Source organism: Emys orbicularis, chromosome 3 (genome assembly GCF_028017835.1).
Source record: "Emys orbicularis isolate rEmyOrb1 chromosome 3, rEmyOrb1.hap1, whole genome shotgun sequence".
NCBI classification, from domain to species: Eukaryota; Metazoa; Chordata; order Testudines; family Emydidae; genus Emys; species Emys orbicularis.
The window spans coordinates 105,807,998-105,868,945 of NC_088685.1; the positions used below are offsets into that span (position 1 = coordinate 105,807,998).

General features: G+C 41.1%; 1 protein-coding gene across 8 annotated transcripts; it reads left to right on the plus strand.

The window, feature by feature from the left end:
- The first annotated feature begins 24,988 nt into the window (after positions 1–24,988).
- Positions 24,989–56,772, plus strand: MYB (MYB proto-oncogene, transcription factor). Of its 8 annotated transcripts, none has more exons than XM_065400786.1 (16): positions 25,004–25,026; positions 29,455–29,572; positions 31,062–31,133; positions 31,849–31,941; positions 32,394–32,614; positions 34,478–34,712; positions 35,705–35,785; positions 36,187–36,291; positions 37,582–37,839; positions 38,881–39,243; positions 40,780–40,922; positions 41,352–41,466; positions 41,556–41,681; positions 43,048–43,158; positions 43,830–43,937; positions 56,656–56,772. In XM_065400786.1, exons 1-16 carry the CDS (start codon positions 25,004–25,006, stop codon positions 56,770–56,772), a joined length of 2,289 nt encoding a protein of 762 aa, XP_065256858.1. The 8 variants fall into 8 exon arrangements, with proteins under 8 accessions (XP_065256866.1, XP_065256858.1, XP_065256860.1 ...); XM_065400788.1 differs by having other exon boundaries at positions 37,582–37,791; XM_065400787.1 differs by having other exon boundaries at positions 36,187–36,282.
- The last annotated feature ends 4,176 nt before the right edge of the window (positions 56,773–60,948 follow it).

Genomic DNA, 60,948 nt, shown 5'->3' on the forward strand with positions numbered 1-60,948 from the left:
GTGTTAGACATAGGCTGGAGGAAAGACTCTGAGACCGTTGGTCTTTGAATTTCTTATTTTTGGATTTTTCTGTTAACCATGAAAGGGGACAGACTGAGCCGTGATTTAGTAGGAGAGCTAGGCCACATAAGACAACAGACTGTCTTGATGCTAGAAGGACTGGAAGGGGCACTAGAATGAAAAGACCCCTGCAGCACCATACCTGGACATAGGGAGGCACTCAAGAGGTGAGGGGCACTCCTACATTGCCCACACATGGCATATACAACAGGGTTTTTACCAGCACACACACACACAAAAAGACAAGGGAAATCCACTGAACCATTTGTCAAGATATAACGCTGTAACTTTGGGGCTAGTAAAAGTGAACACATTTGAGATAGACTGGTAATTGGTATTTCTGAAAAGGGCTGAAGGGAAGATCTCCAGTCATAAACAAATTGAACACTAGAGAATGCCACTGAGATGACACATCACTAAGAAGTCCAGTCAAGAGGCTGTCCAAGTAATTGAGGCAATCATTATTAAAATATTCCCAAACAACAAAAGGGCACAGACAAAGCAAGCATACACAGTTAAATACACAGAGAACTCACAAAAGCAGCACACATGTGAAGCTGAGTATACAGCCAGAAATGCAAAAATGCCATAAGAAAAAGGCCATTTTGCAGTCGTGTGCTGAACAAAAGGTATTAAGAAGTAACATGCAGAGACATTCTTCTTAGGCTCAATTACTTGTGCTGATAACACTGATGAACCCTGGAAAGTGGATTTGCTAATTCATGGTAAACTGGTGAGATTTAAAATAGACACAGGAGCTAATGCAGCTATTGTCAGTCAATATACAATGGTCTTTATTACCAATCCAAGCTAAAATCACATTTTATCCAGGATAGCCCAGTGGACAAACTGGACTTGAAAGGGCAGTTTATAAATGAGGCAATATACAATGACTATTTGTGGAGGTTAGAGTGTAAGAAGGTCATAGGTTAACAACCTGTGGAGTTGTAATGTTGTAAGAATAGAACTGATACAGAACATTGAAGGGAATATTTGGGAAATGTGTGTCTCTTTAATTGTGAGTCAATGAGGATAAAACTGGCAATTCCCTATAGTATTAACAAAGACCACAGAGACCCATTTCTTCTCAAGATCAAGGAGGAACTTTAGAAAGGTTAAAATGCAACATAACAAAACCTACACAATGGACCAGATTGGGAATGTAAAAATACATGTTGACCAGAAACAAATTACAAAACAGAGGAATGGGAGTGATACTCTCATTTAACAGTAGAAAATATAATCCCAAAGATAGCAGGTGTGCATGTTTCCCCATTAATTGATACTTCATGCAAACTTTGGTAGAACCTACTGCATCCAGATAGTGCCAAATTCACATTTGTTAATTACTTTGGCAAGTACTTTATTTTTTCTTTTCTTTTCCTTTCTTTTTTCTTGGTTGTTTAGCTTTTTTGATATTAGCAGTGCTCTCAAAATATTTCAGCAGTAAGGGCCTAATTCATAAAATCATCCTTATTCAGGGCAGTGCATAAGCATGTGCTTAATTTAAATGAAGTCAATTGACTTAAGCACCTGTTTAACTTTAAGCATGTGCTTAAGTGTTCTTCTGAATAGGATTGACTTAAGCGTGTGCATAAGTGCTTTCCTGAATCAGGGCCTAAATTACCAAAGTAATGCAGGGGCAACACATGCATGATATGATGTTTTATGCTGATACAGAGGGAAATAAGAGAAACACTTGTCTGTCCCATGACTGTTCTTGCGTGAAATGAAACATATGAAGACAATTATACTATCTGATAATCAGGGCCGCCCGGGGGGGGGGGCAAGTGGGGCAATTTGCCCCAGGCCCCGAGCCCCGCAGGGGCCCCCATGAGAGTTTTTCGGGGGCCCTGGAGCGGGTTCCTTCACTCGCTCCGGGGGCCCCGGAAAATTCTCACGGGGCCCGGGCCCCCGGAGCTTCTTCCGCTCCGGGTCTTCAGCTGCAATTCAGCGGCGGGGGGTCCTTCCACCCCGGGACCTGCCGCTGAAGTGCCGGGTCTTCGGCGGCAATTCGGCAGCTGGGGCCCCCCGCCACCGAAGACCCCAGGCCCGCTGAATCCTCTGGGCGGCCCTGCTGATAATCCTTTGAGTTTCACTGTTTCCCTAAAGTAAGGCTGTCTCTACAGTTAATTAACAGAGTAATGTTTACCTATGCCAGAATGAAAAAGAAAACAAAATGTTTATTCTTTTGTTTCTCCAAACCAACATATTGTATAATGTTCTAGCAGCCTCAAATTGTTCCTTAAAAGTCATAAAAAGAAGAGTATTCTTCGTACTAATGTCTTCCCTATAGATTGTAATATTACTCTTTCCTATTTTATATGTAATAACATGAAACTTTTATGAATCATTCTATTAAAAAAAAGTGAATAAATTGTTACGGTTGTACAGTTAAATACTCAGGTGTGAGGAAATGAGCATGTCTTATGGAAAGATTTCATAATTGCAGATATCCTAACCAACCACAACAAATTCAAAATATATTCATATGCTAGAAGAAGGAGAAGCAATTATAGGAGTCACAGAAATCTATAGGCCAATGTCTTTGGAAAAAAGTAAAAACTGGCAAACTAGATAGGCAGACCAAAAGCTCCCGCTGTAACTCATACTGGGATAAAGGGTCAATATATTAAAAATAAGCCTCAAAATATGTGTCTTCTAAACAAAGAAACCACTTACTAGATCTTGAAGGCATGCTGCTTTATAAGGACAGGATAGTAACCCATAAGCCTGGAGAAGAAATTGTAAATAAAATACAGGATGGTCCCCGGGGCATTAGAAAATCCAGATAAGACAGAGACTATCTTAGGACTGGAAGGGACCTCCATGGGGTCATCTAGTCCAGTGCCCTGCACTCATGGCAGGACTAAGAATTATCTAGAACATTCCTGACAGCTGTTTGTCTAACCTGCTCTTAAAAATCTCCAGTGATGGAGTTCCACAACCTCCCTAGGCAATTTATTCCAGTGCTTAACTATCCTAACAGCAGGGCCGGCTCCAGGCACCAGCCCAGCAAGCAGGTGCTTGGGGCGGCCAACAGAGAGGGGCGGCACGTCTGGCTCTTCGGTGGCAATTCAGCGGCAGGTCCCTCACTCCCTTTCGGAGTGAAGGACCTGCTGCCAAATTGCCGCCGTAGAATGAAGTGGCAGCGGTAGAGCCGAAGTGCCGCAGATCGCGATCGCGGCTTTTTTTTTTTTTTTTTTTTTTTGCTGCTTGGGGCGGCAAAAACTCTGGGGCCGGCCCTGCCTAACAGGAAGTTTTTCCTAATGCCCAACGTAAACCGCTCTTGCTGCAGTTTAAGCCCATTGCTTCTTGTCGTATTCTCAGATGTTAACAAAAACAATTTCTCTCCCTCCTCCTTGTAACAACCTTTGAAAACTGTTATCATGTTCCCTCTCAGTCTTCTCTGCTCCAGACTAAACACACCCAATTTTTTCAATCTTCTCTCATAGGTCGTGTTTTCTAGACCTTTAATCATTTTTGTTGCTCTTCTCTGGACTTTCTCTAATTTGTTCACATCTTTCCTGAAATGTGGCGCCCAGAACTGGACACAATACTCCAGTTGAGGCCTAATCAGCATGGAGTAGAGTGGAAAAATTACTTCTCATGTCTTGCTTACAACACTCCTGCTAATACATTCCAGAATGCTGTTTGCTTTTTTGGCAACAGTGTTACACTGTTGACTCATATTTAGCTTGTGATCCATTATGACCCCTAGGTCCCTTTCTGCAGTACTCCTTCCTTGGCAGTCATTTTCCATTTTGTATGTGTGCAAAGTGGAGTACTTTGCATTTGTCCTTATTGAATTTCATCCTATTTACTTCAGACCATTTTTTCTAGTTTGACTCTATATTAGCCTGTAACAAGTAAAGAATCCTGAGAACCTCTGGGTTCTGCTAAGCCAATAAGCCAACACAAAAGGGAAGAGCCTTTTGTAAAACACCTGGGTCTGACAGGCCATGGGAGAGGAGTGGGTGTCAATCTCTGAGCTAAATAGAGAGAAATATCTAGCTGCAATAGAGTATTACTCAGGATACTTAGATACTGCATGCTTGCTAGATAGAATGAGACTGAGTGTTATTGGAAAGGTTAAGAGTATGTTTGCTTACTGGGGAATTCCAGAGGAACTATTACAAAAACTGGGCCACTATTTATAGGGCAAGATTTCAAAGCTTTCATGGCAAGATATAATTTCCAGCACATTACCACCAGCCCTTAATATCCCCAAGCAAATGAAGGGGCTGAAAGAGATGCGCAGACAACTATAAAAATCATATGGCAAGATGATCGCTGTTTGGGACCGTTAACTTACAGATCAATTCCCCTACTCAAGTAAGTCAGAGATGTTTGGTAAACAAACACAGCTATGGTTCCCACATTATAGAAGAGTTTGCACTCTATATGGCCAATGTTCAAACAAATTCAATGCATAGATAAGAAAGATGAGGGAGATAAAAGCAATGTTATGACTAGTGTAATTGCCTGAGAACCTTCCCAGAGTTTAGATGGGGAGCAAAGATGAGCAGTATTTGCAGTAGTCAAAGAAAAAAGCATCTCACCAAGATCACATGTAATAGAAACACAAAGCAAGAGTGTGTTCTCTTAAGAAAATGATGACATTATTGCCAGGAATGCCTCACATTAATCTTAAACTGAAACAGTGACTTAGCTAGCTGTCAGCGCCAAGCATATTCTGAGATTCCATGGCCATGGAATTTGCCAGGGGATCCAACTCTCATGGAAGAACTGTACTACAAAATCCAAGTTTCAATTAAAAAAAATGTTTCTATACCATATGGTTCAGGAAAAGAAAAAACAAGAACAAATAATCAAAAAACTCTCTTGAAAACATGAACCAAATGTACACTGAGGCAGTATGTATCCTTCCTGAGTCTGTAGCAGTCTGAAGTAATAGCTCTGAGACCCACCCCATTCATTTTACTTGGTTAAGTCTGAAACCTAAAGATGATCATTTAAATGGCGACATAGTCAACTATTTCACAGCTGATCATTTTAGCAAAAACCGCCAGCTAATGTGCTTATCTGACAATCCCAGACTGCCTCCCAAACCTCTCTAGGTGCCAAAAGCTCCAAATGCCTCATATTCAACTGCCAAAACATCCAGCTTCATTCCTGACAACTTCTAGAATACAATGGCTCCAGAGTAGCAAGATGACCTTGTAGTTAAGACACTAAACTGGGACTCAGGAGATCTTAGGTCAGTTCCTGGTTCTTCATCTTTTGTGACCTTGGGCTTCCTGTATGAATTTAGGTAAGTTGAAAGGGACTCTGTGGCTCATATATACCCATTGGTAAAATGGGAATGATAATAATAATACTTTTCACCCAACTTTTGTCTGGCTTGTTTATTTACACTGTAAGCTCTTTGAGGCAGGCACTGTCTCTTATTACATGTTTGTACAGTGCCTAGCACAGTGGGGCCCTGATCTTGGTTGTGGCCTCTAGATGCTACTGTAAAAAGTAATTCTTATAAGTGGTCAATACAAGTCCCTGGAATATCAACAATTTAAAATGTGGAATCAATATAAAATATTGAATTTAATATCAGAATAGATAACACGAGGGCTATTATACTGATTACATTGTTCAATTTCATATTTAATTGATTAAAAGCCTACCATTTCAAATTTAAATAAAGCTGTCACAAAATTTCCAGTCTGCCACACCAAAGTGCCACTGAGGACCTTCCATGCAATTTAAGTCCTCTTGCAACGAAGTACGTGAGGCCTAGACCCACCTATCAGTATAAATCTGGGAAGAAGGGAAAGAACACAAAAAGAGAATAACATTGATGGCAACAATTCCAGACAGTAGACATTGGGGGACCTTACCAATCAGAAAATGTTTTATTTAAAGAAAAAATAGTCATCGCAGGAGTTCAGTCCAAAAAACAATTTTCAAAAGCACAACGGTCTTCTTTATGAAAACCATGTTGCTTCTATTTGCCTTCCATTTTCATCCACTGACCTAGAAGTGTGAGGCTCCATATCACATTTCCATTCTCTGAGTCATCTCCATGGTCCTGTGCTGTGTGCTTTTAATTGTAATTTTGATTTTCTGTGTAACCACTGCAGGACTGTTTCTGTTATTGTTCAATGTAAATGGGATAATAAACCCAAAGAGATGACATTTGTTTTGCAATTTTGTTCATGCACACTTAAAAAGTTCATTCCAGCTCTACAGATATTACCATCCTAGTTGTATTCTACTTGAATATCTCTAAAACCAGAATGAACATTTTAAGTGCAACCACCATAGTATTCCATAGAACTCTGTAAAAAGAAGCAATACACTAGGACATTATATACTCTTGAAATTGACCAAAGAATGAACTGCACATAATAATGTAAGCTCACTATTGGCTTATTAATTAACCCTATGATAAATATTTTATTGGAGACTGGGCTAAATTCTGCTTACTTTACTTATGCAAGTATTCCAACTGAAGTACATGAAGACCACTACTTAGACTTAGTTATGTGAACATGATTTGACGGCTGATCATAAAAAGACTTTGTAATTATGAAGTATAATTATGCCTTTGAACTACTGGAGAGGAATATAGATATGCAATTAGATTACTATGCAAATCTTTTCTTTGTGAACAGATACTATATATTTTCCATTTATTCCTCTTTGATAAAGTCAGTTTTTCCACTGATAATGTAGTAGAGTAGCTAGTCAACGTAGGAAGAAAAGGAGGAAGTATCTGACTTCAACCTACAAAAAGTTACTTTGAATGAGCGGTTATGGTCCAAAAAGTGTTATTTTGTTGCATTTCATTCTTTTCCATCAATGATTGCCAAATCAAATTCAAAACACCTGCCTGTACTACAAGCTCACCCTGCTACAGAATTTAAAAATGTAGCTGTGCTCTGCCAGTTTCTGCATCACCACCAGAAATAACGATTCAGGAATCAGAACCTTTCTGGTCACTCAGTTGATCATGCAATAGGCAGAATTAAAAGCAGTTCCAGCTCCCTTTTCACAGCTATATTGGCTGTGCAGTTCTGACGGTATTAGAACATGTTTTTGTCAATATACTATCCAGATATGACTCAGAAGACATATGGAGAGTAGATATCTACAGTACCATGATGCCATTTTTAAAGAGTCACTTTTCTGTTCATAACCACACTTAAGAAAAAAACACACACAAAAACTGCTAAACTGCTGCAAACTGTCATTAACGCATCTTCTCTTGGCTGTTAGCAACCACCTCCTGTCCTGTAACCTAGTTTTTTTTTTTTTTTTTTTTAGTTTTTTTTTACTGATCAGTTTACTTTATTACTATGAAAAACTTTTGTCTGGAAAAACTTTTACATTAGTAAGACTTACCACTGAGCACGGTTTATTTTATAAAAAGTAAATCTGAAATCAAAAGCTATAAAACAATAAAATTAGGAGCAAAATACAGCAGTTTGGCATGTAACCCAAACACATCATTTATCATGTAAAAAACTAGGTAAGGTGTCAGTGTTTTATGGAGAGGTTAGGCTGTATTAAAATATATTTTAAAAATAAGTGTCCAATAAATAGTGTAATATATGCTTTCTACCTTTGGATGCATTTACTGTTGGGGAGCTGTGTATGTAACATTGCAATTTGCTGTGCATTATATTGCAAACTATCTGGTGGTTTACAATCCATACTAGAAAGCAACAGTAGATGGCCTACTTCTCACAGAAAGTGAGATCTAGGGAAAGCCACCTTGTGCCATAGGGAGGGAAAGCACACACATAGCCTTTATTATTAATTGGCATCCATGAGAAAGAGCAAGCAGAAACAAGACTAGGAAAAGAAAGAGGCAACTTCTTCCCAGAAATATAAGGAAAGCACAAAAACAAAAGTAATAAAACATTAAAGGGATACAAAAAACCAATGTGATCCAGAATGTGAAATCATTAATGATGAAATAATGAAAGCAGCAGAAACGTGAACACAAAAGTTGAAGATCTTTTCTTCAAGTGTGGAAAGGGATGCATGGAAAGGTTCTGGGGTACCTAAATAAGAAACACCTGGAAGTCTTCCTAAGTATCATTTTCTATATAACTAACTGTAAAGGGGCTGTTGGCTCCTTAGTGAAACTTGGTGTTTGGTTTCATGTTTGGCCCTCTTGCAATACCAGGAGAAAGGGGAAGGGCTGAAAAGGAGTCAGGCTCCTGAAAAGGAAAGGTCCCCAGGGCCCAGGTGGAGAGGCCAGTGCTCCAAGTCAGCTGGATTGACAGGACAGGCAGGCCAATGTGGGAGTTGAAAGCCCAGGGCCCATCCCCCAGGTGAGCTGGGACTGCCAGGGCACAGCCAGGGAGAGTGCAACAGCCTCGTCAGCCAGAGCAGCAGCTGGAGACAGAGAGGCATTGGAGTGATAGTGGTGGGGTGAATCTCCTTCTCTCACAGCCGGGCTGTATGCGCTGGTCTAGGGAGAGAGGAAGAGATGGGCCTCTTTCCCAAAGTCTTTCAAGATGGCTTTAAGTGCCAGACCCAGAAGGGGATGTGGCCTGACAGGAAGGCCAGAACTGAAGGTGGAGAACAAGATCTGTCACATAGAGCCCAAACCCATCCTGGCAAATGCCACCGCCACAGCAGCACATCCAGCTCCAGGAAGAAGACACTGGACTTGTAAATTTGTTGTAACTGTAAAGTTTTTTGCACTTTAGAGACTGCTGCATTAAATCTTATCCAAGCCATGTCCTCACAGTGCTTATGCTGTAAATGCTTTTTAATCCCCAAAGAAATAATTTTAAGTGCTCTTTAATCCCCAAAGAAATAAATTGTATATATGTTTAAGTGAATTGCTGTGATTACAGGTTAAAAGGGTAACAAGTGAGTTGGGCGTATCCTGGAATAGGGACACTCGTCTCTGCCCAGAGTTGCCCATGGAGAAACAGAGGTAAACACCCAGGAATGCCTGAACTCCAGGAGAAAATTAGCAAGGTGGAGTGATAGGACCCACAACAAGTTCCAGATGGGGATCGGATCTGATCTGGAAGAAGCAGTTGGTGATTGGGCTCAGAGATGATTCCTTCCAGTGTGAAATGAAGAGGAAAGCTGAGAAGGAGCCAGATGAGAAATTCCACAATTTAATGTAAGCTGCCATTATGTGGTCTGAGGAAGAGGAGATCCTTGTGAAGGATGATGCTGGGCCCAACCCCCATACGACGAGTGGAGGGGTAGTGAATCAGCTGCCATGGACAGAGCTTCTTCACAGACACAATTAATGTAAGAAAATTTACATGAGGCTATCCAGGAACTAATTATACAGCAGGGAGAAGGTGTATACTGAAGGTGGTGATAAAGGAGAAAACATCAAAAAGTATACTGAAGTACCAGAAGTCATCTGGATTCAAACAATCCCTTCTGAAGGACAGTTAGGGATGGTACATTTGCTACATGTATGAGAAGCTTGGGCATATTAGTAGAGAATGTCCCTCAAGAAGGAAATCAAAGTCTCAGGTGCCCAAGGACAGTGAGACATTGAGAACAAGCAGCCCATCTACATTAGAAGGCCAAGCAAGGACGTAAGGATGCCTAGGCCGGTCATTGGTGGAAAATCAACCTGCAAACAGTATTGAAAGGAACTCGGACAGCACTAGTGTATCTAGCAACATCTGTGAGCGAGCTTTGGAGACTGCTTAACTGCTGAAGTATCTATAGCAGGGGTGAAGACCAGCTGTTTGTTAGATACGGGCTCAGAAGTCACCACCATTACTGAGTCACATTTTCAAAAATATTTCAAGGATAAGGAGCTGACTATGCACAACACATGGTTTGTGCAGCTAATGGATTGGCAATCCCCATCGTGGGATGCCTCAAAGCAGATATAGAGTACATGGGTCAAACACTGCCAGGAAAATGAAAATTCATACTGAAAGGAAGTCCTATAGAAGATGGAGTCCCAGCGATTCTATGGATGAACATCAATAGTGAGCTGAAGGAGCTACCATTGCCAAGAAACCAAGAGGATGAACCGGCATGGGCAGTCTAAGCAGAATGCTGTGCTGAATAGAGTACTGGCTCAAGTGGAGAGACAGAGCCAATCCCTGAGTCCCGCTGGGCAAACTGGATATGTTAAAGAAGAAAAGAAAGCGGTCATTCCTCCGTGGAGTGAGAAGATCAGTGATGCATACTGCTGGGTACCAGGAAATATCGACGGACATCAAGTGCTTGTTTAGCCTACGTCTGGGGCAAGCCTACCCAATGGGTTCCTGTGAGCCAATATACTGGCTAATGCCATCTGTAGTGGGGTGGATTGGCCGCCCACAGACCCAGAGGGGGAGGAGCCCCTCATTGAACCCTGATGGGTGGAGCCAGGCCATGCTCAACCCTCCCACTGGAAGTGGGACCGGAAGTACAAAAGGCGTGCCGGAGAACTCCGCTGGGAGGCAGCCGCCTGTGAGCTCCCGAGCTGGGAGGCCACTGCAGACCCCGAGGGAACTGAGGACTGGCCAGGACTACCAGGGCCATTTACAGACCCGAGCACGGAGGGAGGAGCCACTCCCCCCCCCCAAAGGAGTGCACCATCAAAGGAAGAGTACCAGTGAGACTCCTAAACTCAAGAGTGAAGGCTGTGGAGTTACATCTTCAAACCAGAGTTACAGAGGTACACCGGCCTGAGGAAGTGGTCCCTCAGGTGGAGGTTACCTTTGAAGAGAATGGAGATGAGCTGTGGGTGACAAGGTGGGAGAAGGGAGAACAAGTCACCTCTTCTCAAGAAAGACATGGCGGGAAAACTTCCACTTCAAGTGGCACTCCAAGGGCTGACCCCTGCACAGGTGGCCAACTTAAAGGCACTGCTAGAAAAGACTTCTTGATGCTTCTCTAAGGATGAGTGAGACTTTGATTATACCACCACAGTGATGCATTGTATAGCCACTAGAGATGCCACCCCAATGAAGAAGAGTCATCGGAGAATTTTGCCACAAGTGTTTCAAGAGGTTAAAAAGCTTGTCCAGGATCTGGTATCGCAAGGTGTTCTTAAGGAAAGCCACAGTCCCAATGCCTGCAGTAATCGTGATCTAAAAGGATGGCGGAGTGCTGTGATTTCAGGAAACTGAATGAAGTGACATGCACAGACACCTACCCACTGCCCCAGGTGGAAGAACTATTCGATGCATTGGGAAATGTGAGTGTGTTCTCAATCCTCAATATTACTTTGGGCCATTTCCAAGTAGCAGTGGAGAAACAAGACAGGGAAAAAACTGCAGTGATGATTTCTTTAGGACTGTCTGAATGGACACACATGCCATTTTGGTTGTGCCATGTGACCACTATGTTCCAGAGGCTAATGGAGAAAGTGCTGGGAGACTACATTCTGGACATCTTGTTGATATATCTTGATTATATTATTGTGTTCTCCAGAGACTTTGAAAGTCATATGAAAAAGCTGGATTTGGTCTTCACATGTTTGAAGGAGCATGGCTTGAAACTGAAACCTAGTAAGTGTTGCTTCCTACAAACTGCAGTCAAATTCTTGGACCATGGGATCTCAAGAGAGGGCATTCATCTAGACAAAGAGAAGATCAAGGCATTGAAAAACTGACCTGTCCCTAAGAATGCCAAACAAGTGAGACAGGCATTGGGCTTCATGAGTAATAAATTACAGATGATTTTTCCCCAAATCCTCACACAATGCTGCACCTTTACATTGGCTAGTGGGCCAATAAGACCAAAAGAAGGGGAAAGGCCAAGCTCTACAGTTTGTGGGATGACACATCAAGAAGCCATCAATGAGCTCAGACGACAGTTAATGACACCACCTTTACTCGCAAAACCTGATTTCAGTTTGCCTTTCATAGTGACCACAGATGGGAGCCTTCACAGCCTGGGCATGGTACTCAGTCAAAAGCAAAGGGGAGCTGAAAGTGTGGTTGTGTATGCAAGCAACGGGTTAAGGTGTTCAGAGAAAAACTACAAGAACTACAGTGCCTTTCAGCTGGACCTGCTTGCCCTTAAGTGCATGATCACAGAAAAATGTAAGGATTATTTAATCTATTCAAAGTTCATGGTGGTTTCAGACCACAATCCTCTCTGATACCTGGCAACCACCAATGTAGGTGCAATTAAGCATACATGGGTGGCCCAGCTCTCACAATTTGCTTTTGAAGTGCATTACAAGCTGGGAAGACAAAACATCAATGCTGACACACTGTCTCAACTGCTCCTAATGGAGGAACAGGAGGAGAGAAATTTCCTAGTAATCCCTGAAAATGTCATGCAGGCCTGCCTGTGGCTGGAGCAGCCTGAACCTGAGTGTAATAGAGATGTAAGGAATGCTCCCCAGAATGCAGTGTGGGGCAGGGGAGATCCTGTGTCTTCCAGGAATGGCGCAATGGTTTCAGGGTAATCCTGGGAAGAAATCTGGGGTCCTGCAGCAGCGGGGTGACATTGGACCAGTCCTAGCAGCAGTCATGAAGCAAACAAGGCATATTTGGACATTTGGAAGCAAGCACCCACAATCCAAGAAATTAATCCAGCAGTGGGAATATTTTAAATTTCACCACGGAGAGGTATTCTAGCTGATATAAGACCCAAGAGATGGAGAAGAGGTGTGGCAACTGGTTGTGCCAGTATTACTATTCAAGAAAGTTTATGAGGCTACACATGATGACAAAGAGCACTTTGGAGATATGATGAGACGATGATGAGAAATTACTACTGGCCTATGGTGGTTAGTGATGTCCAGTTCTGGGTTAAGCAATGCATGAAATGTTCCCTAGCTAAGGACATATTTCCTCATACTAGCACTCTTTTAACTTGTACCAGCGTTACAGACCCAAAGAAAGTCTTAGGAATGGATTGCACCCAGCTAAAAAGGTCTTCAGATGCATATGAAAATGTATTCATCCTCATTGACATGTCTACCCATTACCATTGCTGTTCTAACCAGAAATCAGAGAGGACAATTTCCCAGGCCTTCATAAAGCACTGGCTCATATGTTATACTTGTCCACCACCACTGCATTTGGACCAGGGAAGGAATTTTGAGTCAGAGGTTATCACCGAATTGTGTAAGCAGTATGACATAGCTAAGAGCCGGACAATGCCCTACCAACTACCAGGAGACATTCAGTGTAAGAGATTTAACAGGACCATGCATGACGTGTTAAGGATACTTCCACCCAAAAAGACGCGAACCTGGAAGAAGCATCTCCCTGAGTTAAGTATTGGCTTACAGCTGTCATGTTCACTCTTCCACAGGTTACCCTCCTTTTTACCATATGTTTGGCAGAGATCCCAGGTTGCCACTGGACATCCTGACCAAAGAAGGTTCCAAGAAGGAAGATATGACCAACATTGATGACTGGATCAAAGGTCACCATGAAAGACTGAAGGGGCTCTGTGAAGTTGCTCTCAGCAAAGCCCAAGATATAGTACAAAGCAGAAAAAGGACTTATATCATAAATCGGTGTATGTTTTTTTGTTTTGTTTGTTTTTGTTGGCCCTCTTACAATCTCAGGAGAGAGAGGAGTCAGGGTCAGACTGATAGGTCCCCAGGGCCAGTGGGGAGAGGCAAGCACTCTAAGTCAGCCAGATTGACAGGACAGGCAGGCCAATGAGGGAGCTGAGAATCCAAGGCCCATCCTCCACCCATACGAGCTGCAGCTGCCAGGGTACAGTGAGGCAAAGCAAGGGTGAATGCAGCAGACCAGAGCAGAGCCAGGAAGAGTGCAACAGCCCAAACAGCCAGAGTAACCAGAACAGTAGCCCAGAGCAGGGGCGCTGGAACAGGGAGGGCCAGGGCGCCATGGCCCTCCCACTTTTTGAAAGTGGATGGGCATGCCCCATCCACTTTTCCCCACCGGCCCTGCCCACGCCCCTCCTATTCACCCCGAGGCCCCGCCCCGCCCAGACAGTCAGCAAGCCCAGGCAGCTGTGGGGTGCCGCACCGTGGACCCTCCACCTGCCCGGGCTGGGGAGGCAAAGAGCAGCCCCTGGCCCGTGTCCCCATCCCGCAGGCCCCCTGCTCAGGGGGCTGCTCTCGCCCCCCCCTCCAGGCAGGTGGAGGGTCTTGGCACTGCACGCAGCTCTTACCCCAACCCTACTGGCTGGGGGCCACAGCCCAGCCATGGTAAGAGCTGCACGGGCAGCTGTGGAAAACCACGGACTCTCCTGCCCTGGGCGGGGGGCCAGTGCAGTGGGAACACGGGCAGGGGGCTGCTCTCAGCTTCCCCACCCCCAGCCAGGTGGAGGGTCCACATCTCCCAACCCCTTCTGGCTTTGGTGGGGCCTCCAGCGGAAGAGGAGGGGCAGTGTGGGGCCTTGGGTAGAAGGGGGAGGTGTGGGGCCTCAGGTAGAAGGGGTGGGGGTGGGGTCTCAGATGGAAGAGGAGGGGCGGGACCTCTAGCTGAAGGGTGGGGTGGGGCCGTGGAGGGGCTGGTGGCCCTGCCCCCCACTTTTGGGAAGGCTCCACTGCCCCAGCCCAGAGTCAGAGTAGTAGTCTAGAACAAGCGAGCCAGAGCTGGAGAAGCATTGGAGCGATAGTGGTGGGGTGAATCTCCTGCTCTCACAGCTGGTCTAGGAAGAGATGGGCCTCTTTCCCAAAGTCTGTAAAGAGGGCATTAAGTGCCAGACCCAGAGAGGGATGTGGCCTGACAGGAAGGCCAGAACCAAAGGTGGAAGAACAGGTTCTGTCATATAGAGCCCAAACCCACCCTGGCCAAATGTCCCCCTGCAGCATCACAGCAGCACATCCAGCTCCAGGGAGAAGACACCAAACTCATACATTTTATTGTAACTGTAAAGTTTTTTTGCACTTTAGAGACTGCTGCATTGAACCTTACCCAAGCCATATCCTCACAGTGCTTATGCTGTGAAGTGCTCTTTAATCCCCAAAGAAATAGGTTTTAGTGTAACTAAATTCCTAACAAATGAGTTAGGAATATCCTGGAGTAGGGGCACCAATGGAGGGACTGAGGTAAAACACCCAGGAACTCTTGGGCTCAGTCTTCTCTGTGTGATGCGAGTCCTGTTCACATGGGGCTTGGAGGGAAAGTGAAGGTGGACAGGTTCGGGGTGAAGTGAATCGGAGCGTGGACTCAGACCCCTTCATCACTCAGTTCAGCTGGGGTACTGTGAACATAGAGAAATTCCCCTACTATGATGGGACAAATCCCCTGCTTACCTAACAATATCTCACTTAACACAGATGAAAGGGAAAGCACAGAAAATTTCCATTCTGCAATCTATTCTTAAAATTTGTTTTCATTTTGACAATATATGTGTGCAACTACATGACAAACTGGCCAAAAAGCTACAAAAACCCTCCTTTGCTGCAAGAAAGTCTTCATATAATAGGCCTGATTCTCCTTTTACATATACCGTTGCCTTCACTGGAGTTACTCCTGATTTACATAGGTTGCTAAGTCTTTTGAATGACTGACTTGACTTCCTCAATCAGACACTGCTCTGAGCCAGCAAATTTTTGTCTTTTGTTTATCAACATTTACAAAAGAACTGTAGAAATATTTATGTAGGTCCCCAAAGCACTTGCAACACAAAAAAACCCACATAGATGAATGCAGATGCAATGTAACATGTAATCTGAAAAGTTATTACCAATAAATGTAATTTATTTTTACATACATGGTTTTAATGAGCATTTAGAAACTGAAAGAAAATGTGTTTGGTACTAATACTTGGAATTAAAATGGTATCTGTTCTTAAGTTGTCTAAATAATTGTAGTCGCCTGTTTAATTTCTTTGTCTTACTCTATAATCCTGAGTAGGAATAGCATATTCTTTCAAAATTAAGGGCCTGATATATGTGTAGTTCCATTGACTTCAATGGAAGTATTCATGGGCATAAGGGATTCAGGAGCAAGACATAATATTGTAGATACTCACAGCTCGATTGAACATGTCATTTGATAAACCCTTGAATATCCATACACCGTGAGAACTGCAGGTTGTAAAATGGAAGTGATGAATTTTCTCTTGGCCTAACAGGATGACTTTTCTTGCCATTCTTTTGGCACCATCTGCTGACATAATAAAAGGAGCAACACGTAGGGTCTGGTATCATAGAACTATAACAAGTAAGAAGAAGTTTGGCTCTCTATCCTACAATAAGCTCCCCAATAGTGGGATAAAAGTATAGGGAAGTAGAACAGTAAGGAGTGGGTTCATGTCCCTTTGAAAAATTCTACTCATGCACTTGTTTTGAGATTTTCTTCTTTTTAAAACAAACAAATAAAATATCACTCCACTATTTTATAATAATAATAATAATAATCATGGAAAATATAGGTGCCTCTTGTACCTGGACTAAGTGTCTATGACAGTTTTACAAGGCTGGGTTAACTACAGGTCATTTGTAAAAAGAAACCTTTAGTAAAGGCGAGGATCAGTGATTAGGGACCATGGCTAGAGCCATTTGTCACTGTTTTACAGCTAGTAAAATTTCACACATTTTAAAGACAATAGGCCTGATTCTCCACCCCATCGAGTAAATGACTACATAAACTGCAAGGCAGTGAAATATTAGACCCCATAGGTCTTTCACTTGCACTGGTGTAAATCATGAGTGGCTCCATTTAAGTTACCAAAGTCAATGCAGATTCAGATTTTAAAGCCAGAAGGGACCATTGTGATCACGTGATCTGACCTGTATAACACAGGCCTTAGAATCTAATATTGAGTTCTTCCCTAGTGATTTTCATCAATAGATCTCAAACTACTTTACAAAGGAAAGTGACATTCATTATCACCTATTATGAAACCAGGGTACAGAGATGGAAAGTGATGTGCCCAAAGTCACACAGCAGGTCAGTGGCAGAGTGGAAACAGAACCCAGGTCTCTTGAGTCCCATTCCAGTAAGCTGTCTACCAGACCACATGCCTCCCTAATTACAGATTCACCAGAGGAAAATTAGTATGAGTGGAGAATCAGGCCCTAGCAGCCAAATTCTGTTTTCATTTACACCAACATAAATTCAGAGTACCACCAATGACATCAGCAGCATTACTTTGGGTTTATTCTAGTATAAATGAGAGAAAAATTTGGACTTCTGTCCATTCTGAAGTCAGTCTGAAAGTGCACCTCAGTCAGGGAACACATTTAAAAGCAACACACAACAAAAGCCTCTCTCTTTGACAGCAGGCACACATTATAATAAGGACAGACTCCAGAATAAACCATGAATATCGATAGAGCAAATCATTTTTTGTGTGTAGTATCATTTTAAGAGGCATATTGCTATTTCTTGACATATTAATATATTTAAATGAAGCATTGGGGGGAGGGATAGCTCAGTGGTTTGAGCATTGGCCTGCTAAACCCACAGTTGTGAGTTCAGTCCTTGAGGGGGCCACTTAGGGATCTGGGGCAAAATCAGTACTTGGTCCTGCTAGTGAAGGCAGGGGGCTGGACTTGCTGACCTTTCAAGGTCCCTTCCAGTTCTAGGAGATGGGATATCTCCATTAATTTATTTATTCCATAAAAAAAAGTTTGCCCATGTTTAGGTCTATTTGTCCTGTTTACTATTATTAATCTAATTTGTCCAATACTTTTATCACATTGTGTTTCAAATCAATTAATAAGAAAATTAATAAATACAACTATTACCCTGGAAATACAAAGTGTCAGAAGCTGAGATGAAAGAAAGGAAGCTTAGAGTCTGCAGCGTGACCAGATTATGTGGGAGAGGTATTTTGAACTGTGCAGACCCTAAAGCATACAATACTAATATCCTACTATATTATTATCTTTGTATTAATCTTAAGGCTGTGATGTAAATAACCTGCTATAGGTTAGATGGATGCACGAGATGTTTCTTATTTTCTGTACTGTGCCTTGGAAAAAAAAGTATATCATTTTATTTATTTATTTATTTATTTATGAGAGCATTGTGTTTCATTGTATGCACTGTGTTTGTTCACTGTACTATCAAGCTCACACTGCTAAATATAGATTCATAGATTCTGGCAGTCCAATACACTTTCATCCTTTGCAGAGTGTAAGACTCAAATACAGCCCTGGTTTAAGCACATGCAAATTTGCTGATGGCCAAGGAATTGGTCCCACTTCCCCCAGGGTTGAATTTGACCCTACTGCATTCTGCAGAAACAAAACATAGTGCTGTTGTTTCAGAACTAATTAAATAACAGCCTTTGTAGAACACATGTTCAGCTTCTATAGTATTCTGTTTTTGCAGTTGGGAGGCCCCGGGCATAGCTCTCCCTTTATACAAACAAAGAGGGGTTGCCACAAAAAAGAACCACTGCTAAAATGTGCAGGATTTTCCATCATTCAGGAAGGATCATCATTTCATCCAGTTTATACCTCTTTCCTCCCATCCTGATATTATACAGCTGCACTCTATAGTGCTCTCCTATTGGCAGCATGAAGCACTCAGGTTACTGTTGATTTTCCCTTAGCCTTATACAGAGATCATTACTTACTTTAGACCTTATAGCAGGGTCTTCCAAGACTGGGCCACTGTGAGAACCTGAAATATAGTTTGCACTTGAATTCAACTGAATCTCTGTATTCTGCAGTCCTTTTTTACACAAAACTTCTATTGACTTCCATGTGGGTGACTCAGACCTTGATGTTTGCTACTGGCTGAGCTACCTACATGCACTCCAGAATGTGGGTGGTGATGGGAGGCTGTGAGGTCATGGCCCTCTTCATGTATTCCTGAGTTCCTCTGCATAGAGGGCTTGGCTTAGCACAGAGAGGCTCTTCTTCATTAACTCTTGAGTGGATTTCACCTAGCCATACTACTGTTCCTCTACCCACTGATGGAACTCCAGCCCATTGCAAGGTCCTCCACAGGACACTGGAGAAGGTGATAACAATGGGATGGAATTAAGTATTTGACTGTCCTTTTTGAATGGTTGTCCTTATACAGACCCTCAGTACATTGTCTGGTTTGGCCCTTCCAGATTAATTAAAATGTAAATTTTCAAGAAGGTGGCCTGCCTTTATGGTACTACTTATACCTACCTTTTTGTTCCTGCAGTTCCCTTGCGGTTACAAATCTGAGTAGTGACACCTTTAACTACCTTGATTGCAGGTACAAGTCAATAAAGTAGAAGTCTGACTGCTCAGATGTACACTCTCAATTCATTTTGCAGGAGTAAAAATGTAGGTGCAGATTTTCAGTCACAAATTGTACCCACAATTAAGGGAGCCTGGAATATAACACAAAATATGCATTCCCCTAAGTGACTTGACATGCAAGAAGTCTCTGGCATAACCCATGTTAGAATTGAGGCCTCCTGACTCCCCCTCTTGTGTCTTAACCACTCTTCTTTCCTTATTCACATAAACAAAATTATATATGAGAGAGTCTATGATAAAGAAACCACATCAATTTAAATTCTGCCTCAAATCTAAATGTTAGAACAAACCTTTTTTTATCAAATTTTTCAAAATTTCTGTCATTTAAAACCAGCTGATTTTAAGCAATAAACATTCTTCTGCAGCATATAAAACCCAAACATTACAGCAACAAGAATCCAAAAATGAAACAAACGATAAAAGTAAAACCTACTTCATTGATTTTCATTGTCCAATCTGAGGGAAATGCAAACAGCAAACAGCACAAATAATAACTATTTTAAAAATATTACTTTTGATAATCTAAGGTGTTACTGGTAACATGGGTAAAGAAAGGTGTTGGTTTATAACATAATTTTAAGTTGGCAGTGTCCCTTTAAGGTTCTATAACAAACCCTGAAAAAACAGGAACAGATAACGGTTAAGAATTAAAGCTGGTATTTGCAAAATGGCCTGAGAAAATTAAGCACCAACTCCTAGCCTTTTTGAAAAACCCAGTCTAAAGGCACAATCCTATAATCCTTCCTCCAGATAAATTCCCATTAAAATTAATGGAAGTTTTGCCTAAGGATTGCAGGACTGAACGCCAGACTTCCAGGAGCTAAACATAGCACACAACAGGAAAATATCAATGATGAACCCATAGTGCCCACATTATGGATTTCATTCTGAACTGTGGGTTTTTTTTTTACATACTTTAATACAGTGTGTGTCGGTGGTGGTGTGGGGAGTGAAGATTTAGTATTTTTGTGTATTATCCTGTATTTACAATGTACATAATTACTTTTATTGTGTTACTTATTATAGTTTCCATAAGTAAATAAAAGATCACTGGAACATGTAGTTATGCCTTTTACAATTATTCTGTCGTCTGGTGCAATTGCTGTAAATAGGTGCAGAGACATCATAAATTAATGAAGTCTGGGCAGGAAGAGGTTAACAATAAGAAAAAATGTGTCACTGCACATCCAGAGTACATGGTTTTAAAGTTCAATATCTCAGATATAAACAGGGCTTCAGCAAAGATATACAAAAATCCCCCTGACACCCAAAATTGTTTTAAGTTGTGCAAATGTGAAAAGAAAAGAAGTTCTGGCTACTTTCTTTTAGTTAATCATTATTATATTGTAAACTTTAAGGATGCAAGACATTCCCCCGTGATGTGCACAAATCCTGTTGACATCAGTGGGAGCTGCACACATATATCTTGGGAGATGACTGACCGTTAAATTAATTTTGTTACAGAATAAAAGCTTTCCCCCTGAAAGTTATGTTTTGCTTGCAGTTTCATGTAGAATCGTCATCATCATCACTCCCATAACTGCACTGGTTGTTGGGGGACCATCATTGATGAGCAATCAACCAATTGTCTCCACCCCTGACGATTGTGTGTCAGTGGTTGAGTCTCCGCAAAGTCCATTCCAGTCCACTCTTTTATGTTGTCAATCCATCTCTTCTTATGTCTACTTCTTCTTCTCTTCCCCTGCACTGCCCCTTGGAGGATGATCTTGGATAGGCCAGATGATTTTGTTACATGGTCATACCACTTCAGCTTGCACTTCTTTGTGGTCATCAGGAGGTCTTCATATGACCCAGCGCGTTGGGTGATGATGTTGCAGACCTCTTCATTAGTGAGGTGGTCAAAGTAGGAGAGGCCCAGAATTTTATGGAAGTATCTCATCTCTACCACCTTTATTTTCCATTCAAGTTCTGCCGTAAGGGTCCATGTCTCGCACGTATACAGAAAAATTGAGATGATCAGTGCATGCAGTAGTTTCAGTTTGGATTCCAGGAAGATGTTCTTGTTCCTCCAAATTGGCTTTAGGTTTGCTACTATTGCTGTTGTTTGCACAGTTCTTGCCAGAATTTCTGCCTTTGATCCTTCATCAGTGATGATTGCCCCCAAATACATGAACCGTTTCACTGTCTCCAGCTCCTGTCCACTTACAGTGATATGTGGCCGGATTCCGTGATGTCTGTTTGTCATTAGCTTGGTTTTCTCTGCACTGATTTCCATGCCGTATTTTGCAGAGGTTTCATCCAATCGTTTCACAAGGTTGGCAAGTTCATCTTCGCTACCTGCCAGGCCATCAATGTCATCAGCAAACCGAAGATTTGAGATTGTTCACCCCCCAATGCTGACTGTGCTCTTCTAGGGCATCAGTCATTATGTGCTCAAAGTATGTGCTCCATGTTGAACACAGACAGACAAATTGATTTTTTTTTTAAATTCTGGGAGGAAAAATGTGTTTGTTCGGGTTCACAATAGAAATGGCGTATTCATAAATGTAAATACCTCCAAGGAAGCTTGAACATATAACCACTCACTTACTTAACTCAGCAGACAATAACAGAAATTCAATAAATTAATTTGTGGAAACTTAGATATGAATAGACTGGGGATGAGCTGAGTTTGTCTTAGCTAACATTCACTCTTTATGTATCTGAAAGTAGTCAAAAAAGGGAAAACATCTTCCTTAAGGGAAGGAAGGACCATGAAACAGCACATTTAGGAGGTATTTCATATATATAATAGACAATATGCACATATTTCACTAAATGACCAATTTTTACTCACATTGAGTACTGTTTAGTCATGGTGAGTAATACTTAAACAAGTAGGTCCATCAAATTCAAGGTCCCATTCTTATGTTTGTCTTGGTTAAAGGCCTACCTTAGAGCCCATTTGTGAAAACCACACTCACATTGAGCAGTACTTATTCATATGTGTCCTACTGATGTAAAGAGCTTTGTGCAAAGGATGCAGGATTAGACCCTAAGAAACCAGGTGAGGTAAAATAAGTACCACCCCCATCAACAACAATGCAGCATACATTTTCCAAATAAAAGTTCTATTCTTGTGGATTGCCAACAGTTTTGATTCTTGAGCTGACAAACTCTGACTATACATGAGAATAAGTAAGGGTTACTTTGCTACAAATAAGAGATGTTCTCTCTGTAACATACAACGAGCATGACTGGGTATAATACTGAAGCTTTGATGTTTCCCTTCATGAATACCAACTTAATTGCCATCAACTTCCTATGGAACACTTTTAATAAACCACCAGCACCGCTGCTCAGTAACCAATTTTTACCAGTCCCTTAAGAACTGCATTAAGATACTACAGTATAATAAGCTTTGTCCTCTGCAGTCTACCCCCCTGACTCCAAAAGGATTTCTTTACCAGAAGAAACTCTGAGGCCATGAGTAGTTCTTGCCCTCCCTGAATTGCCAATACAACTTCTCTTGAAGTCAATGGGTGGTGACTTCAAGGGATGCTACAATGGGTCCTTGGCTTTTTAGTATGTCAGCATTTATTATTCTTATTATTCCCTTTCTATCTGAGAATTTCAGTGTACTTTACAAAAAATGATATGTTAAACCTAACAACCTTGGGAATTAGGAAATTAGACCCATTATGCAGATGGCCAAACAGAAGCACAGAATGGCAAAGGGTTTTGCCCAAGGTCACATAGTGAGTCAGTAGCAAAGCTGCAGTGAGAACACCTTACTGCTAATTTATTGAAGTTCATGTTTCCGATCACATGTCATGATTTCTGACTCCTAACAATCTAGGGAGTGCCCCGACAGACAATTCACACACAGATATTAAGACTTAACAAATTATATTATGAAATATATACAGAATTAATAGGCATGTATGTAAACATAAAATGTTGCAGTCACTAGTGTGTTAACTGCTCCAATTAAAAAGTCTACATAACTGCAAGGGCTACAGTATGTGGCTGTTTATTATGAATGACTGTGTTATATGCTTTACACTTTGCATTTTATTCATGACTACCTTGAAAGAAGTCTTCCACTTCTAAAAAGCCCTAAAGGACTTGGAGTGAAGTGAGCTCAGGCCTCTGGCTCAGCAAGTTTGGAAGGTTTTGGAGAGTGCACGCTTAGATTCAGAGGGGAACAACACCACCGAGAACTCATAAATTGTCATTCTTTTGGGTGCGCTTTCAGTCTGAGTATCCTTCCGATGATTTGCCTGGGTAATTTTAAAGTGCACATCTTAGAATGTGGATCTTTTGTGGTCTTGTTCTTTAAAAATAGCCTGACACTTTAGAGTCCATAAAACTGAAAGTGCTCAGGGTGCTTATGGCTCCATTGTCCCCCAGACGGAATGAAGGCAAGAAACGTTCATTCATAAACTAAGCCTTTCGTGGCAGGGTCCATAAACTGAGGAACACCACAGGTGTCTGAGTTGTAACTTGCAGAGTAGCCTGGGAACTTTGCATGTTTCAACATTTTCAAATTGTGACTCATTTATGTATCAAAAAAAAAGTTTTCTGGAGCTCATCGGACACCCACTACCTCTGCTAAAAGGGGGAAGGCAAGCTGCAGCAACAGGCACAGTCCAGGTCCCGGCAGCAGCAAGAGGAACGAGAGTAAAAATCCCCAGCGAGACTGCATGACAAACTCCAGCAAAAATCAGCCTCCTACACCAGCAGCAACACAAACCCAAACAAACAATGGTTCGTCTCTTACAAACTACTGGGCTTCACTCCCTTCGTTTTGGTTTTTCAATGTAAACCCTGCTGAACCAGAGCAAACTAAAACTAAACAAGCAAACAAGAAACAGGTGCACTTTGAGCCGGGGACATTTCCCCCTTCCACTGAATGAACTACTCACACACACACACAGCTCAGAGTAACCCAGTCACACACCACACATAGACTCACACGTATCACCCCCTCCCAGACACACACACATAATGATACACACACACACAGAGCTCTATCCAGCCAATCCTACTCCACCGCCACGCAGGCAGATTCAGACCCCCGGGAGATTCAGACCCACCACACCCCGCACAGGCTTGCAGAAGCAGGACCCCCGCACCCCACCCACAGCTGGACCCCCTGTCCCTTGCACCCGCGTGCCAGGGACGCACCCCAGAGGGGGTTCCTCTCAGCTCGGGGCCATTCGGCTGAGGGACATGTCACACCATTGGGGCTGTGCGCCTTGCTCTGAAATGCACCCAGCTCAAGTCCTCCCTCCTCTAGTGTGGGGGTGGGAGGGTGTTTAATTACTACACAGTTCTTTCGCATCAACCCCCCGGAGAGCTGGCGCGGGGCAGCGGGGGCTGAGAGCGGCCCCTCTTAGCTCTGCTGCCCAGGGACGACTTGTGTGTGTGTGTGGGGGGGGGAGTCATGGGGACTTGATGCTGCTGAGCGGGGATTGTGCAGCAAAAGGCGCCTCTCCTGCTGCCGCGCTCCCTCCCCCTTGCCCCGCTCCTGGCCGCCGCCGTCGCGCGGGCTCCCAGCCACGCAGAGGGAGAGGGAGAGGCGGCACGGCTGGAAGCGGCTTCTCGGCCAGCCGGGGACCGCGGGCACGGCAATAAAACCCCAGCAGCGCGGAGAGGCGTGCTCAGAGAGGCGCTTGCGCACACCGCAGGGGCGCCAGATTTGGCGGGAGGGGGAGTGTCCAAAAAGCCCTTTGTTTGATGGCATCTCTGTTTACAGAGTTTACTCTTTAATCTCAACCTGTTTCCTCCTCCTCCTACTGCTGCTCCTGAAAACTTCACTGTGCGGCGGTGGAGCACTTTTAAGCAGCACAGAAAGCAAAGCACTTCAGCCAGCACAGGTCCCCCCTTCCTCCCCCAGTGGCTAGTCCCAGGATGGCCAGGAGACCCAGGCACAGGTAAATTCTTTGCAGCATTAAAGCATTTGTGTGTGTGTATGTTTAATAGCCTACGGATAGAGAGGTTTATTTGGGTTATTATTATTTTTTTGTTAGTTTTTGCAGGAGTGGTTTGCCAGATCCTCCCCACGCCTGTCAGACTCTGCACAGGGAAGGGGAGAGGGAAACCTAAACAGACCCTGCAAGACCAAATGAATAGCATATTAGGAATCCCCCCCTCCCTTCTCTACCACCCCCACTTCCTCCCCTCCCCCCAAAAAAAGACTCAGGATGCTGGGAAGATTGCAATTTGCAGTGCATTTTGCAAGTTGCTCAGACAGAAATTTCCTAGGACCATGCATGGCGCGCGTGGCTACAAATTAGAAGGAGGGGGGGGGAAAGGGGGGGGCAGGATTCCCACTTGGACTTGTTGCCTTCAGCGATCTATGCCTAGCTGCTCTGCGATCTGTTTGGGCTGGAGGAGCTAAGCAGATGGCAGATGTAAGCCCAAAAATGTCGGACTTGTTTAGTGGCTGCAGGTAGTTCATTCCCGTTTCATTCATTCTTTGTGGAGGTGGGATGTCAGGTGGGTGGCAGACAGGCGGCGTGAAAAGGAGGCGGTGGGGAGGGAGCAAACCTTTTTTTTTTTTTTTTTTTTTTGCAGTTGCAGAGTCTTTCTTTTAATGACTCCAACTCTGCCCCGCTCATCTCTCGGTTTATAATTATGCCCTGCAAGGCTTTTATTTGTAATGCACATGTCGGAGCCCGAGCAAGCTTTTCAGCAGCGCGATGAGAGCAACTCTTAGACTTTGGCAGGAGGGGGGTGGGGTGGGGAGAGAAGAAGGAGAGAGGGGCTTTTGGCAGCAGCTGTCATGTGGCTGCTCCCGTTGCTGTTTTCCTCCTCTTGGGGAATGGGCTATTGCACGGGACAAGGGCAGGGGGACAGCAGACCCCGAGCTGTGTTGTGGTGGCGGGGGGGGGGGGGAGGGGGATGCTGGGGGTGACTGCTCCCTGCTGCTCCCTTCCCTCTGGCGGGTGGCGTGCTGCGAACTGGAAGGGAGAGGTCTGAGCGCCTCGTGGTTGCTGCTGTTACAGACACACACAGTGCAGGAGGATTGTTTTCTAATTATCTTTGGACTGGCGGTCGGACACGTGGAGAGTCTTTCTCCTTTCTGTCCAGCACCCCCCCCCCCCACTCCCCACCCCTGGCTTGCGACAGAAAAGCAAATCCCCTTCCCCCGCAGTTTTTCCCTCTTGTGACCGATCGCTGGCTTAAAAAAGGGGTTTAAATTGCCCCGAGTGTGAAATCTAGAAGGAGGCTCGGGGTGGGGGTTCGGTGCAAACTAGGTTGTGACTTGAGTATGAGAGAGCGAGTGTGTTACTAGGACGGACAGGCTATGAATTACTCATCCTGTCCTTCCAGAGAGACAGACACACAGTCACCGTGCATGTGTCTCCGCCTCGCTTGCGCCTCCCTCTTGAGGCTAAATGGGAGGTGGTAGTGCTGGGGGGTGAGAGCCTAGTGGGTAGTCTGTATTTTATTTTGACTTTGCAGAGTGGCGGAATGAGCGTGTCAGGAGTGGTGGAGGAAGCCAGGCCTGCAAAACGAAAGGGTCAGTTGCTCTTTACAGGAACTGAATGAGCGGGAGAGCCGGGAGGAAAGTGGAGCTGCTTAGCAGCTTTCAGAATGGTCCTTCCTAGCACGAGTGGTGGTGGTTCGTGCTCGCGGAGCGCCAGATACTTTCCCTCTGGTTACGAAGGGGATGTACTGGTGCGAGAAGGGAAGCTCTAGATTACAGCTCCGTGAAATGCTCTGAAAGGAGATGTCGGCAAGGTGGATTAGTCAAAACAACGAAAGTGGATTCCCCTCGGTTGTTTGTGCCCAGTTTCTTCAATCACAGTAGCAAGTCATTTCCTCTCCACCCCCACCCCCTTTTTTATCATTGCACAATTTGGTTTCCTTGACAAAAATGTAGAGTATTTAAAAGCACTGAAAACTAGCATGTGGGGCATCATTAACCCTTTCACTTAGTCCACTCCACTGGTAATTAGCAAGTGCATTTGTTGTTGGGGCCAGATTGTGTTCAGGCAGATATTTTAAAAAATGTTTCAGGTATATGCTAGAAACCAGATTTGTTAAATATGGTGCAGATCATCCTATAACCCCCCAGGCCGAATTTTCCTGCCACAGGAGACACAGAATGGGAGTTACTCATTCTGTATGCCACAATAAGGTCCTTCCTAGGTAAGGAAATAATTTAGATTATAAACATTACAATAAAATAATGTTAACCTTTTCATCACTAATCTTCTACTCCAGTTTCACATGTGCCATGTCCATTGATGTACCTGGAACATTTGGCAGCACTGGAGATGTCACCCTGCTGGCTGTACCTGGTACTTTCAATATCAGTGACACCAATTTTCAAAATGATACATGGGTATTTAGCTACAAAACTTCTTTTAACATTAAAAGCAGTCACACAATTGTCTCCATGTGTCACTTAGAAAAGAAAATCTAACTTTAAAAAAAATAAAAGCAAAGAAATAGGACCCTGCAACCTTTACTCATGTAAGTAGTCCTACTGTAGTCAGTGAGACTACTACTGTGAATAACTACTCTTTTGAGTTGAAGGATTGAGTTGAGTTGAAGTCACTAGCTATTCCTAAATAGTTCACTCACAAAGACATGTGGAATATCTAGTCCAGTGGTTCTCAAACTTTTGTACTGGTGACCCCTTTCACACAGCAAGCCTCTGAATGCGACCCCTCCTTCTAAATAAAAAACACTTTTTAAAATATTTAACACTATTATAAATGCTGGAGGTGAAGTGGGGATTGGGATGGAGGCTGGCAGCTCAGGCTACTCCCCATGTAATAACCTCGCAAGCCCCTGAGAGGTCACGACCCCCAGTTTGAGAACCCTGATCTAGTCACATGTGCCACCTTACCTAGGTACAGTGGTAGTAAATTAAGAATGGAATTAGGAGACTTGTTTTGTCAGTTTGTTAGCCATTTGGGACTTGCTCTCAGATAGGCCACATGCATCACTACAGATACTGAAAAACCTCTTAAATAGCGATTTTCCTTGATACACAACATGTGCCAGAAGACTGGGCTGAAGACTTAATGTTATTTTAACCTAATATACATTCTTTTAAGCTTTTTGATTGCTTGAAGTTTGGTGGTACTTGCATCATGGCTAGCCACCTGTACATTGAACTTCAGCTTAATGCCCCCTGCCCCCCCGCCCCCCAAAGTCTCTGAAAAACAAGGTTAACAGGAGGAATAGTGTCTGATCCATCCTTAATTGAAGTGTTGTTAGTGTGGATTTATTAATATGGCTGTTTATCAAAAAAAGGTTTTTAAAATTTTATCTAAAGATTTTTCCATATATCATGATCATTAGTCAAATACTACATTGTTTTTTCTGTAGTACTGTAGATGTCATCTCTTTGTTGAAGTTTCAAAAGTGATGTTTATATCTTAAAGTTGGAAATAATACTTTACCCAACAGAAAGACAACTCCTGTTGCAAAACATTTCAATTTTAGCTAGCGGGATAGGGTGAGTGCTGTTTGTGAAAACAGTAATAGATTCCTTTTTACCCATAGATAGCCTCTGGGGAAATCCCTTAGTCATGAATTAGGTGAGGACTGGAGTATTTCAAAAACAGTATGAAGTATTTAGAAATGGGATAGAGGTAGTAAAGTTAGCAAAATACTCAGTATAAGGAGACTTGATCATTCATGTGGTTACTATGGAGATCTTATATTGTACTTGTCTTCAGCTTTGTCTATACTCGACCATGAACTGTGACATATTTGATAAGAGTTTATTTACAAAATAGTGTGATCACTTGATGGTCTTTATTTTAATTAGTTTTGAAAAACCTGTGCCCTTCAATATTTTTGGTCTTCTAATCCCAAAATGATGACTAAGTATATTATTGAATAATTTTACTATTTTTATATTTGTACATAAAATACCATTTGGGAATTGTGTAACCAGCTACTTCATCAAATATAAGAAAACATTAAGCACTCTTCAAAATATGTAGCACAAGTTAAAGATTTTGCATATGCACTTATGTAGAGGACATAGCCTCTTGTTCTCTTTATTGTCCTAAACATTGTATTTTAATTTGAAACTTTCATTGGTTGAAAGGCTGCCAAGTGTGTAAGTTGCCACTGATCTAACAGTCTGAGCAGGTCTAAACATGTACAGTAATAAGAAGGTTGCCAGCCCTTTGCTTGTATCTGTGGATACCAAAAACAGCAGAACCAGTTCAGAATAGTAGAACAGAATGCAGAACAAAATCTTGTTGTGCAAGTTTTCAAACTTTTATCTGTATAACCTTTGTAAAGATTGTTGTTTTTCATATATTTTGTAATTCAGTAACGTAAGTCTTCATGTTCCACTCTAAGTCGCCTCCTGTTTCTTTTTGTAGTATATATAGTAGTGATGATGACGATGAAGATGTTGAGATGTATGATCATGACTACGATGGTCTGCTTCCTAAGGCTGGAAAACGTCATTTAGGAAAAACCAGGTGGACCCGTGAAGAGGTAAATAAAGGGTCACTTACTACATTTGGATTAAAAAGAGAGAGAAAATGGGTCAAATTCTTCTGTCAGATGCAGATTTCATTAGATATCAAGTTCAGCGTGAATTTCATGCATATGTATGAGGGCAGAATTTGGCTATATACATAATTAGATGTAACTTTGAGGGTTGTTGTTTTTTAAAAAACAAACTGTTTAAATACTGATCCTTGACTCCAGCAAGACTGTTATACAGGACAGGTGTTCAAACTACTGCATTAAGTTGTCAGGATATGACAATTTTAAAGTTACCTGTAGCAATGTTTGATTGTTACTGCTGGCTCTTTTGTTTGAAAATGGTTGCTATGTGAGAAATGACGTCTATTCAGTATCTTAACAGCAGCAAACAACTGTGGTGCAAACTTCTGCACTCTTATTACAAATAAGTGGATCATCTGAAGTTTGTGTTTTAATAATGGAGTTGTGATTCCATGGGGCAGTAACTAAAATCTGTAAGAAACATCTATTCTGTACCACAAACTGACATTAAAGATGTTTTCCCCTTTTGAAAGACTGAATATAAGAGAGTATACTTTGGTAGCTTTTAGTGCTCTTGTGTCTATTTTCTGTGCAAATTATAGTAATAAAAAGTTCATTTACAGGGGTGGATAATCCATGGTCATTAACAATAGTTTAATTTTTGTGTGAAATGTGTTAATTCAATTATTTGAATGATATTTGGGCTTGTTCAACACCAGTGATTCATACTGATCTATAAACATTAGCAGGCCACTTCATGTAAGGTTTTTTAAAAGCTTGAATTGCTATTACAGTACCTTTGTCCTTGATATTTTGAACTGGCTGTTTTTGGTCTTTAGGGCCTACATTACTGGACTTTCCTTTTAGGATATTGGGCCAAATTCTCTTCTGATGAAAATATTCAAAACTCCTTTGAAGTAAATGGAGTTTCACCCATTTAGGAGTTTTGCCCATTTACAACAGCAGTAAATATGGTGGATTACTTACGTTATGCATTTAGTATAGGATCTTATGCAGTATTGTGATGAACATTGCCCTTAAAATCTTTAAAGCTTTTTGTAAACAGCCTAAGGGGGTATGGCACCTGTATCCTATTGAATTTCAATGGACATCTAACTCCTTTAGACTTCTTTGAAAATACCAGCCCAAAAATAATAATTTAAATGACCTTAACTGGTAAAATGCAGATCAGCATAATTTGCATAGTCCAGAAGCCCAGAAAATATATTTAAGTTCCTGCCCATAACCAAAGAAAAAATATCTGCTGAATGAGGAGGTGTATTTGGCAAGAAAAAAAGCATTATCAGGCCAGAGACTTCCCTTTTATGTCAGTACTGAATCCCTGAAAGAAGTGGATCCATAAAAATTCAGCAACGTGGAGTATTTTCTTTTTTTACCTTAGCTTGGCTGATATATTTTAGTTGCAGCACTAAGTGATTGGAGCATTGATGATGTTGTCTTTATGAAAAACTAGGATGAAAAACTAAAGAAACTCGTGGAACAGAATGGTACAGAAGACTGGAAAGTTATTGCCAATTTCCTTCCTGTAAGTGGGCATTGTTTCTGTTTTCGTTTGTAGAGATGACAACTCTTTATCACCCATTTTCAAGTAAGGGACAGGGGAGAGGTTATTTCTTAACTATGTTTTCATGTGATATAAAGCCCCCCACAAACGGGAACTTAAGATATTCAACAAGGCATCTTACTGTATTATAGCTGCATTTCTTAACTTTTATGCTCAATTTTATTTCTCTCACTACTCATCTCAGATGGGGGAGGGGAAATGTAAAAAGACTTTTTGAGGGATTTGTTATAGAACAGATGGTTGACCTGTGAGTGAAACAAAAATGTCTTAGTACAGAGAAAAAAACCTAGCTTTGATCAATAGTAAATGCTGCTTATAAAATATGAGATCTCTTTTGTGATCTCTTACTGTTGTTCAAATTCTACAGATAACATAACACTTATTCTTTAAAACTATCTTTAATAGATATTAAAGGATAAGTTTGTTTAGTTACCATAATACAGTGACAATTATGGAAAAGATGCTTTTCTAGTTTAATGTGCAGAGTACTTACCAGCCATTGATTGCTGAGGACCCTCATTTCAAGCTTGTCTCAGTCATTCCCATATAGCTTCATTGTATTAATTGTATGAGATACATAAAGGGTCTGTTTGGGGAGCAAGTGCACCTAGAAAGAAATATTGCAATTCTTTCATATTTGAGAAGTGATTAATTTGTATATTTTATGTGCAATTAGAATCGGACAGATGTGCAGTGCCAGCATCGATGGCAGAAAGTACTAAATCCTGAACTTATCAAAGGTCCATGGACTAAAGAAGAAGATCAGCGGGTAATCAACTTTTCCTTCAGCCTCATATTTTAAATAATTCTTAATGATAGGCCCAATACTGCAGTCATAACTGAGATAAAACTCATCTAGACTTCAATGACTTCAGTGGGAGTACTGCCTGAGGAAGGATTTGAAGACTGGTCCCAATAATATTAATACTTAGCATTTATATAGTGCTTCCTGGTACAGTTTCAAAGTGCTCTACACAAATCAAGTAATTAATACTTTAATGCTGCAAATCTAAATGTACGCTAGAAATGCCTTTGATATTACCAAAGTCTTTTCCTTTTGGGTAAATATATAAATAGAAAATACGAAGCAGTGCCTACACATCTGCTCTACTACAGCGGTTTTGAGAAACTTCATTGAAAATATTGCAGCATCACAGAATGATTGCACTAATTCATTATGTAACACTAAAACATGGGCGGTTCTTGTGTGTTTCTTTGAAGGTGATAGAACTTGTGCAAAAATATGGCCCAAAGCGCTGGTCTGTTATTGCCAAGCACTTGAAGGGGAGGATTGGAAAACAATGCAGGGAGAGGTGGCACAACCATTTGAATCCAGAAGTAAAGAAAACCTCCTGGACTGAAGAAGAAGATAGAATTATTTACCAGGCACACAAGAGGCTGGGAAACAGATGGGCAGAAATTGCAAAGTTGCTGCCTGGACGGTAATGACATATAGTAGCCCTTAAATAGGGAAAAGAAGGTTTTGAGTCTGAGCAGTCTGTTTCAGATGTCATCTTAGTACACTGAAAGAATTGCATGTTATAAACCAAAATGTTTTGAGCCAAATCCTAGTGCCATTGATCTAAATGGGACCAGGTATATGGAGAAATATTTTTTAAAGTATTTGCCACTGGATGAAGAAATAGTAACCATAGCAAATCATCAGGGCTTTCCTAAGTGTGGGTCTAGTCTTGTTTGTGTTGAAGTATTTGTCAAAACTTCTGTTGACTTAATGGTGCAAGATCAGACTCTACAAGTGAAACTAAGTTTATATTCAGCTAGGGGGACACAGTCAACTGAAATCCAGTCAGTATTTTTAACAATGAATTAAAAGTTGTTTCACAAGCTATACCTGCCCCAGACAGTTTTGATGGCTTTACATTAATATTTTCCCCATATTTTAGAGTGTTTTACTCTTCTCTATTGCTACCTGAATGATCCAAATACAAACTAAGGGAAACTGACTAACTAAAACTGCAATCCTGAAAACCCTTATGTAGAATGAGTACCTTTATTCATATGAGTTGTTCTATTGGCTTCAATGGGACTACTCATCTGTAAATGTGCAGGGTTGGGGTCTTACTGACTTTGCAGGGGTAACAGTGAAAGTGCCCAAACACAAAGTGCTGTCAAATATACAAAATAAACAAGCAACATTTTTTTCCCTCTAGACTCCAGTAGTTGGTAAAACATCTCCAAGACACAACTGTGATGGCCTTTTTTGGCTGGAGAGAAGAACCACAGATAGGCTTGTCATTTGGAGAGCATTACAATCTTATTGCAGCCTTCCTTGTACCACAGACACCCACAGTTAATAACACTGGGTGATGTTGAAGTAAAGGCTTTCAGACCAGAGGAGTTATATTTGAGTTACCCCAAGACCGATTTTAATAATACAGTACAGTTCTCATAGCTTTTGTCTAATCACACAATTGAATACTTGAAACAGTTTGTTTTCTAAAATTAAAAAAAAAACTTTCCCTAATAACTGTTCAGTTGCCCAGTTATGAAATTCACTTGGAGGTTAACTGTTTCACTGCTGGTTCCTGCACTTTCTTTTTACAATAATAGAATGCAGCAAAATTCCATTGGAATGTTAATGCTTCAAAAAAATAATGGTGCATGAAGCAACCTGAAAGGTGGGTTTTGCTCCACATGCCAGTTGCTTCACCTAGTGGAGATGAGGTAGACCTCAAGTGATTAATTTCTCACAGTGAGATATAATTGAAGAGAAACATCAGAACTGGATCCATAAATTCTATTCATAGTAGAGATCCATGCATCTTATCCCATGCATTCTTATGGTGAAAATTCCCACTGGTAGTTGATTTCAAAGTGCAATGACCTGAGAGAGCTGATCTGTATTTGGAATTGTTAAAAATCTGTGCTTAAGAAGTATGGGTTAGTAGGAGGAGGGTAGAACACCTTTCTGTGTTACATGCACCATTGAATTATAACAAATTTATTGAGGACTCTTAGAAATGCTCTATGCTAACAACAGTTTCCAGTCAACTAACTTTAATTTGAATTATAGAGACAAGGTGGGTGAGGTAATATCTTTTATTGGATCAACTTCTTTGGTGAGAGAGACAAGCTTCCAAGCCACACAGAGTTCTTCTTCAGGTCCAGAACTCTGTGTGGCTCAAAAGCTTGTCTCTCTCACCAAAGAAGTTAATCCAATAAAAGATATTACCTCACCCTCCTTGTCTCTCTAATAGCTTGGGACTGACATGGCTACAACTACACTGAATTTGAATTGAAAGTTCTATTTGAAAAAGTCTTTATATGCATGTGTTCCTCTGTAGAACTGATAATGCTATCAAGAACCACTGGAATTCTACAATGCGTCGAAAGGTTGAACAGGAAGGTTATCTTCAGGAATCTTCCAAAGCCAACCAGTCATCATTAGCTGCAAGTTTTCAGAAAAACAATCACTTAATGGGATTTGCTCACACTCCACCTTCTGCACAGCTTCCAGCAGCCACCCAACCCCCAGTTAACAATGACTACTCCTATTACCACATCTCTGAGCCACAAAATGTAAGCTGCTGAAAACTTTTTGTTGAATATGTAGATCTGTGATTAAGCTATCTGCACTGAAATTGATGAAGAATGATGTTTTTGTTATCGCTTTAGTGGATGGACTGGAGGAATGAGGGTAAATAAGGAATGCTGATCTTAGACACTCAGGCCCTGATTCCGCAAGTCATTTAAGCATGTGCTTAACCTTCAGAACATGCTTATGTTCCATTGAAGTCAATGGGACTTCACATGCATAAAGTTAAGCAAGTTCTTTGCAGAACTGGAGTATCATATACTACAGTAATGGGCATACACAACCCTAAAATAGGTAAATCTGCTTTCATACCTTTGTGCTACAGCATTCTAACATCTTAATTTTTAAAACAAACTAATCAACTATAACAGGAGTACTTGTGGCACCTTAGAGACTACTCTGAAACTAATCAACTATAATGCATATGATATAGCATTTCTTATGGTGGTGAGTATTGCACTTGTTGAAATTCAACTATACGTGGGCCTGATTCTGCAGTCCATTTTTATGTGACTCTCTCATTGACTTCAATATTTGTTCTGTTTGAGTAGTTAATTATTACTATATTTTAATCCAAATCCTTTTATGCTAATAACTAATATGAAAATTATTGCTACCTTTAAACACAATTGTGTATGGATTGCAGTGGGGTTTTAGATTGTAATAAAATGTATCTGCTTCCCATTTGCACTTCAGTTTAGAAACATTTAACAAGCATAACTTTCTTTGAATTATTCATCCATTCTCAGAACTGGTGGGTGCTTCTTATTTGAACGTCTTTCCTCCTCTAATGCTGAGTGTCGTATTTACTCGTTAAAAGCAGCTCAGTTTTCTTGCAAGTTAGAAGAGAGGGGTTTTATGGATTTTAAATGTTCAGTGTAAGATGCAGGAGTAGTGCTTGAGTTTAACCCAAACACACACTGCAGCTTGCATAATGGAATTAATAACTTTGAGTGTCTTTTGTGTTTTGGCGTAGGTCCCTGGTCAAATCCCATATCCAGTAGCACTGCATGTAAATATTGTCAATGTCCCTCAGCCAGCCGCTGCAGCTATTCAGGTAGATAGTTTAAAGATCATTTCACAAGTCAATTTGTTAAACATTTCATATGGAAGTTAAAATGCAAACTTCTTACCTTGAAAAAACATTTTTAACATTCTGAGTGATGGAGAGAGAAAATGGGGAAGGGGAGGGAGTTCTGACATAGCTAATAATCAGTTCTTTCGAGGTAAATTTGAAACACATTAGCTGACATTTAGTGTAATGTCTTTCACTTTTTCTATTTCAATGTCTGTATTGAAATTCAATAGGGATTTTTACAGTGGAAAACACAATTGACATTTGTTTTACCTCTGAGGCTAATTTGGCTGTGATACCACAGGACGGCAAGCCATAAGCATTTTAGTTGCAACATCCAATCAGACCTTTATCTTTTCTTTTCCCTTAACTCTTAATTGCAGAGACACTATAATGATGAAGACCCTGAGAAAGAAAAACGAATAAAGGAATTAGAGTTGCTACTAATGTCGACTGAGAATGAACTGAAAGGGCAGCAGGCATTACCAGTAAGACCGTCACTGTGTGCTTGGATGGAGGGATAGCAGCTTTACCCCAGTGCTTGTCTTTTTACCTTTTTACTCCCCCTCTGGCTCTGACACTAATCAAGGCTCTATATTTCCGTTTTAAAAGAATGAAACATAGCACATATTTAATATGCATTTGCTTTATAAATTTATGTATGTTATGGTACTAAACAATTTGCAGGTATTTTTACTTTTGCAAAGTCAGCGGGAGCAAGTTTGGGCTCTACATTTTACCACAAGGGTGATAACACTAAAGTTAACAGAGTAAATCCCACCAGATCTGATATTACTGGAGATGTGTGTTTCTGAAAGTGTGCAATGGTTCATGTAATGAAAATGTAGTGCCTGTTCATTAGATTTTTCCTCTCTGTTGCATTCCTTACTTCAGCTGTGTATTACATACTTTGTAAACTTCAGACTTGGTGCATGTTTGATAATTTGTTTTACTTTTCTGTGAATAATGTTAGAACCTTTAGCTGCATGTGTGCAACCTGTGCTGGCTATTACTGAATTCTCACATTTTGTCATGCATAGGTGGTAAAATAGATAAGTAGCTTATTCTATGTAATAATATAGTTAAAGCAAATAAATCAAAATCATCCTAGAACGTAAGTGATAGCCAGCAGATACTTTTATGAGTAATTTTTTCTGGTTAATAATAAAACGATTGTGTGCATGATGTGTTAGTTTGGCCACTTTTAACTTTAGTTAATGTTTTGCAATTTCTTCTGTTGCATGATCACACTGGAAAGAAACTTCTGTTAATTTGCTCTTCTGCTTTCCTAACCACGTTGATTTGACAGCCTCTTCATTGCATTGGTGTAAGCTGTAGTGTTAGACAGGGATAGAAGAAGATGAGAAATGCAAACAAAAGCAACTCTAACTCTTAAATCCTTTAGCCTCTTACAGAGCTGAGTGTTAAGCAGGGAATCCTTGCCAATTCTTGCTTCACACAGCCAAAGATTTGTAGACTCTTTATGGGACTTTTGGAGTAACATAGTAGTATGAATTTATTGGATATACAATATATATGCCCATGATACCTAATACTGGATCTAAATAATGAAGTACTTTCAAGAGAAATAAAATGTACCATTACAAGGTCTTGCATTGATGAAAGGAAACATCTTGACAATTGTTTCATAGGCGTAAGTTTTTAAGATGATGCAACTACTTTTATCTTTCCTCCAGCAGCATCTGACACCTTGTGCAATTTCATTGCTAAGTTCCTTCTGCCTTTTTTCCCTCCTTTTTTTTTTCTCCTTCCCTTAGACACAGAACCACACATCAAGCTACCCAGGCTGGCACAGCACCACAATTGCTGACAATACCAGAACTAATGGCGACAGTGCACCTGTTTCCTGTTTGGGGGAGCATCACCATTGTACTCCATCTCCGCCAGTGGATCATGGTTGCTTACCTGAAGAAAGCGCATCCCCTGCAAGGTGCATGATCGTTCATCAGAGCAACATCCTGGATAATGTTAAGAATCTCTTAGAATTTGCAGAAACACTTCAGTTAATAGATTCCGTAAGTAGAACTGTCAGTTCAGGTGAATGTGTGTGCGTGGGAGTGGAACTGGGAGCTCCCTATATTTATTTCTATTTTCTGAACAACATAAATGCAAGATTTGAAACTTATTTTTAAAGTAACACATGGGTGTTTGTATCAAGTCCCAAAGAGTGATTTAATCTTCTATAATATGTGGATTTCTTTTATTTTTTTCCTCCTTGTGTGTGTGGGAGGAGTAATTTTTGGCAAACTACAACATTCAGTAGTTTAAATGGACTCTTAATAATACACTCTCTCTTAAAATGAAATCAAATTAGAGATAACAAAACCAGCTTAATGGTATAAGTGATATTCAATTATGACAAAAGTGTCAGGAGTCTGTAGGCGTATGTATGATTTGTGCACGCTTCTATATGCTTTTCTGGAATTCTTCCTTGCTGTGGGACATAGCATCAATAGCTGCCTCTTTTCAAAGCTTAACAAGCTTGCATGGCATATTTAAAGAACTGGAAACCTTAATTTAATACTGAGTGCCTTACTGCATTTAACATTGGCCTTTGTTCACTGTGATTTCTGGGTATGTCAGTTGAAATAGAGCTATTACATTGAAATGAGTTGTTAGGTGTCATCTTAATTTATAACAACTAGGGTGCACATTTCAAACTTTGCTACACTCATTCAGCATGTAGTTGCAAGCATGCTGGTTAGAGAGAGGATGAGCTTAATTTGGAGACTGATTAACATATTTTTCCATAATACGAAGGTATTATCTCTACATTGATGTAGCTAATAGTGGTAGAACATCACTTGACTCATTGCTACTTTCAGGAATTTGGTTTCCAGCACCAATGGAATAATATTCAGTTAATATACTCAGTGTATATATTAAAAACATGAGTAAGTGTTCATAATATTACTCAAAAAACTAGGGTCAAAGTGAATTAAATTGGGAAGGGCTTTTTTGTTGTTGTTGTTGTTACTGGCATATCGTAATGCTGTATTTTCATGAGGTGGCACTATACACTGTCTTATAGTTCCGTGCCTCCCACGTTGTTTCAGGATCCTTCATCATGGGGTGATCTCAGCAGTTTTGAATTCTTTGAAGAAGCAGACACTTCGCCTAGCAAAACTCCCTCAGGCAAAGTCTTACAGCTTCAGCAAAGAGAGGCCAATGCGTGTAGACCTGAAGGACACCCTAGCACAAACTTGAGCAAAATAATGTTGAGTCAGGGTTCTCTTGACTCACCAAAGTCCTTATCTGCCTCAAAATGCAGCACAGCTCCGTTGGTCATTCTTCGCAAAAAGAGAGGGCATTCCAGCCACTTAGCCAGTGGCCACAGTAGCTCCTTCATATTTGCTGACGTCAGCAGTTCAACTCCTAAGCGCTCCCCTGTCAAAAGCCTACCCTTCTCTCCCTCGCAGGTAGATCAAGTCTTCTGCACAGATGTTACTAATTCTCAAGTCACCAGAGTATTAACAGTTTAGAAACTAATCCTTTGGAACAAATGACTAATTACTGTTGCACTTGTTGATTTCACTCCATGTTTGAATCTTCTTACTGCTGTTAGTCTTCACCACTGAGTTTAGATGATCAGCAAGCTAACTGTTGATTCTCTTTTTTTATTGTCTCTTTAATTCTTGGTGGTTTCGAAGGGGAAGATGGTTGTTTGCTTTCTCCTGCTTTTAATTCCTCCAACTACCAGAGTTTAACATTTCTGTTCATTGTAACACTTTCCCATCTCTGTCCATTTACACAGTGTGATTCACTGACCCAGAAAAACCCAAACTCTGTTTATTTAAATAACATGCAGATTGTGAGACGAACTGACAACAGCCAGAAAATTCAAATGATTCTTGGGGTGGGGTGGGACAGGGATGAGGAGAAAATTTGTGTATGAAGATCATCTTGGTCTCCATTTCGAATTTCCTGTCATTTGTTGCTTTGTTTCACAGCTGTACCACTGTCAGCATGGTTTTTTTCTTTGTGGATTTCTTGGTTTTCTTTTATGATGGTTCTTAAAGAGAGAAAAATAATTTATTGGAGTTTATAAAATGCATTTTATTTATCTAAAGGTCTGCTACATTTGCATTTAGGTATATTTAAATGTATATTATTGGCCGATCTAAGTGCATATTTTGAGATGTACTATATTTTTGTATGTGCATCTTTTTAATTTGTCACAAGTAGGCCTACTGGGTAATATATATTTTGGCAAAACTTTAACTAACAGAGAAATGATGCCACTAAATTCATAGAATCATAAACATTAGAGATGGAAATGAGGTTAAGGTGACACACTCCCAATGCAGAATTTTTACCTAAATAATACAACTGTCTCCTTTTCAATCAGTCCAATACTTGCATTTCAGAACATTCAGTGCATTTGTAGCTTGCTATAATTTTCATTTTGTGCTGTGCAAATGGAGTACTCTATTTTCAGAGAGATAATGAGTTCAGTGTCCTATAATAAACACTTTATTTACTAATTTAAAAACATGCCTAATACCTTACGTAAAGCTTAATGGAATTAAACCACCATGCTTTGAGCCAACTCCTGAAGTCCTTACCTATTTTTATTGAGGCCTTACTTAGGCAAATGGTGACTGAAGTCATTTGCAGTTTATTTGATTAAAAACTGAATAGAGTTCTTAAGATTTAGCTCTGTGAATAGTGGTAAATGCTTCTTATTGGAACAGAAAGTAATTTTTGTTCATACTTCCAGCACTAGAAATGCTAATTTTTGCTTCATGATTCTCTCAACCAACTGCTCATGAGTTAACACCCTTATCCTCTAATCAGACACTAATAACCACACATACAATTATATGTGGGTCAATAAAAATAATCTTTTAATTATCGAGAGATTTTTTTTTTTCATTTTTGCTCAGCAAAACTAACTTTTAAAGGCAAAATCATCATCTAGGTGTTCATATTATTTTTTCTTTTCATAATTGCAGTTCTTAAACACCTCAGCCAACCATGAAAATCTGGACCTGGACAATCCTACTTTAACTTCCACTCCACTCTGTGGTCATAAAGTGTCTGTTACAACACCACTTCACAGAGACCAAACTTTTAAGCCTCAGAAGGAAAACAATATGTAAGTCCTTTTTATTTTAACATTGTATTTTCAGACTCACTGGGGTTTATTTTTCCAGTTGAGGACTCAGCCAGCACAAAATGCTGGATTGTTTGTTACAGTCCTGTTTGTTGATGCATTTTATTTGGATTTTCTTTAGTTTAGAAAAATACTTGTATTTTTCATTATAGAGTTTCTGAATGGGTAACAATCATGTATATACCGTCAATTTATTAGATTATTGTTTTACATTAAATTATTAAAACATGTGCTTCCTCCGTAAAAGTAAAATAGCATAGTGTGAACTCATGGCATTATCACAAGATAATATTTAATAAAATCCATCAGTCTTTAACTATAGGTCACTTTTTCCATTGAATTATAGGGTCAGAACAAAGATGCTCAAACACATTCTCTGTAACAAATTTTTTCTCTCGCTCATTTTAAAAGTTTCAGAACTCCAGCCATCAAGAGGTCAATATTGGAGAGTTCTCCAAGAACACCTACTCCATTCAAAAATGCACTTGCAGCTCAAGAAATCAAGTATGGACCCTTGAAGATGCTGGTAAGAAAGAAATGGTGATAAAAGTCACTTTGATATTAGGGTGAAGGGGTTGCCTGAGACGCAGACTAGACATTTTTTTTTCCTTTCAGCCTCAAACTCCAACTCATCTTGTAGAAGACCTGCACGATGTTATCAAACAAGAATCTGATGAATCTGGAATTGTGTCTGGGCTACATGACAGTGGAATCCCTTTGGTGAAGAAAATCAAACAAGAGGTAAGGCATAAAACTTTTACGTGGGGCAACCTAAATCAGTTTCACAGCAAACGGTTCTATCAAAGTTATTTTCAGTCAATCATATGTGCCCTTTTTTCCAGGTGAATTTCAAGATCTTAATGCCTGAGCTAAATAATAAAATACGTGAGCTAAATAATTACTAATAATAATATTAGTAAGACTACATTTTAGTCCTGGGTATTTTTTGTAAAAGTCATGGACAGGTCATGGGCAGTAAACAAAAATTCACGGCCTGTGACCTGTCCATGACTTTTACTATATAACCTGACCTAAAACTTGGAGTGGGGGGGGCTGTGGGTGCTGGGGCGGGTGGCCTGGGACCCCCACTGGTTCTTGGGGGGAGGAAGGGGAGGGCAGGGTTGGTGGAGCTCGCAGGCTCCTTACCCAGCTCCGTGTCCTTGCAGCTCCTAGGGGGAGGGGCGGCCAGGGGGGCTCCCACCACAAGCGCTGACTCCACAGGCGCAGCTCCCATTGGCCGGGAATTGCAGCCAATTGGAGCTGTGGGGGCGGTGTCTGCTGGCACGGCAGAGCCTCCCTGGCCCTTCTGCCTAGCTGTGGAGACATGGTGGTGGGAGCCGGGGACCCCTCCAAGGTAAGCGCCCCCCTCCCCCCCCCCCCGTGCACCAACCTCCTGCCCCAGCCCTGAGCCCCCTCCCACACGCAAACTGCTACTCCTGGCCCAGGGGCTGCCTGACTCAGGCAACCTCTGAGCCAGTACCGGCCGCTGCAGAAGTCACGGAGGTCAGAGTCACGGAATCCGTGACTTCTGTGACCTCCATGACAGACACGCAGCCTTAGCTATTAGTACCCAAGTCATCTTCCATTGACTTCATTGGAAGTCATTCTGATGATTCCAGTGGGCGTTGGTTCAGGCTATTATAATGTGCATTATTTGCATCTTATAAAGGTAAATTTATCCAGAAATTTGGACTAATTTTTCTAATATTGGTGAAATATATAAAATAACTAATGGGGACCAAACTACACAGAGTGACTTAGAAGTCCGGTGGTTTGAAAATATCTCATTACATTAATTTATCATTTATGTGAAGCTCCAAAATACATGTTCTGTCACTACTTTTACAAAAGAATTGCAACTTGTATAAATAACTGGGAGTGGAACTAGTGAATATCTGAATGCACATATTCAAAGATCCGTTATTTTTTAATTGAATATTTAAGAATTTTTGGATGTAAAGAGCAAAATTGCTACAAAGGGCTAAATTGTGTCTTTGGATACCTGGACCCTGCAGACCAGTCCAGTTGCTGAGTAACTTAAAGGATAAATATTCTCATGATGAGCTAGACATTGCCTTTTAACACATGGTACCTTTTCTGCTTCCAGGTGGAGTCTCCAACAGGTAAAGCTGGAAACTTCTTTTGCTCAAATCACTGGGAAGGGGAAAACCTGAACACTCAGCTCTTCACACATACATCTACTATGGAAGATGTGCCCGTACGTACAAGTGTCCAAACTCTAGAACTCTTTCTTCATTTTTAATCCAATATTCTTAAGGGAAAGGGACAGAACAATTTATTTTTGAACTTCCTAACAGGAAAAGTATTGGTTCATTATGTATGTAGTGCCATCTGCGTGTTTGTGTATTCTACACATATGTGAAAGACAAGGAGCAATTCTGGTGTTAATTAGACCTTTGTGACTCCCGTTGCAGGCATTCAGATATAGGTGTGGCATTCCCGACTGTCTTTGTAAAAGGCATCCACTTAGAAGAGAGCTGTACCTCTATATAAAAGTGACTAAATCACAGAGTAGAGCTGGTAAAAGAGAAGAATTTCCACTTGCATCCCATTCTGGCAAAGCACGTGCTTAGCTTTAAACTTCTGAGTAGTTCTATTCAGTTCATTAGGATTGCTCACATGCTTAAAATAAAGCATATGCTTAAGTGCTTTACTGGATCAGGGCCTTACTCTATACTTTATAATGCTGCTCTATAATCAGGCTTCAGGGATGAGAGGACCCAAGCTCCCTATGCAACAAGGCATAGTATTATCCAGTGTGCAATTGGGGTGGGTCTGTTTTTAAAACATTTAAATATTGTTTGTGGTCTTTCTAAATTTAGTGTTATGAAAATTCCTCTAAATATTCCCTTTTCTTTTTTTGTTTAGAATCTTCTTACTAGTTCCGTTTTAAAGATGCCAGTGTCAGAAGAGGATGAAAGCATTCACAAAACATTTGCAGTACCTAGAAACAGGCCATTGGCTAGTCCGTTGCAGGTAATTGATCTTCAGCTATAAATATCTCTTTATATGTATACTAGACATCTCTTACAGAATGATTTAACAAGTTTTCAGGTGCAGAGAGGTGATATGTTAAGATTAATTGACCAAGGTTTAGCAAACTGAAGGCCTCACTTTATCTGTGCCTCACTTTATCTGATTGTCCATTCAGTGGTACTCCATACAATATAATGTAGCAGAGTGGCACAGTCAAGCTAGTCCTTTCTTAGCTGAAAATAAGATGATACCAGAGACGCATGTTTAACTCTACCACTTGAAAACCTCTTAACTCCACAAGTCTTTTGTCCAGCTTTTTGTATCGGTCTCTCTTGACTGTATTAAATGTTTGTATGTTTTACTGTAATTCGAATAAGGCTAGATACATTAAGTGTTTACATACGTATGTTATGCCAAATTTTAACAAATAAATTTTTAGCCTTTTAACATTCAAAAGAAACAACATAGGGCCTGATCCAATTAGGTCATGGGAAGTCTTCCCACTGATCTCTGTGTCGTTTGAATCAGGCCCTAGAAAACAACAGTAAAATGTGAGGAAATTGAATAAAACAAGAATAAAGCACTTTACAGATACTGACTAATTAATCTTCCTTCACAGCGTTCATTTTTAAGGTAGATGGCTAAATAACATTATTCCCCTTTTACAGTGGGGAAAAATGAGGCAGAGATATTTAAGTGATTTGCCCAGTGCCAGAGAGTGCGTCATTGTTAGAGTGGGGATTAGAACCCCATAGTTCCTAGTTCTCAGGCATGTGTTCTACAGTATACCACTAATACTCCTCCCCTCCCTCTCTAGCCGGTAGTAGAATGATTCAGCCTTTATGAATCACCTTTACTTTAATAAATACAGATTAAGAATAGTTTTACAGATAAACAATCTACTTTTGAATTTGCATTAATAGGAATGTTGGTTATTTATTACAGTTCAACAAAGCAGCAAAATCTGCCTTTGATTAATCAGCTCAAACCATGGTGTATAAAGCAGTACATTAAAAGATCATAAGTCTGTCCATGTTTCTACATTTCAAACATTAATAATATGTTAATGTCAGTAGTAGAACTGTGTGAGAACCAGAATTTCTATTTAGCAGGAAATTCCACAGTTTCTAAATTTGTTTTCTTTCCAAATTGGAATGAAACCAAAGAATTTAGAAATTTCCCACGGAACCAAATTTTTGAAAATTTTTTGCTTTGGCCCAATCGAAACAGTTTGTTTTGAAGCTGAGTTTTAAATATATATATATATATATTTAAATATAAAATAAATTCCTAAGTGAAAATTTGTTTCAAAAAGAAAAAAGTGTTCCATTCCAGCAATTAAATGGAACATTTTCACTGTATCAGAATGCTTCTTTTCCATATTCTTTTCTAAACCCAATTTCTTCAAAATCCACACATGCCAGTGCAGAGTTTCAATATGAACCAGAGGTTCCCAAATTTTTTTTGCTGCACCCCCCTTCTCCATGGGAGTCATATATAGGCCATCCGGGGAAGAAAGTGACTCACTGAGGGTAGAGGGCAGCTCATGTACAGAGTGGTGGCACGACCCCAACAGGCTTCATCTCTAGAGGTGCCTGTGGCAGCACAGACTGGAGCAGACCAGGGTCCTCACCCTCCTTGCCCAGAGCCTCTTGTTCCTGCAGGCTCCAGAGGATTTAAAATATGCGGGGCTGTGACCTGCCAGGTATCCAGGACAGGACAGGGCAGCAATAGGAAGAGCACACAGGGAGTCAGTCAGTCCGCAGTGGCCAGGAAACTGAGGAAGGGGAGAACAGCAGGCTGCTGCTGGGGCACGGCAGGACTGCGCTTTCTCTTCCCATCCCCAACCACTGGGAACTTCCTGCCTGCTCCCCCTGCTGCAGACAGCCAGCCACCGCACCTCTGATAATCCCGTCACGCCTTTGGAATTGCATCCCCATCCCCAATTTGACAATCAGCAGTTTAGACAAAAGAGCATTTTCTGGTGAAAAAGCATTCTGTCAAAAAAAAAAAAAAAAAATTCAGCACGCTCTAGTCAATATGTATAAGATCAGGTTGCGTTACTGAGAGTTGTCTAGCTAAATCCCGAACACTTCTATGGAAAAGTAAACCCTCATTGAATTTTAAGGTTCTAGGGTGATATTTTCCAAAATGCCTAAATGAAATAGGAAACCTGCACAACACTTTCTAAAGACCAGCCTGGAAACTTAAATTCATAACTTTGTTGGACACTAAAAATCATGGACTGAATAGAGACACTGGATTTATGGCTTATTACAAAACTCTGTAATCCACTAACCCCTCTTTTTGTCCTATGACTACAGGGGTGTTAATGGGCCACTCTATATTGAATGGTCCCTTAGAATATGTACTAACTACTTATGCTAAACAATCTGTTTGCTCTTGCACTTAGCTGTGAGGCTGTTAGTACCTTTCCCAGACCTGAAGAAGAGTTCTGTGTAGCTTGAAAGCTTGTGTCTGTCACAGCAGAAGTTGGTCCAGTAAAAGATATTACCTCACCCACCTTGTTTCCCTAAATCATAGAATATCAGGGTTGGAAGGGACCTCAGGAGGTCATCTAGTCCAACCCCCTGCTCAAAGCAGGACCAATCCCCAGACAGACTTTTTGCCCCAGATCCCTAAATGGCCCCCACAAGGATTGAACTCACAACCCTGGGTTTAGCAGGCTAATGCTCAAACCACTGTGCTATCCCTCCCCCTATGATACAGGAGGAGAAAGCCCATTGAAAATCAGCACTTGTGCTCCTTAAGAGTTTTTTTGAAAATCCCTCCCTTAGTGACTTACAAAACATTACTGTCTGGTGAATAGGATATTTTGATCTTTGGAAATATTAAATCAAGTTACATTTCCTATTTTGTCAAAGTAAATTTCTTTATAAACTGTTATCAACCAAGGGCCTCATTCTATTTTTTTCTCCTTCCTCATATCAGTATCTGTGGGGAGTTTTGCTATGTCCACAGATTTAATATATCAGCCTAACTTTGGCCTAATTTCTGTACAAAATCTTGACACATTTCCTCAAAAATGCTATTGACTTCAGTGGGCAAGAAGGATGCTCAGCAAGTGTTCAGCACCTCTCAGGATTTGACCAAAAGGTCATTTTACCTAAGTAGGGAAGGAATAAAAACTGACTTAATAACTTAGCCTAATATTTAGTAACCGGGAAACTGAAAGAAGAACTAGTAATAAAAAAACCAAAAACAAGTAGCTGACACAAGACACCTTGGTACAATAGTTCAAAGGTTAAATTCTTCTCCATACTTGACAAAGAGACATTCATTGTTCAACCCAAATATAAAATAAAAATGAAGAATGAGGCTACAGGCTGAAATGCTTATCAATTATGACTCCTCTTATTTCCCCCCCAGAGGTGAAATACAGCCATTTTATAGTCATGCAGCATCAGGGTTTGACTTTGTGTCTCTCCTAACAAATCCAAATTAGCATTAGTGACCTGCAGATAAAGAACAAAAGAACCAAATTCATCCCTGGTGTAACTGTTGACATCAGTGGATTTACATCAGCGATGAATTTGGGCCAGTATTTCTCTCTCAAACTTGTAGGGACAATCTCATCAACTTCATTTCATCCACTACAGGAGGATCCTGTGTATGTAGAAAAACAGAATGTTTTCGAACAGGTATAAAACAGCTGAAACTCTTTAGTGCATAACTATTCAGTAAAGTATCAGGAGGTAGCCGTGTTAGTCTGTATCCACAAAAATAACAAGGAGTCCATGCATCTGAAGAAGTGGGTTTTTTACCCACGAAAGCTTATGCCCAAATAAATCTGTTAGTCTTTAAGGTGTCACCGGACTCCTTGTTGTTTATATTCAGTAAGCTTTCCCTTACATTGTTCCCCTCCCTGCTCCATTTTCTAAATGTTATCTCCCTAGGTAGGTTTACTAGTAATCATAGAATCGTAGGACTGAAAGGGAAGGTCTTCTAGTCCAGTCCCCTGCACTACCACTTACGTTGGCAAAACTTAAGTTGCTCAGGGATGTCAATATTCCACCCCCATGAGTGACATAAATTATGCTTGCATAAGCATTAGTGTGCACAGCACTGTGTCGGCGGGAGAGCATCTCATACCAACCTAACTACTGCCGCTCGTTGGGGGTGGATTAATTATGTCGATGGGAGAGCTCTCTCCCGTCGGCATAGAGCGACTATGTGAGTGAACTTACAGCGACGCAGCTGCATCAGTATAGCTGTGCAACTGTAAGCTCTGTAGTGTAGACATAGCCTAAGTATTATCTAGGCCATCCCTGACAGGTGTTTGTCTAATCTGCTCTTTAAAATCTCCAATGATGGAGATTCCACAACTTCCCTAGGCAATTCATTCTAGTGCTTAACTACCCTGACAGTTAGGAAGTTTTTCCTAATGTCCAACCTAAACCTCCCTTGCTGCAATTTAAGCCCATTGCTTCTTGTCCTATCTTCAAGAGGTTAAGGAGAACAATTTTTCTCCCTCCTTGTGACAGCCTTTTATGTACTTGAAAACTATTATGTCCCCCCTCAGCCTTCTCTTCTCAAGACTAAACAAACCCAGTTTTTTCAATCTTCCCTCATAGGTCATGTTTTCTAGACCTTTAATCATTTTTGTTGCTCTCCTCTGGACTTTCTCCAATTTGTCTACATCTTTCCTGAAATGTGGCACGCAGAACTGGACACAATACTCCAGATGAGGCCTAATAAGCACAGAGTAGAGCAGAAGAATTACTTCTCGTGTCTTGCTTACAATATTCCTGCTAAAACATCCCAGAATGAGGTTTGCTTTTTTTTTTTTTTTTTTTTTTTTGCAACAGCATTACATTGTTGACTTATATTTAGCTTGCGATCCACTATGACCCCCAGATCCCTTTCTGAAGTATTCCTTCCTAGGCAGTCATTTCCCATTTTGTATGTGTGCAACTGATTGTTCCTTCCTAAGTGGAGTATTTTGCATTTATCCTTACTGAATTTCATCCTATTTGGAGAAAAGGTCTGAAGTAATTTGTCCAGATCATTTTGAATTTTAATCCTATCCTCCAAAGCATTTGCAACCCCTCCCAGCTTGGTATCGTCTGCAAACTTTGTAAGTGTACTCTCTATGCCATTATCTAAAGCATTGATGAAGATATTGTAGAGAACCGGTCCCAAACTGATCCCTGCAGGACCCCACTTGATATGTCCTTCCAGCTTGATTGTGAATCACTGATAACTAGTCTCTGGGAACGGTTTTATGCACGCACTTTGAAGTAGCTGTACCTGAACCTTTACTGCCCAGCCTGTAGCTAGACCCCAGCTCAAACGAACACCTTTGTTTATCCGAACACCCAGTTATCTGAAAGCTTCGGATGTCCCCCAGGCCATTCAGAGTGTACTGTGCTTGGGCTTTATGTGATTGGTAAATTTCACCCAGAATCCTTTCATGGTCATAATTCAAACAAAACTCCATTTCACTGCAGATGGAGTTTTGCCTGAGTAAAAGGAGGGAGCTTGGCTGCCGGTGGGTGCAGGACTTCAAGAGATAAGACTTTGGGATAAGTCCTTACCCAGGCAAACTGATTCACGTCAGTGGGATTTTGTCTGAGTAAAGCCTGGCTCTGTAAAGACTTTAGGATTTGGCTGTTCAAGTGTAATACACATGCTTTTAAAGAACATTTATATATTCATCCAATAGACTAACATATCCATTAGTCTATCAGATAACAAGAACGATCACAAAATATACAATACCAGGGAAAGAAAATCAGGCTAAATCACAGACTGCACACCCAGTCCTGCAGTCCTCACTCTGGCAAAACACATCACCTCATAGCAGCCATTTTAAAATATAAAACTTCTAAAAAAATTGATTTGTTTAGAAATAACAAAAGGAAACTACACGTTGTACAAGCCTTGCATGTTTAAACAGCACATCTTAAACCTTTAGCTCCCATCACTTTCCTCTTTTTAACCACAGACTGACACCCTTCAGTTTGAATTTCCTGACTTTCAATGGTTTATGTCACAATCTTAATTTTCTTTTAAAGAATGAGTTTAATGCAAGTTAAAAACACAGCTACTTCTACTCTGGGGCCTTGTTAGTCTTCTCCAAGGGTCATTGTTATGAGTTTACAGGATCTTTAATTTTCTCCTTTTTCATTTTGTGGAGTTTCTTTCAGCACATTGAAGTTAGGCTAGAAAGCGAAACACATACACATGAGACAGCATATACAGCTTGCAGCAGAGGTCTTTGTGGAGAACCTGCTGGTGACTGGCTTTCTGGAGATATTGGGATCATAAGGCCATATGTTTCCCTCTGTTCCCAGAGTGAAGCAGGGGATCAGAACAGCCCTAATCCCGCTAGAAGAGTTGAAGTTTGTGTGGAAGGGAAATGTGGCCATGATATAGTATGTTTTCTGCTAGTTGGGTAGCCCCCTCTCTCTGTTCTAGGCTGATACAAAGGCGACCTTGCTTCCTTCAGTTGTGCAAAGCAGACGAGGTCAGAAGTCAGGGGACAATCAGTCTGTGCAACAGTGTTCTCTCTGGGCAGCAGAACTTAGGTGCCAAATGCATCAGAGGTGATTGCTGCCTTAAAAAGCTGTGGTTCCTTCAAACAGTTTTCATAGACCACAGAAGGGTTACAGGCACATGGCAGCAGAGAGGCCATTGCAGCATTATGAGCTAAGCTTTGAATTGAAAGAATGTAATCTAAAGGGGGAAGAAAAATCTAAAGGGAAAATCCTGAAGTCTTTACTTGGGGACAAAATCTGACAGGTGCTCAGTGTTTGTCCCATTATCCTTACCCAGGAAAACTCTCATTGGTTCCAAATGTGAATTGTGCCTGAAACAGGATTCCAGGTTTTGGCCCTATCACCACCAAATACTTGTTCCTAACATTGATATAATCAGCATAATAATAAAAGCCAAAGGGCCTTGACATTTTATTTTATTCAGCAATTGGAAGAACACCAAGTTGGGGAGGGGATTGCTCAGTGCCCCAGTAAGAGCCAGTGTCTACACTGCAGTTAAAAATCCATGGCTGACTCATGTCAGCTGACTTGGCCATGCCGGGCTTTGGCTGTGGGGCTGTAAAACAGCGGTGTAGATGTTCAGGCTCAGGCTGCAGCCCGTAGGGTCCCAGAGTCCAGGCTTCACCCAGAGCCCAAATGTCTACAGCTCAATTTTATAGCCCCGCAAGCCTAATTCAACTGACACGGTTCAGCCACAGGTGTTTACTTGCAGTGTAGACATATCCTTAGTGCTATTTTATTGCTGCTACTTAAGCAAATTAGAACTGATTATTCCCTAAGCAAATGAAGTAGAATTGGTTTACAGTAGCTTGACATCCACATTAATCTTCACATGGAACTGATAAATAGCTAGTGAAAAAACATGCCTTGGTTCCAAATACTGATGAAATAAGAAAGCTTAAGGTTATATTTGATGGGTTTTATGTTCTGTTAGGGAAATGCTTTATTATGGCATCTATTCTGCTGTTACTATTAAGTAAGGAGCTCTGCATTTCTACTGTAACCCCACTTCTAACGGAATGCTGTAACTCAGCCATAGGCGCCGACGTCCCCTCTCCCAGTGGGTGCTCAACCCCACCCACCCCTGGCCCCGCCTTTGCCCTGCCTCTTCTTGCCCCTGCACCACCCTTGCCCTGCCCCCATTCCACCCCTTCCCCCAAGTGCCTACCCCGCCTCTTCTCCGCCTCCTCCCCTGAGCGTGCCACGTCCCCACTTCTCCCCCTCCCTTCCGGAAAGTCCTAAGTGCTGCCAAACGGCTGTTAGGCGGCAGGGGGGCGGGAAGCGCTGGGAGGGATGGAGGGAGGGGGAAGGAGCGGGGACATGGCACACTCGGGAGGGGGGGGAGAAGGAGGTGAGAAGGAGAGAGCTTGGCTGCCGGTGGGTGCAGAGCACCCACTAATTTTTCCCCGTGGGTGCTCCAGCCCTGGAGCACCCACGGAGTCAGCGCCTATGAAGTCAGCCATAAAATATCAGTATAGGTTGCAATTGGTCTCAGTACCCCACATACTCTTTAAGTAAAGAAGGAGAGTAAAACACTCTCAGTAGTCTCACCCCTAAGAATGTCTTTGACAATTTCTTTAATGTCAGAACAACTGGGCCAAATGCTGCTCAGATACACCTGTGCAAATTTAGAGGAACATCAATAACTTCAGTGAAGCGATTGCAGATTTTCACTGGCCTAACTGAGATCAGAATCTAGTCCAGGGAGTTTTAAATATATCTTCCAATACGTGTCTTTGCCCAAAGATTTTTATTATATTTCCATCAGTGTAGTAGCTCTGTCTTACGTGACTACAGAAGTGCTTGTGAGTACCATTCTCAGCAGGTATAGTGTGGTAATGCTGAAAGAAGGTGTTAAAAATATACAGACAGCATAATATAAGGCAATTCATACTCTCGGTGCAGAAAGGCTAGTCCTGTCAGAAAAGCACCTTTGCACAGCCTTGTCTTGCCTTACTGTTCTGTTTTCTTCAAAGGATCCAAGTTTTTATTTAAAGTGCTTTAACTGGATATCCCAGTTAAAGCTTTAACAGTTTGTTTACAGTTCACTTCTGCCTGGGGCAGCTGAAGGCACGTTACAGGATAAGTGAGATAATTCTTCTGCCAAGAGAAGGATGTGCTGGTAGGATTACTGATGCAAAAAATGAACCAAGGAGAATGACATGGCTAGAATTGTATGGGAACTCACAGTAGCATACATATTCTGTTTTTTTCCATTATTCTAATTTAAAGAGGGAAAAAACTGTCAGTGAAAGAATAAAAATACTACTACAGAAATATTGGTAACAGAAGACTGAAAGAATTCTTACCCATATGCAGACTTAAAGGCTGATCCAAAGCCCATTAGACTTCAGTGGGCTTTGGATCATGCCTTAAAGCTTCTAATTATGGGCCCAATCCTTTAGTCATTGTGCAGCAAAACTCCTATTGACGTCAACAATTTTGCCTATGTAAGGCACTGTTAAGTGAGTTCCGAAACAGGGAAGATAATGAGGGCTCTCTAAACGGTGTATTTTAGTGTCTGGTTCTGACCTGTTTCCTTTATGTCTCTAGCCTTCTGCTCAACCCCCGTCCCTTTCTTTTAATCTTTTGATGTGAATATTAGGGTCTGCTTTCTGCACTCATGTTGAAATTCTCTTGCAACTGAGCCCTATTGACACTTTTGCTGATCTGGTGGCATGGAAAGAGCCGTTCATTGTGCTTCTCAGCCTCCAATTTGCTTTTCCCTCTTTACAAAATGGCTTCTTGGACTTTTGTCTTCAGATCCGGAAATATGCTCTGCCTGGGTTGTGAGACCTAGCGATCTGTGCCAAGAGTGGCAGTCGAGTTGCTCGAGTTCAGATGACTTTAACACATGCCTCCAGAAGTGAGCTGCAAGGCTGGCAGAGCAAAGGCATTGTGCTTTGTTAGGGGCTTGTTCTAACATTCTTAAAACATTATCTGAATAGCAAACCACAAGAGTGAAAACTTTAATAGAAATCACACTGGTACTTTGGTCCAAATTCTGTGGTCCTTATTCAAACAAAACTCATACTGACTTAAATTGGACTAAAGAATTTGGCTCTTCACTTGTACTCTGTGTGTGTGAAATTAATGAAGTCTAAATTTCTAGTACAGGTAGAAAACATATTAGAAGCCAAACTCTACCATCATGTCTATAGAGCAGAGCTCATATAAGCCACTTTAAACTGAAGCATATTGTGGATCCATTGAATTCTCCTATACCCCTCATAATATTTTGTGCCTGATCCAACTCTTCTTCCTCATTGTAGCATGGGAGACAACAGACACCAAAAGTAGGGCTTGGTACTGTTTCATTGGATTCTTCCATCTTGACACTCACTTAAATGAAGGCCAGTGTGGTGAAAATGTTATTTAATGCCTTTAAGTGGAATAACAGACATGTAGCAGCCTGCTGAGATATGGAGATGGCAGGATACATGCCTTTTTAACACATACATCTATTAATGCAAAGAGCCCACTGTAAATACCGGACACTCAAGAATAGTTTATGAAATTCGGACACTCTGCATGATTTTAGTTCCATTTTTAAATAATTATCAGCTTGTGACAGATGGAATCTCGCTGCCATATGTTTTCAGCTATTTAAAGGAAGGCTGAACCGACTTTTGTAGACCAGCACATTGAAACTTCAGAAGCTCATAAGGAAAAGGGACACATACTTTTGTCATTTAAAACATCAGACTTCTGGAATGACCAAACAGGGGAAAGTTTTCTTTCAACTGTTTACTAGAGACCAAATTCGACCCTGTAGTAAAATCAGTGGTGTTACACCAAAGATTAATTTGACCCTTTTGTGAGAGAATCCAGAAATGTGAGGGGTAAAAATTTCACAAGCACCGAAGTCACTTAGGCTAGGTCTACACTGGGGGGGGATCGATTTAAGATACGCAAATTCAGCTATGCGAATAGCATAGCTGAATTCGACGTATCCGAGCCGACTTACCCCGCTGTGAGAACGGCGGCAAATCGACCGCTGCGGCTCCCCCGCCGACGGCGCTTACTCCTACGTGGGCTGGTGGAGTACGTGCGTCGATTCAGGGATCGATTGTCGCGTCCTGACGAGACGCAATAATTCGATCCCCGAGAGATTGATTTCTACCCGCCGATCCAGGCGGGTAGTGAAGACAAGCCCTTAGGTGCCTAAATCCCATTGAAAGTCAATATAACTTAAGCTTCTAAATGACTTAGGTGCTTTTGAAAATTGTACACTGGAAGCTGTTTACCTAAAACACATGAGGAAGTTGCAGCATTTTGTGGCATGTCAAATGCATGTCTGTGAAGTGAAAAGTATGTCACACCTGCTTTTTGGCTGTGGTATGTAATCTAGACAGAGTCATACCACAAGGTGTATGACAAGATGAGGTTGGGTCAAACTAGGTGTATAACATGTCTCTCTTCACATATACATGCAGAGCCTAATGATTTCATGCCTGACCTAGCACTCCTTTTCGGGACTTTACTGGAAGTCAGTGGGAGTTTTGCATGCAAAAAGACTGTAGGATCAGACCCAACATTTGGAATCTAAAAATAAATGGGCAAAGGCAAAAAATAAATTAAAAAAGAAAAATCCAGATATAAAGAAAACAACTCTAATATGATGTGTGCCAGCCTTCACCCGGATCACACTGCTTATGTGTTGTATCCCTATCCCTCCACTGGTCATTTATTCTCTCTCTTTCGGATTGTAAGCCCTTTTGGGCAAGGAGTATGTCTGCCTATGTGTTTGTACAGCACTCTGCACAGCAAGGTTTTTATTGGGGATATTTGTTAAATGTTATCTAGGATAACACATTTATGTAATCTTTCAAATTATATACTGGGTTCCATGGCTTTCCGCATCAAACCTAAATGTGTCTCAAATAACATTGTTCCCAGTTAGGATGATATTCTATATAAATTCAGGTTAGAGACTAACTAAGGAGCCTATTATGTCTTCAGTAGGCCAAAACAAGTACCTTAAACAGCACATGCTTTAAGCTAGAGTCCTAGAATTAGGGCAGATAATGACCATGTAATTGAGCACTGTGGATCTTGAAATGTACAAGATGCTGCATGTTGCAGGCAAAGGAGGATTCGTGTTTGTTTCTGCTGATTTGGCCACACTTTTAGATCTTCAGGCAATCAGGAGATCCACCAACTTGTTGTCAGCAACAGGACAATTTCCCTCTTAGCAAACAATTTTGAATCAAGTAATTATGTTTAGATGTTTGGAACACATGGAAATTTGTATGGCTAGCACTGCCTAATAATGCAGTTGTGTGTTTAGATGGTAAATTGCCCTGGCAAAAGTGTTAGTTTGAACAACAAAAATAGATCAGAGGAAAAATGTGTGTGTTAGTAAATTCCAGGAGCTGAAATTCCTACACTTCTTATGGCTCAAGGCAATGAAAAACGTTTCACCCGTATAGTGAGTAAACAAACACACTGTGCGCAGCCCTCACAGTGGATATGTTTATCTCAGTGTAACACTGTACTGAATAGTCTCCAATACCTGTAAATAATCCAAAAACTGAAATGTTTTAAATTATAATTAGCATGTTATTTCTGTTGAAAGCCAGTTCTCCCCCTCCTCCTTTTTGCTAAAGTGGATCTACGACTAGGTATGTGCTAATCACTACACATAGGTAAAAGTGGCTAAGAAGGTTGAACTATGTGTTAGCTGCTGTCATGATCATCACATCTGGTTGAGGGGTGCAGAGGCAGGTAGAATCTATGTTTATAGAATAAAAATCCAGCAGGAATTTACAGGCATCCGTAGTTTTTAATCTGTCAGAACTATTTTTAACCTGCAAAGAACTTCTCTAGTTAGGCCTTTACTAGAAAGGCAAGAGAAGGGAACTCTCTGAAGATACTCTTGTACAGAGGAAGGATAGCCTTCTAAGTCTCAGGAGATTTGAGTTCCATTCCCTGCTCTACCTGTTTGATAATAAATCATTTAATCTCTTTCTCTGCCTCAGTTACCCATCTGTAAAATGGAATAATATTTCCTTTGTATATCTTGCCTAGTTAGATGTTAAATTCTTCAGGGCAGGGGACTGTCTCCTAGTATGTTTGCATAGTGTCTAGCACCCCTGGGGTCTGATCTGAGTTGGAGCCTGGAGATGCTACCATAATACAAAAAATAAATAATATTCTACCAGACCCTAACTTCTCTCCTTGTTTTTAAAATTTAGCATCTGAGCAATGCCTGGGAATCAGCATCCTGTGGGAAGATAGAGGATCAGATGATCCTTACCGAGCAGGCACGCAAATACATGAATGCATTTTCAGCCCGGACTCTGGTCATGTAAAAGGTCTACAGACAAGCATTATGGTTTTCAAAACACTTCAAGTTGACCTGGAATTCACCATTCCTCTACATGAAAACTTTTCACGAATGGGAGAAGAACATATTTTTGTTGTGGTACAACAGTTGGGAGCAGCACAAAGTGCATTTAGTCACTGAGCATATTCTTGTTGGATTTCACCCAACTTAAAAGGATTTTTTTTAAATAAATGACACTTGCCTAAATTATTAGGTATTGAATTTTAATCAATTAATTATTATCTTAATGCAGACTTTTAAAAATCAAATGATTTTTTTGTACTTTTTCAGATCAAGCAGACATAATACACCAGTATTGTTATTTCAGTGATGAAACGTGTGGGGTTTTTATAAAGAGCAGGTACTCAGTTTTATTCTAAATCACTGAACAAAATGCATTGGTATAAAATACTGCAATAAAAAAGCATTACTACAAACGCTAGTAGGGAAAATAAAGGGGGAAAACTGATCAAGATTGTGAATGCTCAAAAATCCATACCGTTTGAAGTACTATTTGATTTTGTTATGGTTCTAGACCACTTATACATTGTGTGTTTCTGTTTTGGGGGGATTTTTATTAGCTTGCTTTAAAAATTATTACTGTATGAAACATAGATTTATGAGAACAAATTATATTTTTATTCAGTAATTTAATTTTGTAAATGCCAAATGGATACTGTGTTTTGCTGCTATGGACTTTAGCATGTAGACGTGCTGCTAGTGTAAAAGGGGCAGTAGAGCTTTATATGGAAAGAAAACAAACTTTGGTGTTAGCTAATTGACTATGCACTAGCATTTCAGACCTTTTTATTTTATTTTTTTTTATATATTTACTTACCCTTCCCCCTCCCCCCTTTTTATAAGCAATACTTTTGAACACTGTTCCTGGGAGATTTCTTTTTTATTTTTTGTCTGGTTGTGTTTTGTTTCTCATTGGTAAGAGCATGCATTGCACCTTCATATGTTTGGGAGAACGCTGTCTTGTTCATGTCGTCTGTTTCGTTCCATGTTTAGCCTAATTGTTCCCTAACTTGGGTTTCACGTACTGAATCAGGTTCTTAGAAATGTATGGTTCTATATACTGCCGTACCAAACCTCTACCGATATGGCAAGGACACTGATTTTTTTGTTTTTAATAAGACTCTGACTTCGCTGCCTTAATAGCATTTGGTGCAGCTTCCTCTGCACTTAATTTTTGATATGACAATGTACTTACTGCCTTGTAGATAAATAAAGTGTGTCCTTTTTTTACTTAAATTCGCTTAGTCTCTGAAACTTGCTCATATTAAACATTATTGTCAGAAATAATATTGCCACCACCAAGTCAACGGGACTTTTTCCATTGAGGCCAATGGGACAATTAGATGAGTAAGCATATTCTTAGTAGCATTCTAAGAGTATGACTTTGTTCTAGGGTGACCAGATAGCAAGTGTGAAAAATTGGGACGGAGGTGGGGGGGTAATAGGAGTCTATATAGGAAAAAGCCCCAAATATCGGGACTGTCCCTATAAAATCGGGCCATCTGGTCACCCTACTTTGTTCAGACCTAAAGGGCCTCATCCTGGTGCACAGTCAACACCCTCAACTCTTAGTGACCTTTATGGGAGTCAAGGGTGCTCAGCTTACAGCAGATTCAGGCCCGAAAGCTACAGCCACACCAAAAAAGATTAATCTTGGCAACTGAGGGGCTAGCAACAGCTTCTATGCAAAACTGGTGCTCTGCTGGGATATTGACCAGTTTGTGTGTCCTCCCATTTGAGATTGGCATACCAGATGCAATAAAAGCAATATATCCTGGATGCATATACTGCAGCAGGACGTCCATGTGTACTTTTTACACAGCTCAACAAACCAGAGATCAAAATCTAACCCAAAACTCCTAGTGAGTTTCATGGATAAGTGACCAGGCCTGTAAGGCCAGATCCAGGAAAGTGCAGAGGAGAATCACCCTCCCTAGATTTAGCTGGAAAATGAGGGCACTCTGCACCTTGCTCTATCAGCTTTTCAATAAATGCTATCATACAAGTTACTATTAAACCGATTGTTCATCTTACTTAACTGTTTCAGAACACCAGGCGCTAAAATTCAAGTTGATGCAGGCATTCCAGAGATACGCTGGTGTAAATGGGAGCAGAATTTGGCTCCATCTGAGAGACAATTTAACATAATTTGAGACCCAACCTACTAAGTCTCTAAGAACCAGGGATAAGATCCACACCCTGACTCCAGCCCCTTTACTCAAGGTAAAAGGGCTGGAGCAGTGTAAAGGAGCCCTTAGAGCCTCATATCCCCCTGGGGGAGGATTCTCTCAGTACAGGCACTGGGGTAGATAGCCATAAGGTTGCCATTCAAGGATGCCCCTTGCAAGCCTTGGGACATGCGTGTGCTGGGGCGGGAGGGGTATGGCAGGGTAGGCTCCTGACACCAGCGCTGCAAAGGTTGCAGGGAATGCTGCAGCCCATAGGGCAGCCCGGCGAGACTTCTCATAATTTAGACAGGTTCCCCAGGGCAGCCTAAGTTACTTTGGGGGCCCCTCCAGTCCCCAAAGCAGCCCAGTATAATAAAAGGTCAAAAGATGGCTTGAAGTGACCTTAGCTGCCTTCTTTCTGTGCTGTGACTAAGATGTGCTGCACAGTTTCTCGCCCAGGTCATGTGGTGCACCTCCAGAGGCACAGTCCAGGGAAAGGAGAGGACAAATGTGGCTTTACAGCCCCCTTTGCAGAGCCTGCATTCTTGGGTGCTTTTGGCCCCTGGTGTAAGTAGCAGCAGCCACAGGCCAGCGTAGGGCTGCTTATGTCAGCCTTACGCTGCCCACACACTGGGGGAATTGCTCATTCTCCTGCGGCTTATTTACTGTCTTTGTAGTCTGCTAGAGAGGGGGATAGCACCAACCCTCTGCCGTAGATTCGGAGGCATGAAATTGTATACACAAAATGAGAGAGGGGGCTGCAGGATTTCATGCATTAAAGCTAAAACATCCTCAAACTTATGCTAGGTCTCTCATTTCACTGAGAAGCCTACCCCTGGCCGTGAAGGTCTGCAGTCCTAACTGCAAAGCACTGCTGGTTTTTGAGAGCACGTTACTGTAACCATCTAGCCAGGGTTTAGCTAAATGGAGAATCTGGAGGTTTGCTCTGGAAATACCCAGCATTGGAACATTCTTCTTTTTGCAAAGGACTAATCGCCCTAACATGGCATGCAAAAATCCTTTTAATTGGTGCCTTATTTATGATGACATTTATATCTAATATGTAGGAAAACTCTTCCTTTTTCTTTTCATTCCTTTTATTGAAAATGCAAAACACCCAGCAGATTAAGCCTGATTTGCATAGAATTCTGCATGCATGTGGATCTTGGAATGAACAAGGGAACAGGCTTTGTTTGAATGCTGTGGCCCACATATTTGATTATTTATTTTTTCCTACCAATTTTCACTGTGCTTGCTTTGCAAAATAAGGGTTAAATCCTGCTTGCTGTGCTCACCTGAACAGTTCCCTGGGGTCAAGTTCTGCTCAAAGGGTAAAATACACCCCTTTGTAGAGGCTCAACATAAGTCCTATGCATTAGTTAAGCATCATTCAAACCCTCTCTTGAGGATGTAAGTGGTCTTGGCAAGAGGTAATTGGCTTTGTGCCAGTTCAGCTTCTGCACATGGGTGAATTTACCCCAGACTGTTGGAAATATGGAGTCACTCCAGCAAAGTCAGTAGTGTATGTGAAAGTAGAATTTGGCCCACTGAGGTTCAATCAAGTTATTCTGCATTTCTATTTAACAGAGAGCAGAATTTGGCTCAAACATCTATGAATCGTTTCACAGCCCTGCAATTATAGGTTCATAACGTCACCAGTGTGAAGGCTTTTGAATTTTGCAAAGAATTATATAGATGTATATTATTTAAGCAGGTAGCCTAATTTCAAGGTGTTATTTTGTTTCAGGTAGAAGGGGTTTTTTATTTTAAAAAGAGGCAGAGGAGCAGTGAAACAGTAACAGAAAATACCAGCGCATGAAGCAGTTTTCCAGCTGGCGTTGCAATTTTCTAACTTTCCTCAGTGCATTGTTCCACAATAGTGCATTTTCTGTGCAAGAGGTTCCAGGTTCAAATCCTGGACAAGACTCAACGTGAGAGTTACCATCTTGGACAGCGGATCTCCAGAACTAAAA

Coding starts and splice junctions, on each gene's coding strand:
- MYB (XM_065400786.1), top strand. CDS start 25,004: ATGGCCAGGAGACCCAGGCACAG. Junction 37,840..38,880: donor CACTTCAGTTAATAGATTCC/GTAAGTAGAACT, acceptor ACGTTGTTTCAG/GATCCTTCATCATGGGGTGA. Junction 43,938..56,655: donor CATTGGCTAGTCCGTTGCAG/GTAATTGATCTT, acceptor TTTAAAATTTAG/CATCTGAGCAATGCCTGGGA.